Source organism: Oenanthe melanoleuca, chromosome 25 (genome assembly GCF_029582105.1).
Source record: "Oenanthe melanoleuca isolate GR-GAL-2019-014 chromosome 25, OMel1.0, whole genome shotgun sequence".
In the NCBI taxonomy this organism is placed as follows: Eukaryota; Metazoa; Chordata; class Aves; order Passeriformes; family Muscicapidae; genus Oenanthe; species Oenanthe melanoleuca.
Genome location: NC_079358.1, coordinates 10,156,238 through 10,226,756, shown reverse-complemented (window position 1 = coordinate 10,226,756; position 70,519 = coordinate 10,156,238). Strand labels below are relative to the sequence as shown.

Genomic DNA, 70,519 nt, shown 5'->3' with positions numbered 1-70,519 from the left:
GCTGCACAGAGACAGCCAATATTTCCAAAATATTATTTGGAGCTCCCCGGCAGCACCAAATGCACCATGGGGCTCATTGGGATCATGCAAGTCCTGACAAACCATGGCTCTGCCTTGATTTCCCTCTGGTCCAGTGCAGTCCGTTATGATGGTTTTCAACTCCAGTTATGGAGAAATAATTCAAAGAGCTCCTTAGAAATTCTCATTCCTATTTTAAAGAGTATATTTTATTAGTGTTCTCTTTAGATTAGAGATGATTGCAGCATTCTGTGATTGACGTTGATCCATGGTCTCTCCTCAGGAGGTCTGGCCTGTTCAGAAAAGTTGTGCCTTGGAATCTGACCCAGCGTCAGACAACCGGACAACCTTGCACCATATTCCCCAGCCCTATCCTGTCTGTCCTCACTCACCTGGGAACTGGAGAACTGGCTACACTCAGGAAAAAAAGATGTTTGTCCCTTTTTCTTTTTATTTTTCTTTTTGGAGCAATCTAAAATTCTTAATTTTCCCCACTGCAATCAGACACACTCCTCAGGTGTGTGCCAGCCCAAGGTGCCACCAAAACCACTGTTGAGCTGCCCTGGGCCAGCTGTGAGGGTGGATCATCATCCCAACCTGCACTGGGCACTGCCAGGGGCTGTGGCCATGGACACTGCACTAACCCCACTGCTGGGTTTGGTGGCACAGAAGCCATGAGAAGCTCAAGTTTCCTTGGAAACACTGGGGAGGACTGGGACATACTGGGAACACTGGGAACATTGTGGGGCACACTGGGACATAGTGGGAGTGATACTGGGGAGGACTGGGACATACTGGGAACATGGGGAATACTGAGGAGGAATCTGGGAAGACTGGGATAGACTGTGGGGGTACACAGAGACACACTGGGACATACTGGGAGCAGTACTGGAGAGGACTGGGACAACCTGGGAACACTGTATCACCACGGTCCAGCCCAGCCAGCCCAGATTCCCCCTCAGCCTTCCCAGAGAGACACACTGGGACATACTGGGAGCAGTACTGGGGGATACTTGGGCAAACTGGGGATACTGTGAGTGATACTGGGGATTACTGTGAAAAACTGGGGACACTTGGAACAGTGTGGGCAAGACTGGGGGACATTGGGGCACTCTATAGGTGACACTGGGGGGGGTCCTAGAAGAGATCTAGGAGAGACTGGTTGTGAACTAATGTGTACTGGGAGGGACTGGGCTGTACTGGGAGGGACTGGGCTGTACTGGTTGGGCCTGGATGGGCAGTGAGAATGTATTAGACTATACTGGGGATGAACTGGGCTGTACTGAGAGGGCGTGAAGGGGCACTGGGGTTGTACTGAGCTGTACTGGGGACGAACTGGGCTGTACTGGGAGGGATTGCAGGGGTTGAATGGGCTGCTCCTGCCTCCGATGATCACTACCCTCAGTCAATCCGCACCAGGGATCGGAGCCTCAGAAGCACTGCCTGGTGTCAGCGCCATCTTTTCTTTTTGCCTCTAACTCCCATCATGCCCCGCGGCCCGATTGAGCCCCGTTGGAGACGGGACTACAACTCCCATAATGTCCCGCGATGCACATAACCCCGGTATCTGCCCACGCATGTGTCCCATTAGTGTCCCTGAGACTCTCCAGGATCCCTAAGTCTCCCCTCAGCGCCCAGTTGGGACACCCCCAAAAGTGTCTCCGGATTCTCTGAATGCTCCCAACCCCAAAGATTCCCTGATAACACAGTTCAGCACCTAAAACTCCTGTCGTGCACCGCACCCTAAAGAGCCCAGTTAGAGCTGCCCAAGCTCCCCTAAGTGTACCCGACCTGTTCCCCCCTGAGGACCTCAAGTCATGGCTGCGATGCAAAAGTGTCCCCCAAGTGCCATCCCGGACCCCAAAACACCCCTTCCGAGCCACTTCCGGGACTACAGCTCCCATCATGCTCTGCGGTCAGAGAAGAGCATTAAATCTCCCATCATGCCCTGCGCCCCACCCAGAGACATTGTAGCTGTGACAAGAATTCCCATGATGCTTCACGGCCCAATAAAACTTTATTATACCTGTGGTTACAACTCCCATCATCCCCCGTGCCCCACAGAGCCCCGTCAGAGCCCCCAGTGCCTGCCCGGACCCCGAAGGGCCCCATATTCCCCTCCCTGAGCTCCAGGTGCCTCCCTGGACCCCCAAGAGCTCCCCTGGAGCCTGATTTGTCCGTCAGAGTCCCTTAGTGTCCCTCCGAGTGCCCAGCCAGCTCCTGAAAATGATTAAAAGAAATACTAAAGGACTATAAGTAGGACTAATAAGCACAAAGAAAGAGAAATGAAGAGCCAATATTGGTCAATTAACTAATGAAGAGAATTGTGTTACTTAGAACCAATGAACCAAAAGTTTTTTGGTTGCTAAAAATGTATTGTTTTACATAAATAAAAAAATAAGGTAATAAGATATAGAATAATATTATTATAAAAAAAGGGGAAAATTTAATTTTAATTATAAACTACTATTATAAATTTTGTTTACAAAGAAAAATGCATAATTTTGTTTTAATGTTTTGGGATTTCAGTCCTACGTGGCCAATTTCAGAGGTGGTGATGTTGGAGGTGAGGAGCACTTTCTCCCAATAGGGTCAGCCTGCAAGGGGCTCATTCTTGTCTGTGCCCAAACCTCCTAAGGAGACATTCAGCACCGAGATAACTTATGGAATACGTAAGTCACCTCTAGCCTGAACTGAAAAATTAAAATAATATGCTCATGATAAAACAAAAATTCATGAGGTGCACTTTGAAATCTCCTTCCTTGACAGAACTCCAAACTGACTCAAATCAGTTGCACAAGCCCTGCAGACTTGAAGACAAATGAAGATAAAGAGATCCTGAAATCTTTATTTTAATGATCCCCACGGTGGATTTGGGGCTGGGTCCAGGACCCCCAGGCACTGAGAGAAGGTTGAAGAAGCTGCTCAAGGAGTCAGAAGCAAAACTTCAAGTCCCTTGGAGCATCACTGGCCCCACTGAGGGCAGGGACTGCCAAAGGCTCCCCAGGGACTGGTGAGAGCAGATCTTTGAGGGCAGGATTGCAGGAGCCAAAGGCTGTGAGCAGGAACTGCAATGCTGAGCAAGGCCTGGGCTGGTTGGAGGCAGCAGAAAGGCCAAGGCCTGAGCCCAGGCCTGGCCCAGCAGGGCCTGTCCCTCACGGGTGGCTCGGGGCTGTTCCTGGGGCACTGGGATGGGAGGGGCAGCAAGGACAAATGGCATCACCCTGCAAGCCCTGCCAGCCTGCTCAGGAAGGGCCGAGGCAGCAGCAAAGTGCAGCCCCTGCAAGGAAAGTTCCGTCTGTGGGGCTGCAGAGGCACTGCCCAGCCCAGGGCACAAAGGCCTGGGTGCCTCTGGCCCTGCCAGCCCTGCCCAGCCCTTGGCCATCTCTCCTGCAGCCTGTGCCCCTGTGCGTGCTGCTCCTCTGCCCTGGCCGGCTGCACATGCCCATCTCGCTGTCCCCCCAGCATTTCTCAGCCCAGCATTGCTGTGCCCTCCCTGGGCTCCCTGCACCCAGTGCTGCTGGCTCCTGGCACACAGAGCCATGGCATGGCCCAGCCTCACGCTGGGACACCTCGGCCACCAGCATTCTGCCCTAGCAGGGACTTTGCTGTTTCCTCACCTCCAGGCTGAACCTTCCAGGCTGAACTTGGGGGAGATTTCCTTCTCTTCCCACTCCCAAAGAAAGCTCTGTCTCCTGCTGTTCACAAACTGAGAAGGGCTGGGGTGAGATGTGGTGGTCAGAGGCTGTTTGGGGTGCAGTGACCATGAAATTATGGAGATTTAAATACCCTGTAAAGAAAGGATGGGCATCAACAAAACTGCTTCGGACTTACAAACGGAAGACTTTGGCATATTCAGGATGTAGATTTGAAGATAATTGAATCAAGTACTGATTTTTCATGGGAAACAGCGCTTAAGAACAAAGGGTTCCAGGAAGGATGGAGACATTTCAAGAAAGAAATCTTAAAGGAGCAGAAGCAGCCTGTCCTTGCATGCCAAAAGTGAGCTAGTAATAAAACTGACTAGCCTGGCTTGGCATGGAGCTTTTTCTAGGAACTCAGGGAGAAAAGAGGCTGCATCACCTTTGGACAGAAGGGCAGGAAACTCAGGAAGTGTTTATTGATGTTGTTTGGTCATGAAGAAAAATTAGAGGTGAAAGATCAATTAGGACATAGCCTGGCCATTTCTGTGAAGGATAAAAAGTCTTATTTTATAAACACATGAATGGGAAAAGCAGGGACAAGGAGAACCTCCATTCCTTATTGGGGGCAGATATGGTTGCCAAAGATGAGGAAAAGGCTGAGGAACTTAACGCATTTTTTGCCTCAGTTTTCAAGTAAAAGATATTTTGTCATCAGGGCAAGTGATCTCCTGAGCTGGTAGATGGGGACAGGGAGCAGAACAGACACCAGAAATCCAGGAGGAAGCATCTGGGGATTTGCTGAGCCACACAGATGCTCCCAGATGTCTCTGGGACCAGATGGGATCCATACTAGTGGGATGAGAGAGCTGCTGGATGAGCTCCCCAAGCTGCTCTCCATCATTTACCATCAGTTCTGGCCCACCAGGGAAGTCCCAGAGGTGCCAATGTGAGCCCATCCCCAAGAAGGGCTGGAAGGAGGATCTGGGGAACTCCAGGCCTGTCAGCCTGACCTCGGTGCCCAGCAAGGTGATGGAACAGATCACCTTGAATGCCATCACAGGGCACCTGCAGGATGGCTGAGGGATCAGAGCCAGCCAGCATGGATTTCAATATCTGCATTGATGATCTGGATGGGGGCATTGAGGAAATGTGCAGATGCCACCAAGCTGGGTGTGAGGGTGGATCTGCTGGGAGGGTATGAGGGCTCTGCAGAGGGACCTGCACAGGCTGGATCCAGGGCCCAAAAGCAAGCCTCACAAACAAGGTGAGGTTTAACAAGACCAAGTGCTGGGTCCTGCACTTTGGCCACATCAACCCCTGCCATGCTACAGACTGGAGACAGAGTCGCTGGACAGTGGCCAGGCAGAAAGGGAGCTGGGGGCACTGATGGACAGCAGGCTGTCCATGAGCCAGCAGTGTGCCCAGGTGGTCAAGATAGCCAATGGCACCTGACCTGGATCAGGAATGGTGTGGCCAGCAGGACCAGAGCAGTGATTCTTCCCCTGTATTCAGCACTGGTTGGGCAGCACTTCAAGTACTGTGTCCAGTTCTAGGTGTGTGTCATGGTTTGACTTGAGTTTGCCAATTTTAATATATTTAATTTCTTTTAGAGATAAGATTTAGGAGCAAAAACAAGGCAGGCTTAAAACTTAAAAGGGTATTAAAAGAAATTTATTAAGAACACACACAAAAAAAAGAAATTCAGAATAAGATTTCCAGATTATTCTCTCCTCTTTCTTCCCTCATCTTCCACATTTCTTAACAGCAACATACAGAGAACACTTCAGTCAATTATCTACTTAAATAATCATCTCAGTTCACTCTAGAGAGAAAAGTTTGTTTTTTGGGTTTAGGCTTAGGGGGTGTCTTCATTTTCACAATTTTGCATCCACCCGGAGAAAAACTGCAAACTATGAACCTCCTCTCATCCACACAGTCTCTCCAGTGCTGTGTTATGGGTTATGCTGCACACTTGGGGTACTACTTTTAAAGACAAGCTGCTGAAAGACAAAATTCTCTTCATCTCTTTTTCTATTAAATGTCACTGTCTACATTTCCAGTCCCAAAACAGAGAGCCCCATTTCCTCAAGGCAAAAGGATCTTCTTCTCAAGCACTTCCTCCCCAATTATATTTCACAGTTTAAAGGAATTTCAGTGTCGTCACAGTCCCCTCATAGCCCACAAAAAGGTTTTCAGCTACTTATAAGTGGCATGTCTTCAATCTCTTCTCATCTGGAAATTTAATCTTCATTTCACTGACTTCAGTAGACTCCTTGCTTTATTTTTCTCATTCAGGGGAGCTCAGGAGATCTGTAGTCTCATCTCCTCACATCGCATGGTCAACTGGAGGCCTCTCCTATCTTGGTTGCTTCCAAAAACGGCAGCAGAAGCCCAGCTGAGTCGTGGCCACACCGGAGGGGTCCAGGACCTCAGCAAAAGCCTCCACCCACCTGGCCACTAGGGCTCCCCAGCTGAGAACAGGGGGAGGGGAGGGTGCTTTGGTGGCTCCCCCACCCCCCCCTCCCCCCACCCCGCTCGGCCAGGCTGCATGGAGAAGGGGCCAAGGCCTGGCTGACCAGGGGCTGGGGCCAAGGCCGGGCTGAGCCGGGGCCGAGCCAGAGCCAAGCCGGGGCTTGGGCTAACCTCACCTCCATGGAGGCTGGAACTCAAAAGAGAACGGATTAACTTTTCCAAAGTGATTTATGAAAAGGAAATAGCTTTAAATTGGTTATTCAGTTTGTCAACCACTAAATCAGCTCTCTGATACGTCCCCGCAGCCCACAGAGGAAGCTCCCAGAGAAGGGATAATCCTCCTGTTTCCCAGACCTGTGATGCTCCTCTTGGGCGGCTTCCCCTGCCATGTGAAACCAGCAGAGTGTGATACTATGGAAACCCATGGAGCCCTGGGCATTGTGACACAGCAGGGCCTCATGGACCCAAGGAGTGAATTGTGAGTCTTCCAAACCTCACGCAACCAAAGGGCCATTGTGACACTTCAAAGCCTTGTGGAACCCAGGGGACCACAGTGACACTGTGGGGTCCATGGAACCAAGAGGCCATGTATTACTGTGGAGCCTCATTGACTGATGGTCCATGGTGACACTGCAGGGCAGTATGTAATGGAGACCACTATGATACTACATGGTGTCATGGACCCAAGGGCCATTGTGACACCGTGGGGCCTTGTGGGACCAAGGAACAGTTCTGGTACCATGGAAATTGTGGCAATTGTGTCACCATGGAACCAAGGAGACCACTGCAACATTACACAACACCAGGGCCTCTCCCCAGTGTGGATGCACTGGTGGACTCTCAGGTAGGACATCCACCGAAAGCTCTTTCCACATTCCAAGCAGGTGCAGGGCCGTTCCCCTGTGTGGATCACCTGGTGCTGCATCAGATCGTGGCTGTCTCTGAATCCCTTCCCACATTTCCCACACTCATAGGGCTTTTCTCCAGTGTGGATCATCTGGTGCTGGATCAGATGGGAGCTGTGGCTGAAACCCTTCCCACATTCCAAGCACTTGTGGGGCTTCTCCCCTCCATGAGGCTTCTCCACCAGCTCTGAGCTCTGCCTGCATCTCCGGCCGCCTTCCCAGCTCAGGGAGGGTCTTTGCTCCTCACAGCTCCCTGGGCTGGGTTTGCAGCCCCTCCTCTTGAGGGATCTCTGGGGCTTTTCCTCTTCCTCCATCCACCCACAGATTGGGAATGAAAAATCCTGGATTGGGAAAAAAAACAAGAGGAGAGCGCTTTGGATTAGATGTTCCTTCTTGCCCAAGTTTATCTTAGGAAGTCATTTGGCATCTTCTGTTCTGTAAGAATTTCCAAAACACAATAATTCAGACCAAAAATTCTCCAAACATACAGACACATATGAAAAGCTCCCCAAAAAGCAAGACTCAGCCAAAATCACCCTAAGAAATATTATAATAAAATATAATAAAATAAAATAAAATAAAATAAAATAAAATAAAATAAAATAAAATAAAATAAAATAAAATAAAATAAAATAAAATAAAATAAAATAAAATAAAATATAAATTAGCCGTGACAAAAAACCAGAGCATCACCTTTAGCCCAAGAAATCTCAGAAACACCAAGATTCACCTCTGTGAAAATTGTGGATGCCCCTCCACAGGCAACTGCTGCATTTGGGAGGGCTGCAATGCTCCTGAGGCTTGGGGCGGGGAGGTTGCAGTTACAAGGAGGGGTGGACGCTTGTGCTGCGTCTTGTTTCTGCTCCTCTTTCTCCTCCTGTGTCCCTACTCTTCCTCACAGTCCTCTTCTGTTGCATTATCCTTTTCGCCCCTCTCCTACAGCCTAAAATCCAACTCTTTTTTCTACTATTCCTCCTTCAACTGCACTCCCACGGGAAGAAAAAAGACTTAACAGAGCCATGAATATTGTTAGGTATTCAAAAGTGGGGTGCATATTAAGGAGGGGATGCAGTGGGTGCATTGGGAAGTCTGTACCTCTCAAGTACTTCAGCAAATGGAGAAAGGGAGAGGGAGATGCGGCCGGGAAAATTAGGAGTAAAACTCTCCAACAATTGCAGAGACCCCATGGAAATTGCCCCATGGCCTCTCTCTTTTACTTTTAGAGGACTCCTCTGTCTTCTTTGTGGACAGAAACCTCTGTCCTCTGAAGTTTTTCACACACCTTGGGGCCCAGCCGGAATTCCTTCCCCCGTGCGGGACGGGGGTGGCGAGTGGAGCTGAAGGTGCCTCACCCAGTTTGGGTGATTGGCTCCCTTGGGGGGCGGTGGCACCGGGCATGGATTGGGTACCCAGGAGTGACCAGGAGACAGATGAGTGACAGATCAGGGGGGCTGTGAAGAGTTGGCAGCCAGAGAGCACTGAAAATCTCATCAGTGAGTACTGTGGGATCTTCAGGGACTAAACATAGCAGGGCACCCATAGAAGTGGGTAGGAGGGAAAGCCAGGAAGGGCTCATAGCAAAAGGGATGATGACCTCAAAATATCTCTGAAGGGGCCCTTGGGAGCATGTTGAGGCAGTTTGCACATTCTCCCAGAGGTAATCAAGGACATGGATACCCAGAGGGGCAATAAGGGAAGTCCAGGAGGGATTTAGACAACAGGGGATGGATGCTTTTGGTGTGCTGGGAAGGGATTGGGTGATGGGGAGTGTGCAAGAATAGGGTTCAGGCAAGAAGCAGAAGGAGGAATCTATGTGGTAAGAAAAAGGATGATGGATAAGAGGAAGACAAAAATACTGAGGATGGGGATGTTTTTCAGCAGGCTCTTATCCTCAGAAGTTGCCAGCTGCTACAGATCCTTTGTATCCCCGGTTCCCAGGACAGGCAGACAAGGAGGTCAGGATTTCAGGGGGTTTTTCTGTGCTGGGGAGTGGCAGGAGTGGGCGCAGAGGAGCAGCACCGGGAGAACGGGCTGGGAGCCTGTGGGGAGCTGCGCGGCCGGGCCGGGGCTGTGGGGCAGCCGGGGCTCAGCGCCGGGCACTGCCTGAGCCCAGCACCCCCCGGACAGGGCCGGCAGTGGCCCCCGGCCCCCAGGAGGCTCTGTGGACCTGCCAGCCCTGCCCGCCAGGGGGGCAGCGTTCGGACACTGCAGCAGGACAGGGACTGGCTCTGGGATATGGGCTGGGGAGGGCAGGGCAGCACAAGGACCAGGAGCAAGGAACAGCTGGGAAATGTGCATTGGATGTGGAAGGATCGAGATTAGCTTTTAAGCATTTTGTTTGGGTCACTGCAGAAAGGAATGATTTTGCAGAAAGCTCAGCAGCTGTCAGAGGATGAGCACCTCCAGGTACTGAGGGAGGCTGCAGGAGGGGCAGAAGAAGCCTGTGGAGCAGCTGGTCAGAAAGGCACAGTAGGTGAATGCAAGAAGGGATGAGGAAAAGGCCAAGGTGAAGGCAAAAGCCATAGCAGAGTTTCTACAGCCCCTAAGGGATGAACCCCAGGGCCCAAAGGGGCCCCAGCACCCAAAGGTTGGGGTTGACCACAAGGACCTGGTAGAGGCATTGCCCTCCTTGGCAGGGAGAGCCGAGCCAAACAGCCCTTGGAAAGGAATCAGGGCTCCATCTGCAGGGCAGGAGGACACTGGAAGCAGACACAGGAACATCATAAGGAGGAGCAAGTCCAGCCCTTGATGGACAGGCATTGTTAGGAGTATCAGAGCTCCCACTGCACCAGGGACCCACCGCATTGGAGCCCCTGACAATATTCAGGGTGGGTCTGGATTGAGAGGAGGCCTGACCTTAAGGACACAGGGGCCTCTCCATTTACTCTGAATCTTAGACATAAGGGGGTAAAAATGCTAAAAATTTCTTTAATTCTTCAGGAGATAAATGCGAAAGATAAGCTGGTATGTTTTATCCAACCACTACTAACAGATGTGGGGGATGGGTTTGAAATGCAGGAATTTTTATTTGCTCCTAATTGTGATCATAATTTACTGGGATAGGGTTTGATGGCAAAATTAGGAATAAAGATTAATATCACAATAGGTCATAAACAGGTTAGTTCTGTTGTGCCTTTGTGTCAAACCTGTGGCAAGGCCTATAGTGAAATGAACTCAGAAGTGTGGGCGCCTCCAGGAAAATAGGGGAAATTAGATACGGAGCCTCTGCAAAGTACTTTGAAGCAACCAGGACAAGTGGTGTCTAAAGCAACACCCTATTCCAAGGGAGGGACGGAAGCCCTGTTACTGAGTCCCTGCTAAAGGCAGGGCTTTTGGAGCCAAGGATCTCTCCCTACAATGCTCCTATCCTACCAGTCAAGAAACTGGATGGATGGACACAAGGACAAAAGCAGAATTTTCAAATCTTAAAAAGCAGATTGAGACTCCCAACCTGGCCCTTCCACACAGGGAAAAAGAAATTTAATTGTACGTGGATGTTAAACAGAGCCATGCCAAAGGAATTCTTGTGCTAAAATGTTTAACCCAGTGGCCAGAGTGGCCTCATTCTCTGCAGAATTGTGCAGGCACAGTTTTAATGGGACCTGAGGACCAAAAACTGATGGCAGGAGGATGTCCTGTTGTTCAAGTCTGGCACCAAGTTAAACCTTTGATAACCAAAAGAGCCTCTACATGGATGAGCTGTGCTCAGTTACTACAGAATTAAACTTGTTCAGTGGCACAGGAGGATTTACAATTGAGGACAGGGAAAGGGTTTAACCCAGCCTCCTGTTTGAACAGCCTGCACAGAGGCTGGGAACAAACCCATGGCTGCATTCAAGTGACAGAGCTCCAGAGCCAGGACAGGAGAGATGGATGAGACATTCCCTGGCCTGAGGGGAAAAATGTGTTTTTGGATGGGTCTGCAAGGGCAGGAGAAGGGAAAAGAGATCCAAGACACTCTGATTAAGGAAAGGGAATTAGACCAAGCACAAGTTACCGCCCACATGGTCAGCTGAACCAGCAGAGATGTGAGTGCTTGGAAGAGCCTGGCACTGAAATGCCCTGAGCAGGAAGGTTTAAATATCTGCTGGTGACAGCACGGCAGCTAACAGGGTGGCTAAACCAATTCTGACCTCTCAGCAATTACTGGATTGCTTATTAAGGTATTTCTAAAACAAATATTTCCAAGATAAGGGAATGTGGAACCAACAGACTGACATGGGGAACTCATTTCACAGGAAAGATCCTTCAGGGGGTTATGGCTGCTTTAGGAATACAATGGGACCAAACACAAACCCTGGTAACTCCAGACCTCAGATCAGCTAGAAAGAATGAATGTGGGACTAAAGGAACACCTTTAGAAGCTGGTGATAGAAACCAAGATGCCACGGGTACGGCTTTTGCCAGTGGTTTTGGCAAGAATAAGAGCCAGGCCGAGGACAGATATTCAATTATCTCCCTTGGAATTGCTGTTTGGAATTCCTTACCCTGCTCACTCTCCACCTAGTGGGGTTGGAGATAAGGGATGTATATTTCAAACAGTCTGTGGCCACAATCCTGTCTCTTGTGAAATCTCTCCCACAGGAAGCTGGGCTGGCACAGAGCCTGCCTTTGCACTTTGCTGTTCTCAACATCCAACCAGGACATCGGGTCCTGCCTGAGGAGTGCAGAGAAGCACCACTGGTGGCCAAGTGCTGTGGCCCATCCCAAGTGTCCCTGAGCACAGAAATAGCCCTAGCACAGCTCAGCACGGGGGGACCCCTCACCCTGGGCTCAGGGGCTCTCAAGCCCCGCAGATTTGCACTTCCCGGCTGCAGCACCAGCATGGGAGGTCCCACTGAGCCTGCACTGAAGGCAACGCAGCAGCAGCCAGGGCTCCACAGCGGGGGAAGCCCCTGGGCCTGCCCACACATCCTCTGCTCAAATCCTCTGCCTGGGCACCCTCCTTTGGCATATCCAGCCACTGGGGCCAATCCTTGCTGCCACTGCTGCAGCTTCGCTGCTTTCTGTGCCTGCACTGCCACAGCTGCTGGGAAGCACAACGGCACAATTCCACTCTGGCTCCCAATATACTAAGTTTAAATTTATTAAAAATCTCATTTCACTTCTCAAGCTTGGTTTGGTTTGCCTTGGGGAAAGGAATTTTAAAGGCTTGTTTTTAAGGGATGTTACACCACTCAACAGGGATGAGTTTAACATCTCAACAGACTGGGAATAGCCCAAAAGATAGCCACGAAGATAACAACCATTAACAAAACATCATCAGTTATCAGCAAACATCAAGGAACACCCATCCCAGACACAGCCCCAAGGCATAACTGTAGACACCTGGTCTGCAGAACCCAGAGAAGGAAATCCAGGTGTGCAGACCTAATTAACATCAGAAGAGGAGAAATCCGTGTGCAATGAGAAACAAAACAGTGAGAACTACATAACATGAAAGCAATGAACATTAAACCAATGGGCTTCAGTGGGTTCAGACTGTATAAAGTTTAGGAAAAATCTATAAAACTCACGTGTCATGAAATTATTTTCTCTGCACACCTGTGGTATGTCCGTCACGTATCCTGGCCAGAATCAAATAATACCTTGACTCTCTAACAATAAAGATATCAAGTTAAAAGAAGACTGGGGGGGAACACATGTGAGTCATGCAAGGGCTGCTCTGGAAGTGCATATCGGTTCCAGGCAGGTGGGAGAGGAGTTTTAGAAATGCAAATTAACTCTGCTCAGGCAAAGTAACCATTTATCATTTGAATTACAGGATTAGATAACAAGATGTCAGCGAAATAGTAATCAACCACAAAAATCCAGCTCTTGACCTTGCTGACCGAGTTACTCCAAAGTATAAGGCAAGATTTGTGGAAAATTAAATTACTCGAACTGCTGTTTGTGAAAAGTGGTGAAACAGATAACAAAGGAAATAATAAGTAGCTCATATTCCAGTCCAAATGTAAAAAGGATAGAAATGGGACACGTTTTCGTGATTCCCATGCAGATCATGGGTTAAACGAATGCTGTTGCTCCTCTGAAGTGCTGCAGCAATTCTCATCTTTTTCCCATGCACTTCCTGAGTGCAGCTCATTCAGCAGGTGAGCAAGGGGATGCAGGTGGCAGCCAGGCCTCCTGATTCAGAAACAGCTACAAAAGGACAGGGAAGGAGGTCACTGAGAATAATCCAAAAATCAAAGAGAAGCAGGGAAAAGAGATTGAGCTAATGGTAAATAAAGTAAGTAAAGATAATGACAGAGAAAATTCGAATAAGGTTTGAACGGAGTAAGATTAATGTGCTTGGAGATAGGACCACGGATTTCTATAAAAGGAAGTAATTGGAGAAACCATCAGTTTCAGAAAATGTTACTAATTGACATGGACTGCTGCTGCTCAGCTAAGATCCTGAAAAATTCTTGAACTTGGAGAAGGAAAAAAAACCTTAACAAAACCAGAAATATCGGATATTATACTAAAGGAGGGACGCATATTAAGGGGCACACGCAGCAGGCGGATCGGGAAGTCTGAACCTTCCAAGTACCTCAGACAGTGGGGAAAGTGATTGGGAGATGCAGCCGGGAAAACGAGGATAAAAAGGAGACTGCGTTTAATAGACCGCATGGCACATGCCACGTAGAATCTCCCTTTGTTCACGAATGAAGTCACTTTTACAGGACTCCTCTGTCTCCTTTGTTCACACAAACCTCTGGCGATGCGAATTTTCCCGCACAGCCCCGGGGCCTCTCTCAAACATCCCGTGCCCGGCTCGGGCTCCTGCTGGGGCTCCACGTGGGTTCCGGCTCCATCCCGGACTCACCCCCAGCTCCCACCGTCCTCAGTTCCTGGTCACACCGAGCTCCCGCCGGTTCAGGGCAGCAGCGGTTCCTTGGCCCGATGCCCGGGCCGGCCCCAGCGCGGGAGCAGCTACTCAAGCGAGATTTCCGAGAAATGGCAGAGCTCGGGGAAAGAGAGGGAAGTCCGTGCCGTGTGCAGAGCCCGCCCCTGGCTGCGATTAAGTGATTGTGCTGCCACTCTTAATTCCCGAGCGCTGATTGGGCAAAACCAAAACAAGCCCGGCCTCGCCTGAGGAGCGGCTCCCGCGCTGGGCCCAGCCCTGCCATCAGGACGGGGAACCCCTGCTGCCCTGAACCGGCGGGAGCTCGGGGTGAGCAGGAACTGAGGGCACTGGTAGCTGAGAGTGAGTCCGGGATGGAGCCGGGACCCACCTGGAGCCTCGGCAGGAGCCTGCGCCGGGAAAGGGATGTTTGAGAGAGGCTCCGGGGCTGTGCGAGAAAATTCACGTGGCCAGAGCTTTGTGTGGCCAAAGGACACAGAGGCGTCCTGTAAAAGTGATTTTATTTATGAACAAAGGGAGAAGCCATGCGGCATTTGCCATGCGGTCTCTAAAATGCAGCCTCCTTTTTATCCTCATTTTCCCGGCTGCATCTCCCAATCGCTTTCCCCACTGGCTGAGGCACTTCGAAGGTTCAGACTTCCCGTTTCACCTATTCAATGTCTCCCTTAATATGCACCCCTACTACGATATTAATCTTACTGCTTTCACTCTGTCCTCTTCATTCCTCAGGAACTGTCTTTACAATCTTTTACTTGCTATTTACTCAGTCTGTTTTTCTGGGTCTTCTTTGGTTTTGAGATTATTCTCAGTGCCCTCTCTCCCTGTCCCTTTGTAGCCGTTTCTGGATCAGGAGGCCTGGCTGCCACCTGCATCCCCTTGCTCACCTGCTGAATGAGCTGCACTCAGCAAGGTGTTGTGCATGGGAAAAAGATGAGAGTTGCTGCAGCACTTCAGAGGAGGAACAGCATTCGTTTCTGGTCATGGTCAGCCAGGGAATCATGAAAACGTGTCCCATTCCCATCCTTTCTACATTTGGACTGGAATATGCGTCCCTTTCTTATTTCCGTTTTTATCTCTCCGCCACATCACAGTTATAATCTATTTGCAAACATCAGTTTAAGTAATTTAATTTTCCACAAATGTTGCATTCTTCCTTGGCCTGGTTAGTGAAACAGGGGATTTAAGGGTTAAATAGAATGAAGAGTATAACATATATAGTACCAGTCACTGTGTGCTTATAAGGAAAGGAATGCACGATAAGAGACCCTTGATGTATAGGAAAGGGGTCCCTCTCCATAAAAGTGCAAAGTCTGCGACCAAGAGACTAAAAGCACATGCGTGGAAAGGTGAAAAGTTCAGCTAGTGAGGAAGACTTTTACTTCATCGTTTTCCGCCCACAGACTCATTTGAAGACCACCGACTCAATAAACTACGCAGCCGCAATGAATATGCAGCTAATTTCCATACGAAGTGGGGAAACAGGCGGGGCAGATAATCAATATGTATAGGCGATTTAGAATATGCATGTACCTCCTAGATAAATAGAAGGTTAGAAGCATGTAAGGTATGCAGGATTTGGGAGGATGCTCTCCCCCTGCGTCCGGCGCTGAATAAAATACGTACCTACTCCACAACTTTACGGGTTGTGAAGACTATTTTCCGCGCTTCATTAGGTCCCCAGGAAGGTCAGGATCTGGATCTGTCTGGCTGGGTATTATTTCAAGGACACCTTGTAATCCTGTAATACAAGTGATAAATTTTTCCCCAGCAGTGTTAATTTGCATTTCCAAAGCTCCTCTTCTGGTTGCCTGAAACCAATGCTTCTGTTCCAGAGCAGCCATTGGATGACTCACATGTGGCCCCCTTCTAATCTGCTTTTTACTTCATATTTTAGTGTTAAAGCATCAAGGCATGACTTGATTCTTGCAAGGACATGCAACAGAAATAATTTCATCCACACATAGCCCGGGTGTGCAGAGAACATGATTCCATGATATGCGAGTTTTACTAGATTTTTTCGTAAGTTTCATACAGCTGAACCCATTGAAATCCATTAGTTAGATATCCAACGCTTCTAAGTTGGGTAGTTCTTAGTATTTGGTTTCCTATAGAATCCGGATTTCTTTTCTGATGATAATTAGGTCCCCTCTCCTGGATTTCCTTCTCAGCCTTTTCCAGACCAGATGTCTCCAGCTATTTCTTGGGGCAGTCTCTGAGGTGGGTGTTCCTTGATGTTTGCTAAGAGTCCTTGATGTTTTGTTGATGGTTGTTAAGTTTGTGGCGATCTTTCGGGCTATTCCCAGTCTGTTGAGATGTTAAACTCATCTCTGTTGAGTGGTGAAATATCCCTTAAAAAATCCTTTAAAATTCTTTTCCCCAGTGCAAAGGCGAACCAAGCCAATCAAATGAAATGAGATTTCAAAAAATTGGAAATTGGTAAATTTTCCAGAAATCGAATTCCAGGCAGCCCGGTGTGTGAGTGTAATTGAGAGCCAGAGTGGAATTGTGCCGTTGTGTTCCCCAGCAGCTGTGGCACTGCAGGCACAGAAAGCAGCGAAGCTGCAGCAGTGGCAGCAAGGATTGGCCCCAGTGGCTAGAGGGTGCCCAGGCAGAGGATTTGAGCAGAGGATGTGTGGGCAGGCCCAGGGGCTTCCCCCGCTGTGGAGCCCTGGCTACTGCTGCGTTGCCTTCAGTGCAGGCTCAGTGGGACCTCCCATGCTGGTGCTGCAGCCAGGAAGTGCAAATCTGTGGGGCTTGAGAGCCCCTGAGCCCAGGGTGAGGGGTCCCCCCGTGCTGAGCTGTGCTGGGGCTATTTCTGTGCTCAGGGACACTTGGAATGGGCCACGGCACTTGGCCACTAGTGGTGCTTCTGCACTCCTTAGGCAGGACCCGATGTCCTGGTTGGATGTTGAGAACAGCAAAGTGCAAAGGCAGGCTCTGTGCCAGCCCAGCTTCCTGTGGGAGAGATTTCACAAGAGACAGGATTGTGGCCACAGACTGTTTGAAATATGCATCCTTATCTCCAACCCCACTATCCGACGAGATTCCCAGCATCTATTTGTAAAGACACTATCCTTTTCTTCCTTCCATGGGGGTCCAGGCAGAGCCGCAGCTCCCAGTGTTCTCCACCTGGACCCCACCTGCGCCCCCGCGGGCCCCAACGCCCCCCACGAGGGGAATTTGGGGAGGTGGGAGGGGGACAGCGCCAAGGCCGGGATCCCCCGAGCTGTCGTGGCGGGAGCGGCTGCAGTGGGGACCGAGTGCGGGCGGGAGCGGCCGAGAGCCCAGTGCTGCCCCAGCCCGAGCTGCCCCAGCTCCATCCCTGCCCCTGCGCTGGGATGCTGTGGGTTTGGGGGGAAGAGGGAGCCGGCAGTGGGTGCTGGGCCTGGGAGCAGCAGGAGAAGGGAAGGAGAAGCAGGGCTGAAGAACAAAATGGTCAAATGATGCACATGGGAGGAGAAGGTGAGATTGTGCAGGAGAAGGAGGAATAGTAGGAGGAAGAGGAATGAGAGGAAAAGTGGGGACACAGGAGGGGGAGGAGCAAAAATGGGAAGCAGCACAAGGTTCCACCCTTCCCTGTATCTGCAACCTCCCCACCAGCGCCAGGAGTGTTGCCCTCCCCACATGCAGCAGGTCACAGGGGGAGGGGGATCTACGATTTTCACTGGGGTGAATCTTGGTGTTTTGGAGATTTATTGCAAAGAAGGTTTGTGCTTTGATTTTTTTGCAGGGTCTGAATCTTTGTATTTTGGAGGGGTGTTTTGCTGATTGTTGCTGGTTTTGGATGTTTTGATTTATGTCTTGAATATCTGGAGGATTTTCAGTTGGGGTCTTGGTGTTTTGGAGCTTCTTGCAGGCACAAGATGTCCAGTGATTTCCTGAGATGAACTTGGGCAAGAAGAAACTCCCAGCCCAAGGCCCTCTCTACTTGTTTTTTCCCAAACCAAGATTTGTCAATCCTAAGGCTTTGGCGGATTGAGGAGGAGGGAAAGCCCCAGAGACCTCTTATGAGCAGGGGCTGCACACCCAACCCAGGGAGCTGTGAGGAGGAAAGACCCTCCCTGAGCCGGGAAGACGGCTGGAGATCCAGGCAGAGCTCAGAGGTGGTGGAGAAGCCTCATGGAGGGGAGAAGCCACACAAGTGCTTGGAATGTAGGAGGGATTTCACCCGGAGATCCCATCTGATCCGGTATCAGGTTGTCCACACTGGGCAGAAGCCCTATGAATGTGGGGAATGTGGGAAGGGATTCAGATACAGCTTCGGCCTGATCCAGCACCAGGTGATCCACACTGGGCCCTACACCTGCTTGGAATGTGGGAAGAGCTTTGGGGTCAGATCCAACCTGAGAAGCCAGCAGAGCATCCACACTGGGGAGGCCATACCAGTGTCCTGAGTGTGGGAATAGCTTTCAGACCATGTCCAATCTCCACCTCCATGAGTGGATTCACACAGAGGAGAGGCCCTTCTGCTGCCTTGACTGCGGGAAGGGATTCAAGTACGACTCCACCCTCACTGCCCACCAGCGCATCCACACTGGGGAGAGGCCCTATGAGTGTCCTGAGTGTGATAAGAGCTTCTCACAGAGCACTCACTTGACCCGACATCAAAGGAGGCACCACTAAGGGAAGCCCTGTGAGTGCCCCGAGTGTGGGAAGAGCTTCGTGCTCTGCTCCAGCTCCATCCCCATGGGAGGATCAATGTTGGATGATCCCCAGTGACCCCCACTGGGCAGAGTCCTGGTGATCTGTGGTCCTGGTGATCCCTGTTGGGTGGGGGGAAGGGGTTGGAGAGATTTCTCTCCCTTCTCCTTGTCCTGATGTGATTTGGTTGGTAATAAATTCCCTCCCTGTGCCCAGGCTGGGTCTGTTGCTCCTGTGCCGGTGCTCGGGGCGGGATCTCTCCTGTTCCTTCTCTCAACTCCCGGGCCTCTCCTCAGCCAATCAGACAATGTGATGAAGAAAATTCAGCCAATCAGGGAGAGCAGCTCTGATGACTCACCGGTTGCCGGGCAGACCCGCAGCACCCAGTGTTCACCTGGACACCACCCTTCCCACGCAATCACGATCCCCCCGCCGGGTCCCCCCAAGTCATTCCCCCCAAGTCCCGCCCCAGAACAAACGGGACCAGGATAAACTGGGAAGGTTTATTGGGAACACTGAGAGCAGCTGCGCATGGGTAAAGTGACAGCAGGGCTGGAGGGACACAGGACGTCCTCCAAAATCACTGCGGGGACAGAGCGAGGGGTCCTGGCTGGGCCACGAGGAGGGGCTGCAGCCACTGCTGGATCAGGAGCTCTGTGGAAAGAGAAAAGTAGGTGACACCAAGCTGGGGTCCCCAGTGGGACACAGGTGTTCTGGGGAAGGGAATACACAACACTCGGCGCCCCCCCTCATGAAGCCCAACATGAAGACCCCGATCCCCGTCAGCAACTTCCTGTGGGCGATGCATGGCGGCATCTCTGGGCGTCCGCAAGGGTCAGGACCCCCCCAAAACCTCTCACAGACACCCCAAGCCCCTCCAAGCACCCGCCCAATCTCCTCCAGCCTACCCAGAACTCCCTAAAACCTCGTCCTGTTCTCTTCCCAGTCTTCCCAGGACCCACCAAAGCCCCTCCTGTCCGTCTCAGAATCCCACATCCCCCTCCCATTTGCCACCTCCCACTGTCCCAGGACCCCTAAACCTCTCCTAGTCCCTTCCCAGCCCAACCTGGACTCACTATTCCTCAGTCCACAGCCATTCCATTCCCGCCTACTCACAGTCCTCCTAACTCCACTTCCAGACTTCCACCCTCTCTCCCACTGCCCTTCCAAATCTCTCACCTTTCTCCCAGTGCCCCTCCAGTCCATTTCAAGTCCTTTTCAGTTCAAGCCAAAACCTCCACCCTCTCTCCCATGTTCCCCCACTCTCTCCAATTTCATTCCCAGCCTGTCTCAGTGCCACACCACCCCTCTCCCATCTCCCCTCAGCTGATCCCAGTGTGTCCTCACTCTCTCCCCGTGGCCCCCAGTGTGTCCATCTCACTGTGGCCCTTGAGCTCCTAGGCTGGCCCTGGCTTCCGGCTGTGCTCTGTAATGGATTTCTACCCTGCCCAGATCCAGCTGAGGTGGTTCTCAAGGCATGTGGTGGCCAATGACCTGGTACCCAATGGGGACTGGATTTCTAACAGCTCCTGGTGCTGCTGAAACCCCTCCCCGGGTGTGGGGGGGGGGGTCACCTCCAGCCGTCAGGTGGAGCACATCAGCCTGGAGCACCCCCTGAGCCTGCACTGGGGCACAGCCTGGACCCTGCAGTGTGTTATTCCCCTGCTCTTCCACCTTTCCGCACTGCCTCCCAACCACCTCTGTCCCACATACTTGGTTTTGGGGGTTCCAGGCCCCTTCCCCTTACTCTGAAGGTCTCAAACTCCCTATCTCACAATTCAGGCACCTCACTGCCACTTTTTCCTGGGAGGAATGCCTGAGGTCTGGGATTTTTGGGGTGTAGTTTTAGAGGGGGAAACCTCTGTCTGGCTTTCCCCTCCCTCTTGTGGCCTCTGAGCTTCCCCAGACACCTTAGGAGTGCTGGAATTTCCCTCCTGGGTACATGGACATCCATTCCCTTCATGGAGCTGGGGCTCCGGCAAGGGGGTCTTTGGGTCCTCACCCACCACGTTTCCATCCCTGTCATTGTCCCCCACATCTCCATCCATGTTCATAACCCCCATGTCCCCACTAATGGCCACGTCCCCATCAATGACCATTTGTCCCCATGTCACTCTCTGTGCCTGTATCCCACCATGTCTGTGTCTCCTCATGTCTCCACCCGTGTCTCAGTTCAGTGTCTTTATTTTTAGTGTTGGATGTTTTAAAAGGATGAAGAGAAATCAAAAGCAAATCAAGTTGAGAAGAAAAGCATTTCTTTGTCCAACTAAGGATCAATGTCCATGGGTGGGAGGGAAGAACCTTTACTGGAAGGGTTTCCACCCCACTGTCTCCAAAATCTTGGTCTTGGCCCTAATCCATCACTAATCCATTTTGCTATGCAAGACACTCATTAGTAATAATCAAAATTGTGAAACCACTGAAGTTGGAAAAGACCTCCAAGACCATTCAGTATTCGTGGATGCCACCAGAAGACAGGATCAAACACAAGATTTTCTGGGGTTGTGATGCTGTTATACTGTGTCTATTTCCTAATTATTTAAGATCAGACAAAGTATCGCATCATGGATGGAGAAGGATACCAAAAGATGCTCTTTCAGTCCCAGTTTATTGCATGGCGATGGTATGGCCGGAAAGAGGCCGAGTTTCTCTGGGGAACAGGTATTCAGGAGAGGGAAATGGGTGTAGCCTTGGCTAGCTGCCAATGGGATGAAGACACAGACGGGACAGGGGCCGGAATACCCGACCCCTGGTGGGTACAAGGACACAGGGGAAGGTCACAGGACCGGAAAGGAAGACATGAACTGGGGTTTGCAGGAAGGAGGTTATAGGATCCTGATTTCAGTTCTTATACCTCATATACCGAATTACAACATCTCACCGTTTTTTTGTTTTTTAAGTAGGGGGATGATATTAGACTAATTTTAGTCCGAATTTATGATTTTGCTTACCATTTGTGATAAGCAGGAGAATTAGATTGTTTTATATTTGCTATCCTTATATGATTGTCTGCTGAGGTAGAAGAAGTGATACCAGTAATGGCCTTAAATATTAACTGAAGTATGATTCCAAATGCTATTGCTACAAGGGAAAGAATTAACAACAAATAACATAATGGTTTTGACTGTGGAAGTCCACCACCCAGAAAACCCCCAGCCCTTGAACAGTTCATTAAGCCAGTCCTTTGTTTCTTGCAGAGCAGCGTGGACATTTAGGAGCTCTTGCAGTCAGGTTCATGCAGCAAAGTCCTTCAAATCCCTGGTATCCCAGGCAGGTGGACATAGGGTCTGTTGCTGCTGCAGTGGACAGGCATATGTTTTCCTGCTTGAGTGTCTGTGCCAAGGTCACCCAGATGTTTTGACGTGGCTGAGGGACGATCCACGCCGCTGCCAGACTGTTCAGGGCTAACAGGAAGACAACTTGGATGGGGTTCTTCACAGGGTTAACTGGAGGGTAGCTTTCTTCTAAAAGGAAAAACAAACATTTTAAAACATGTTATAAGTCCTTTTCTGCCAGAGGGTATTCCTTTATGAGGTTTTTGTTTCCTTTCCCTCTGCGGCGTCTTCTTTTCGAAGCAGTGGTTACTTGCTTCTCATCTCCTTCTGCTGTGGCTGGAGTTTTGGGAAGAAAAGGTTTAACCCACTTTTGGGGAATCCATCGAGGGCCTGAGGGGGTTGATACACATGCATAGCCCCTTCCCCAGGTTACTAGCTCATAGGGACCCCTGGTTTCCCATGTTTCTGGATCCCTAATCAAAACAGGTGGATGCTGAGACAATTTAAACTGCTTACTGCTGTTAAAATGACGGACCACAGGAGGTGTCATGGTTTCAAATGAACAATTCAATAAATTGATTGTGAACAGAGCTTTACAGAGCTTTTGCTGGGGAGACATCCACACAGTTGAACTGTTTTGCCTAGCAAGAACTTGTTTGAGTGTTTGGTGTGTGCGTTCAACCACTGCTTGGCCTGTAGGGGAGTGGGGCATGCCTGTTTTATGTCCCAGTCCCCACTGCTGGACAAATTCCAGGAACTCCTTGGATGTGTATGCTGGTCCATTATCTGTTTTTATTTCTTTAGGGATCCCCAACACTGAGAAGGCTTGCACTAGGTGTTGTTTTACATGTACAGCCTTTTCCCTGCATGTGCGGATGCATAAACTGCACCTGAATATGTGTCTATACTCACATGAACATATTTGAGGCGTCCAAAACTAGGGATGTGTGTGATGTCTGTTTGCCACACCTCACAGCTGCCTAGGCCCCAGGGATTAACCCCCACACCCAGCGATGGCATGGCCTGGAGCTGGCAGCTGGGACACGTGGCTACAATAGCCTTGGCCTGACTCCATGTTAGCTGGAACTGACGGACCAAACCTGGTGCATTCTGGTGGTACTGCTGGTGGCTCAGCTTTGCCTGTTGGAAAATGTCAGGAAGGCATGCTTTTTCAGCTGGAGCTGCAAGAGTGTCTGCCATCTGGTTCCCTTCTGAGATTTCTCCTGGCAGTTCCGTGTGTGACCTCACATGTATTACATAGAAAGGATGTTCTCTGTGAGAAATCAAATAGATTAGTTTTGACAGCAGCCTAAAGAGCTGCTCATTATTGATGTCTTTGAGCACTGCCTGCTCCGCCCTGGATACTACCCCAGCAACATAAGCTGAATCTGTTACCAGGTTGAAAGGCTCTGAAAACTGCTCAAAGGCTCTCACAAGTGCAGCCAGTTCTGCAATCTGGGGTGACACCTCCACAAACTTAACATCAGCTTCCCAATGCTGAGTCTGAGGATTTCTCCAAGTCATTACCGACTTATGGGAGGCCCCCGATGCATCTGTGAACACTGTGAGTGCCTGAAGCGGTCTCCTGCTTCTCTTTTCACAAGGGATGAGGTGGAATTCCTCATTAAACAACTTATGAGCTGGGCTGTGAACAGATATCTGTCCAGTGTAGCTATCCAGAGATATTTGGAGGCTGGCATTGCTCTGTAACAAATGCTCAAACATTTCTTTTGTTAGCCTTTCAGGAGAGTTTTTCCCTCCCCAGAAAGTTTAATTGGTAGCTGAACACATGTGAAGTCAGACCCAGACAGTTCACGCAACCTCATTCTTGCTTTTTGAATCAACTGAGCCATAAGCTCCTGTGGTTGTGTGATAGTTTTGGATCTTTGGTGGGAGAGGAAGACCCATTCTATGATTAAGAGTGAGTCTCTCTGCCCCTCAATCCACTGAAATATTAACCCGTGTAAGTGTGACAGTTTCCCCAAAACAATGAAATTGAAAGGTAGTTCAGGCTGGTAGCGGTGAGCCTGCCTTTCAGACAGGGCTTTCTGTACCCTTTCAATTGCAGCTTTTGCCTCAGGTGTCAGCTCTCTGGGAGACAGTAGCTCCCTCTCCCCTTTCAATAAATTAAAAAGGGGTTGTAAGTCCTCATTAGTGAGGCCTAACCAAGGTCTTACCCAGTTCAATGACCCACACAGAGAGTGAAGATCTGCAAGAGTTTTAGGGTTACAATTAATTTGTAATTTCTGTGGAACAATGGTCCTGGCTGTAATCTGTAGGCCCAAATATTTCCAAGGTGGCATCCTTTGAACCTTGTCTTCCTGTAATTGAAATCCAGCAGAGATTAAAACTTTAACTACTAGGTCAAGCGTGTGTTGGAGTATGGAGTTGTCAGGAGCACACACCAGCACATCATCCATGTAGTGCAGAATTATAGCTTCCCTGCTTTGTGCACGCACAGGAGACAACAATGAAGCTACATACCACTGACAGATAGCAGGACTACACTTCATGCCCTGTGGAAGCACTTTCCAGTGGTATCTCTTCATTGGAGCCTCTCTGTTCAATGATGGCACTGAGAATGCAAACTTGGGAGCATCTTCAGGGTGTAATGGGATTTGGAAAAAGCAATCTTTGATGTCTAAAACTGCCAATTGCCAGTCTCTAGGTAACATGCTTGGACTAGGCATTCCAAGTTGCGGAGACCCCATGTCCTGAATTACTTTATTTATTTCCCTAAGGTCATGCAACAATCTCCATTTGTCTTTCCCTGGTTTTTTCACTACAAAGATTGGAGAATTCCATGGACTAAGTGTTTCTTCTATATGATTTTTTGCCAATTGTTCCTCTACAAGTTTTTCAAGTGCCAGTAACTTTTCCTTTTTCAGCGGCCACTGTGTTGTCCAGATAGGTGTGTCACTTAGCCATGTTAGTTTCTGGACCTGGCAGTCAACAGTGGCCGCTTCCAAAAATCCTGAGGGGTTTTTGGAATTATCATTTTAACTCCCCACTGTGACATGGAGTCCCTCCCCCACAAGGGACATTTGTAATCAATTACAAATGGACGAACACTGGCCAATTTGCCGTCCGGTCCCTCAATTTGTACAATGCGTTTTGATATTTTTGCCAATTTAACTCCTCCTATACTCTGGAGCTGCCCAGCCACAGGTTGCAATTCCCAATGTGAAGGCCGAAGTTTTTCAGGAATAATGGTCACATCTGATCCCGTGTCCAGAACACCCTGGACGTGTAGGTATCTGTTCCATGTGTCATGTTGCATGCTAGAGAAGGTTTTTCCTCCTTTACCGTCTCTGCCCAGTAAACCTCTGGTGACTTATCATCTGCTGTGATGTCTGCTGGAATAGGAAAGGCTTGGGCCAGTACTTGCCCCTCACACAAATAGAAAGGTGCTTGAGAGCAACGGGCTAATATTATAACACTGGATATTTTCCCCTTCATGATCATAGGAGCTATTTCAATTTCTAAAGGTGTGTGTGCAGTGTCTCCCACAACAAAATACTCACTCTCCATGTGGCAAACCGTCATGTCAATTAAGGGGCTTGAGATGTCCACTGTAATGATGGTCCACTCAGCAGATCTGAAATGAAAACCTCTGGTAGTCTGGAGCCTAACACAGCCACAGGACTGCCTGACCTGGTTAAGAGAACATTTAACATTTATATCATCTGTTATCCCCACATTGTCCCTTCCACCTCCCCCTTTGTTTTTAAGAGAGAGGCTTTTGCTACAGTATAGCCTGCAGAATTTCTATCCTGGCGCTCTATGGTGTTTATGGCAGGCCAGCGCCTCAGTTCTAGTTTTTTGGTCCACTGATTTTCTTCTGTTTCCTGTTCTGAGGACAGTCCCTAGCAAAGTGTCCTTCCTGCTGACACTGGAAACAGGTGATCTTCTTTAGCTGCTGTGATGACATGTGCTGCTTCTTCATCTGTGGTGGTGGAGGTGCTGGAGGCTTAGGAGGTGCTGGACTCGGGTTCCTCTCAGGATCACTGAACAGTTCTGCTTTGCGTGTGCATGCTTCGATCATCTGTGCTAGGCTGGGCTCCGGGTAGAGTGGTAAGCTCGAGATGACTCTGCGACATGCTTGATTGGCGTTCTTCTCTGCTAATTCCTTAATCAGTTCTGCATGCATGGCTGGATTTTGCACCTGGCGTTCCACCTGTGTCTTTAATCGATCTATAAAACTTAAAAAACTCTCAGAAGAATGCTGTTTAATATGAACATAACTAGTAGTTACTTCAGGTGTTGGCAAACTGATAAAGGCCTTTTCAGCTGCATCACTAACCTTATTCAAAATAAATTTAGATAATAACCGACTTTGCTTTTCAGGGCAGTGAATATCACCCTCCCCACATAAATGATCCAATGTAATTTCATTATCATCAGAATCTTTAGAATGCTCAGGGTTTTTGTGAAGCTCTGTTAAAAGACTGCTTAAAGAACGTTTCCAAATATTAAGCCATAATTCATATTCAGCTGGAGTTAGCAAACACATAATAGGTCTTTTATATCATGGGGAACTAATTCATTAGACAAAAGAGTTGTTCTCAGCATCCCTTTAAATATTTCACTTTGCCTCCCAAATTCCCTTTGCACCTTACAAATTTCCTTTTTATCTTGGTATGAGAATGGCTCGTAGCTTCTTCTACCATTCCTTCTACCCACATAACTAACTGGAGCTGTATCAAAGAGCTGAGGAGGGTTAGTCAGCAAGTTAGGGGTTAAGTGGTTCTGTGTCTCTGCCTGCGTTCCTGAAACACGTGCTGCCCCTCCCCCCGTCTCAGCCCTCCCGGAGCTCCTATTGTTTTCTGTCCCCGTGTTAGAAAGATAGTTACAAGGTGATATAGAAACAGCAGCTTGGAAATATGGGTTTACATAGCTGGGAGGATATGGAGCAGAAATGGGAGTTGGATGCAGGAATGGGTTATTGGAAGAAAAAGGCATATGGTTTGAAGTTAGTACAGATTTTCCCCCTTGCACTGAAGAAAGGTGATTTTCTAAATTAGAATTTTCAGGCGGCAACATTGTATAACTGGGGGGATTGTTAGAATTAGTAGTTTCTTGAGGTATTTCTGATTTCTCTTTTAATTCAGGGACAGAAGATTCCGAATTAGGCAAAGAGGAGTTTAATTTAGGGACAGAAGATTCCGAATTTAATTGCGTTAAGTGTTGGTGAATATTTAGAAATATAGGCAAAAATAAAGCAGCCGTGGTATCGCCTTTCTGTATTTTAGAAGTTAATAAATTTCCAACATTGTCCCAAAATAAAACTGAAGTGACATCTTGCTTTTCAAATTCTATAACTTCTCGAGACAACAAACTAACAAATTGCTTAATCTGTTTTTTAGAAATTACAAAATCCTGCGCATCTAACATTTCTTTAAGCTGAGAAATAATGCTCTTTTGTTGTGCAGAAAATTTCCCCCCCATTCCGATGTTATAAACACAAATGCACGATTCCTATACTGTTGCAGAAAGTTACAAATTAGCAGTCCGTTGCAAACCCAGGTGTGGGGGTGCTGGGCTTTGTTGCTACACGCGGCTGTCGCTATGGCAGCACCGGGTGGTCCCGGGGAACTCCTCCGAAGGGAAATTCCCGCGCCCGTGCTCACGCCAATAGTACAGCACACGCCGGTGGAGGGGCTGAGCACGTAAATGCCGGCAGGATTGCGCAACACCGCCCACGTGTTCGCCACTCCACGCGGAACTGCCGCCGCTGCCCCCGCGGGATACAAACCTCCCCCCGCGAATTTGGGGCTACTCCGTCTAAAACTCCCCCCTCCCCAGTACCTCGGGGCTAGATAGGGGTTCCTGCCTCCCCGAAGGGATTTACCTTCCTCAGACGGAGTGCGGTCTCGCAGTAACTCTGCAAAAGCTCCAATCCAGAATCGGCTCCTCCGAGTCTCGCGAAGAAGTTATCCGATTTCACCCTCTTATGTTCGGGGCTGTCAAAAAGCAGCTCCGACCCACAGAGGTAGCTGAACAGCCCAACGGGCATTTAAAAGTTCTAAAACAGGCACTTTTTAGCCAAATGGGGTCTATAACTGAAGCCCCACAATTGGGCGCCAACTGATGCTGTTATACTGTGTCTATTTCCTAATTATTTAAGATCAGACAAAGTATCGCATCATGGATGGAGAAGGATACAAAAGACGCTCTTTCAGTCCCAGTTTATTGCATGGCGATGGTATGGCCGGAAAGAGGCCGAGTTTCTCTGGGGAACAGGTATTCAGGAGAGGGAAATGGGTGTAGCCTTGGCTAGCTGCCAATGGGATGAAGACACAGACGGGACAGGGGCCGGAATACCCGACCCCTGGTGGGTACAAGGACACAGGGGAAGGTCACAGGACCGGAAAGGAAGACATGAACTGGGGTTAGCAGGAAGGAGGTTACAGGATCCTGATTTCAGTTCTTATACCTCATATACCGAATTACAACAGGGTTGAAAGCCAAAAATCCTCTCTTCCCAAGAAATTCCCAATGTCCGTTTGTGTCCCAATGGATGTTCCTGCCCCGCATTCATCCAGGAGCCCACAGGGAGACAGGACGATGCAGAGCCCCCACAGCCAGGTGTCTTCCCAAAAAGGATCACCAGGACCACAGATCACCAGGACTCTGCACAACAGGGATCACTGGGGATCATCCAACACTGATCCTCCCATGGGGGATGGAGCTGGAGCACAGCATGAAGCTCTTACTCGGGGCACTCACAGGGCTTCCCTTAATGGTGCTTCCGCTGGTGCTGAGTCAAGGGTGAGCTCTGTGAGAAGCTCTTCCCACACTCAGGACACTCATAGGGCCTCTCCCCGGTGTGAATCCGCTGGTGTTTGGTTAGGTCGGAATTTTGCTTGAATCCCTTCCCGCAGTCGGGGCAGCGGAAGGGCCTCTCCTCTGTGTGAATCCGCTCATGTTTGAGGCGATCGGAGCTGGTCTGAAACCTCTTCCCACATTCAGGACACTCGAAGAGCCTCTCCCCAGTGTGAATGCACTGGTGGCTTCTCAGGGCGGAGCTCCACCCGAAGCTTTTCCCACATTCCAAGCAGGTGTAGGGCCGTTCCCCCGTGTGGATCACCTGGTGCCGCATCAGATGAGATATGGTCTGGAAACTCCTCCTGCATTTCCCACACTCATAGGGCCGTTCCGCAGTGTGGATCCTCTGGTGTTGAATCAGGCTGGAGCTCTGGTTGAAGCCCTTCCCACATTCCCCACACTCGTAGGGACGTTCCCCTGTGTGGATCCTCTGGTGTTTGACCAGCCAGGAGCTGTAGCTGAAACCCTTCCCACATTCCAAGCACTTGTGCGGCTTCTCCCCTCCACGAGGCTCCTCCACCAGCTCTGAGTTCCACCTGGATCTCTGGCCGCCTTCCCGGCTCAGGGAGGGTCTTTGCTCCTCACAGCTCCCTGGGCTGGGTTCGCTGCTCCTCCTTATAAGGGATCTCTGGGGCTTTTCCTCCTCCTCCATTCGCCCACAGCTCACGAAAAAAAAATCCTGGTTTGGGACAAGCAGCAAGAGAAAAGGGCCTTGGGCTGGGGGTTCCTCCTTGCCCAACTTCATCTCATTAAGTCATCAGGCATCTTGTGTCTGTAAGAGCCTCCAAAACACCAAGATTCAGATCAGAAATTCTCCAAAGATCAAGACACAGATCAAAAAATACCCAAACAGCTAGACTGAGCAAGAATGCCCTCAAAAATATAAAGATTCAAGCCTTGCAAAAAAACAAACAAAGCACCAACACTTAGGCCAATGAAGCACAGAAACACCCAAATTCACCCCTGTGAAAACTGTGGATCCCTCTCTCCGGTCACCTGCTCCATGTGGGGGGAAAACGCTCCTGGGGCTGGGGAATGGCTGCAGATGCAGATAGGGGTGGAAACTGCTCCTCCTCCTCCTGCATCCCTACTCTTCCTCACACTCCTCTTCCTCGCAGTATTCCTCCTTCTCCTGCACAATCTCACCTTCTCCTCCCATGTGCATCATTTGACCATTTTGCTCTTCAGTCCTGCTTATCCTTCCCTTCTCCTGCTGCCCCCAGGCCCAGCACCCACTGCCGGCTCCCTCTTTCCCCCAAACCCACAGCATCCCAGCGCAGGGGCAGGGATGGAGCTGGGGCAGCTCGGGCTGGGGCAGCGCTGGGCTCTCGGCCGCTCCCGCCACGACAGCTCGGGGGGTCCCGGCCTTGGTGCTGTCCCCCTCCCACCTCCCCAAATTCCCCTCGTGGGGGGTGCTGGGGCCCAGGGGAAGGGGTGCAGGTGGGGTCCAGGTGGGGAACACTGGGAGCTGCGGCTCTGCCTGGACACTGCTGAGCCATCAGTGTCCCGCGCCATCGGGGGCGGGTGCAGCGAGTGAGCTGAAGGTGCTTCACCCAGTTTGGGTGATTGGCTCCCTTGGGGGGTGGCGGCACCGGGCATGGATTGGGTACCTGAGAGTGACCAGGAGACAGATGAGTGACAGATTAGGGGGGCTGTGAAGAGTCGTCAGCCAGAGAGCACTGAAAATCCCATCAGTGAGCACAGTGGGATCGTCGGGGACTAAACATGGCAGGGCACCCATGGAGGAGAGAAAGAGAAAGCCAGGAAGGGCTCATAGCAAAAGGGATGATGATCCTAAAATATCTCTGAAGGGTTTCTTGAGAGCATGTTGAGGGAGTTTGCACATTCTCCCAGAGGCAATCAAGGACACGGACACCCACGGGGGCAATAAGGGAAATCCAGAAGGGATTGAGACAGCAGCATTCATGGGATAAGTGGGAAAGGTGAACTGGTGTGTTTTATTCAAGCAATGTCAGAAGAAATGGGGGATGGGTTTGAAATGCAGGAGCTCTTATTTGTTCGTAATTCTGATTGTAATTTACTGAGAATTGATTTGATGGCTAATTTAGGAATACAAATTAGTATTGTAAAGGTGATACAGAGTTGTGCCTTCTACTGGCAGATGTCTAGCAAGGCCTATGCTGAAGTGAACCCAGAAGGTTGGGCAGCTCCAGGAAAATAGGGGAAATTAGATATAGACCCTCGCCAAAGTACTTTGAAGCAAAGACAAGTGGTGTCTAAAAGCAATACCCTATTCCAAGGGAGGGAAGGAAGGGCTCACAGCCTCTTACTGAGTCCCTGCTAAAGGCAGGGCTTTTGGAGCCAGGGATCTCTCCCTAGAATGCTCCTGTCCTGCCAGTCAAGAAATCAGATGGAATCAACAGAATGCTGCAGGGTCTAAGAAGAATAAATAAGATTAAACCCAGGCACCCCACAGTCTCAGAACCTTACACCATCTTGAACCAGGTTTCCTCCACACACTGCCACCATTCAGTACATGATGTCAAAGATGCTTTCTGGGGATGCCCACTCACACAGGATGGTAAACTGCATTTTGCCTTTGAGTGGGTACAAGAGGTAGAAGAGAAAATGGTAAAGACATGGACGCTCCTTCTTCAGGGATGCACGGAAGCACCAGCCTTATTCAGACAAGCCTTGCAGAAAATATAACAAGAATTTATCCCACCCCCAGGAATGGGTTAATGCAGAATGTGGATGACTTGCTCCCATCAGGAGGACAAGAAGTGGTAGAAGAAGCCCCTGTGAAATGGCTGAATGTTCAGGGTAAAAAGCATCTTAGAATATTGGAAAAAAAAAATACAGGCAAATGCTGGACAAAATGGTTTAATATTTGGGACATATTTTGACTGAATTTTGTGGTGTATTAACCCAGAGAAGGACCAGGGAATCTCAGAAGTAATGTTATCCAGCACTAAAACAGAGCTGGAACAATTCTGAGGATTAACAGGGAATTGCTGGACCTGGAATGAGGATTCTCTGTATGAGCCAGAACATGGTACAACTTGTAAATCCCAGATAGCTTCAATATTGTGGTATGGACACGAGAAACAGCAAAAGTTCAGAAAAATGAAATAAAACCAAACGATTGATGCCCCAGAGTGCAGCAAATGATTGGTACTTCCAGAGTCAGAAAAAAAATAAAATTGAATGGTATGTGTGTTATAGCACATATTTTATCACTGGATTTGGGAAATACTAAAATTAATCCTATATGTATAATGTTGGAAAACTTGCTGTATTAATATAGTTTCTTTTGGTTTTGCGATTAATGAGACTTAAAAATAGTAGTGTGAGAAATATTTTTATCTTGAACTATAACATGGTGATGTAAAAAGCATTTGTTCATCTACCTAGCTTAGGGAATGGTAAAAAAGATAATCAGGAAATTTTTCACATTCTTGGGTTATGGGACAGCAGACACCCAGGGAAGGAAAAAGTGTTGATCTACAAGTTGAGGGAGAATGATTTTGAATAATGCATGAAGAGCCATGAATATACTACAGGATGATGCATTTAAGGAAGTGTTATCTTAATTAGAGTGTATTCTTGTCTGAAGGCCAAGCACCCTGCTGTTATAACCTTTTGTTTTATTGTTTGTCTCCTATTGTCTTTTATTAAATCTTGAATTATTTACCAGGAAATTGAACCTCGTTTTTTAAAATATGGATGTTAAACACGGCTATGCCAAAGGAATTCTTGTGCTAAAATGTTTAACCCAGTAGCCAGAGTGGCCTCACAGTCTGCAGGATTGTGCAGGCACAGCTTTAATAGGACCTGAGGCCCAGAAACTGATGGCAGGAGGATCTCCTATTCTTCAAGTCTGGCACCAAGTTAAACCTTTGATAACCAAAAGAGCCTCTACATGGATGAGCAGTGCTCAGTTACTACAGAATGAAACTAGTTCAGTGGCACAGGAGGATTTACAATTGAAGACAGGGGAAGGGTTTAACCCAGCCTCCTGTTTGAACAGCCTGCACAGAGGCTGGGAACAAACCCATGGCTGCATTCAAGTGACAGAGCTCCAGAGCCAGGACAGGAGAGATTGATGAGACATTCCCTGGCCTGAGAGACAAAATGCATTCATGGATGGGTCTGCAAGGGCAGGAGAAAAGAGTTCCAAGACATGCTGTGATTAAGGAAAGAGAATTAGACCAAGATTTACACTCAGCCTAAGGAGTGCAGAAGCACCACTGGTGGCCAAGTGCCATGGCCCATCCCAAGTATCCCTGAGCACAGAAACAGCCCTAGCACAGCTCAGCACAGGGGGACTCCTCACCCTGGGCTCAGGGGCTCTCAAGCCCCACAGATCTCGGCTGCAGCACCAGCATGGGAGGCCCCACTGAGCCTGCACTGAAGGCAATGCAGCAGCAGCCAGGGCTCCACAGTGGGGGAAGCCCCTGGGCCTGCCCACACATCCTCTGCTCAAATCCTCTGCCTGGGCACCCTCTAGCCACTGGGACCAATCCTTGCTGCCACTGCTGCAGCTTCGCTGCTTTCTGTGCCTGCAGTGCCAAAGTTGCTGGGGTACACAATGGCAGAATTCCACTCTGGCTCTCAATTGCACACACACACTGGGCTGACTGGGATTCGATTGAGGGAAAATACTCCAATTGTAAATTTTAAAAAATTTACTTCTGTACTCTGTCTTGATTTCCTTTACATTGGGGAAAGGAATTTTAAAGGGTTTTTTAAAGGGCTGTTACACCACTCAACAGACATGAGTTTAGCATCTCAACAGACTGGGAATGGCCCAGAAGATACACAGAAAGACAATGACCATCAACAAAACACCAAGGATCATCAGATAACATCAAGGAACTGCCACAGTAGTCACTGTCCCAAGGCATAGTTGGAGAAACTATGTTCTGGAAAAGCCTGAGTAGGAAATCCAGGAGTTTGGATCTAATTAATAACAGAAGGGAGAAATCCAGGTGCAACACGAAACCAAATAATAAGAACTACGAAACTTTGAAGAAATGAACACTAAACAATGGATTTCTATGAGTTCAGACTCTATAAATACAGGAAAAAACTAGGAAAACTCACATATCAGGGAATGATTTTCTCTGCACACCTCGTTGAACTGTGGGTGTTGCGATTTCTGTCACACATCCTTCCCAGAATCAAGTAGTGTGCCTTGACTCTCTAATGCTAAAGACATCCAAGTAAAAAGCAGGTTCCAGAGGGGAAACAAGTGAATCATCCACTGGCTGCTCTGGAAGAGCATCAGCTCCAGGCAGCCAGGAGAGAAGCTACAGAAATGCAAACTAACACTGCTGGGGAAAAGTACCCATTTACCATGTGAATTACAGAATTAGACTACAAACTGTCCTCGAAATAATAACCAACCAGAGAGATCCAGCTCCCGACCTTCCTGCCAACCCAACCCCTCCAAGGAAGAAGGAGACATTTGTGCAAAATTAAATTACTTAAACTGCTGTTTGCAAATAGATGATAACTGAAAAGTGGTGAAGCATACAATATAGGAAATAAGAAAGTAGCACATAATCTGGTTGAAATGTAGAAAGGATGGGAATGGGACACATTTTCGTGGTTCCTTGGCAGACCATGGGTTAAAAGAATGCTATTCCTCCTCTGAAGTGCTGCAGCAACTCTCATCTTTTTTCCCATGCACGACAACTTGCTGAGTGCAGCTCATTCAGCAGGTGAGCAAGGGGATGCAGGTGGCAGCCAGGCCTCCTGATCCAGAAACAGGTACAAAAGGACGGGCAGTGAGGGCACTGAGAAAAATCCCAAACCAAAGAGGATATGAAAGAGACTGAGCCAATGGTAATTAAAATTTGTAAAGACAATTATTGAGAAAAGTAGAAGAAGAGGGATTGTAAGCAGTAAGAATAATATCGTAGTAGGGATGCATATTAAGGGAGACATTGAATAGGTGAAACAGGAAGTCTGAATTTTCCAAGTGCCTCAGCCAGTGAGGAAAGGGGAGGGAGATGCAGCCGGGAAAATGAGGATAAAAAGGAGGCTGCGTTTTAGAGACCGCATGGCAAATGCCGCAAGGCTTCTCCCTTTGTTCATAAATAAAGTCACTTTTACAGGACTCCCCTGTGTCCTTTGGCCACACAAAGCTCTTGCCACGTGAATTTTCTCGCACAGCCCCGGGGCCTCTCTCAAACATCACTTTCCCGGCGCGGGCTCCTGCAGAGGCTCTAGGTGGGTCCCGGCTCCATCCCGGACTCACCCACAGCTCCCACTGCCCTCAGCTCCTGCTCATCCCGAGCTCCTAGCGGTTCAGGGCAGCAACGGTTCCTTGGCCCGATGTCCGGGCCGGGCCCAGCGCAGCAGCTGCTCCAAAAGCGAGGTTTCCGAGAAATGGCGGAGCTCCGGAAAAGGAACTGGAGTCCATGACGTAATCAAAGCCTGTCCCTGGCTGCGATTGGCTGATTCTGCTGTTATTTCTTCTTCTCGCGCGCTGATTGGGCAGAGCGGGAACAAGCCCGGCCCCGGGGCCAAAGGTGCCATTGTTGGAGCGTCTGTGCGGCCCGGGAGCGGCGGCAGCGGCCGGAGCCCTGTGAGGCGGCGGCGGCGGCGGCGGCGGCGGCGGAGCTCGGAGGCAGCCCCAGCGCAGGTGGGAGCCGCGCTCGGTTCTGCGGGGGCTCGGGGAGTCCCCGCTCTGGTTAATCAACGCGCGAGAAGGAGTAGTGACGGCAGTATCAGCCAATCGCAGCGAAGGGCGAGCTGTGCAGGCGGCAGCAGCCTCGGCCCGCGCTCTCAGGGCCTCCGAGGTCTGTGATGCGAAAGTCGGAGTTGAGGAACAGCCCTGGAACGGGCCCGGACCGAGGCGAGATTGGCCTGAAAACACAAAGTTCTCCTAGCTGTAAGAAAGTAGTCTCCAGTGTTATAGATAAAAACGAGGTCACGCCGAATTAAATATGATTAAAATAAGCGATATTTATTTTGCGACCGAAACACGGTCCTCGATAGCCACAATCAAAAAGGACAATGCCGAGCTCGGGGTCGGCATCGGGTGAACACACAATGATTCGAACTCTATCGCTCCGAATCCCCAAATGTTCACGAACCCGCTTTGGTTAGTCCAGTTTTTATACAGTTTTTCCTTACCCGGAGCGGAGATCTTTGTCTTCTATTGTCGTTCAGCATATTCATGTAGTTTTCTTTCACTGCGTTGAACTGGACAAAACCATATCCTGGGAGATGATGAATTCTGATGAAGGCAAGTTCAGGTTTACAGGAAGATGGAATTGAGATGTAACTTGCAGATTTTGGTTTACTGGAAACGGGCATTCAGATGTATTTTTCTTGATGGCTCTGATTACCTTAATTGTGGGTGCTTATCGGGCTCTTATATTTTTGGTGCTCTCTGGACAGAGCCATCTCCACCGCGGCTAGGTCTATTGTCTTGCTAATTCTAGCTTTTTAGCTTTTGTTGGCAGTTAGAGTGTTGTGATTAAGCAATTCCTGTTCCTCCTTTTGCAGCTTTTGTTTTTTAAGTTTTTTATTACTTTACTCATACAGACATTGCTTATTTTACATTTACAACTTTACACGAATTACATTATATTATATATTACACCAGCAATAGAGGGCAGAGAAGGAGCTCACCGACAAGACTTTGGGAGGTCCCGGGGGCATAAAAGGCAGAACATCCATTCTGTAGGTGAGCACGTGGGGGTTTCGTCCTGTGCTCCCTGCGCTGATTTTTCTGCTTATTCAGTTTTTTCTCGTATTTTTATACTAATGTTTAATAAACCTCTGAAAGTTTAAAAAAAGGGAGCATTATTTCTCACAGTCTACACTGCCCGGCTGGGAGATTCAGCTGGAAATAGGAAGGGGTTTGGGAAAGCTGGTTTTATGGGTCTTCATTTACTTCTCATTATCCTGCTCTGAGTTTTTGGAGTTTTCTGCCAGAAATCTTTCCAATGCATATCCACTTGTTTTGGAGATGTTTTCCCTTTTTGGGGGAAATAAAAGCCGTGCATAGATGCTCCTAATTAGGAGTAGCAGAAGTGGGTCTCCAGGGCTTCCCGCTGAAGCAGAGCCACCGAACACGCAGGGCTGGGAGAGGCGTGCCGGGAGCTGAGGAGAACTTTGTGTTTTCAGGCCAATCCCGCCCCGGGCCCGGGCCCGTTCCAGGGCTGTTCCCCATCTCCGGCTTTCCCCTCACACAGCCCGGGGGCCCTGAGAGCGCGGGCCGAGGCTGCTGCCGCCTGCACAGCGCGCCCCTCGCTACCATTCGCTGATTCTGCCGTCACTCCTCATTCTCGGACGCTGATTGGGCAGAGCGGGGACAAGCCCGGCCCCGGGGCCAAAGGCGCTATTGTGGGACCGTCTGTGCGGCCTGGGAGCGGCGGCAGCGGCCAGAGCCCGGTGAGGCGGCGGCGGAGCTCGGAGGCGGCAGCAGCGCAGGTGGGAGCCCCGCTCGGTTCTGTGGGGACTCGGGGCTCGTAGGGCTTCGGCGCTGCCCCCGCTCCAGGGCCCGGACAGACGCTCTGCCGGCTCTGCCTTTGCTGCGCCAGGAATGCTTCGGCGGCGGCATCGGGGTCGGGCTTGGGCTTGTCCCCGCTCTGCCCAATCAGCGCGCGAGAAGGAGGAGTGACGGAAGAATTTCCCAATCGCAGCGTGGGGCGGGATCTGCACCCTGTACTATCTCCCCTTCCTTTCCCGGAGCTCCGCCATTTTTTTGGAACCTCGCCTGAGGAGCGGCTCCTGCGCTGGGTCCGGCCTGGGCATCGGGACAAGGAACCGCTGCTGCCCTGAACCGCCGGGAGCTCGGGGTGAGCAGGAGCTGAGGGCGGTGGGAGCTGTGGGTGAGTCCGGGATGGAGCCGGGACCCACCTGGAGCCTTGGTAGGAGCCCGCCCCAGGTAAGGGATGTTTGAGAGAGGCCCCGGGGCTGTGCGAGAAAATTCACGTGGCCAGAGTTTTGTGTGCCCGAAGGAGACAGAGGTGTCCTGTAAAAGTCACTTTATTGATGAACAACTTAGAGGCCATGGACATTTGCCATGCGGTCTAAAACGCAGCCTCCTTTTTATCCTCATTTTCCCGGCTGCATCTCCCAATCTCTTTCCCGAAAAAAAGGAAAGATACTTGGAAGGTTCCCGATCCGCCTGCTGCTTGTCTTTGTTTATATTCACCCCTCCTTCGGTATAACATCCGATATTCACGGCTCTTTTAAGTCTTTCTTCTTCTCGAAATTCAGAAATTGAGCAGGATCTTGGCTGTGCAGCAGTCTTTGTCAATTAATAACATTTCCTGAAAGTGAAGATTTCTCCCATTCCTTTCTCATGTACAAGTTCCTGGTCCTTTCTCTTAGAAGATTCACTCATTAACTCTGGTTTTTCTTCTGGGACTTTGATTTTGGGATTATTCTCAGTGCCCTCCTTCCCTGTCCTTTTGTAGCCGTTTCTGGATCAGGAGGCCTGGCTGCCACCTGTATCCCCTTGCTCACCTGCTGAATGAGCTGCACTCAGCAAGTTGTCGTGCATGGGGAAAAAGATGAGAGTTGCTGCAGCACTTCAGAGGAGGAATAGCATTCTTTTAACCCATGGTCTGCCAGGGAACCACGAAAATGTGTCCCATTCCCATCCTTTCTTCATTTCAACCAGATTATGTGCTATTTTCTTATTTCCTATATTGTATGCTTCACCACTTTTCAGTTATCATCTATTTGCAAACAGCAGTTTAAGTAATTTAATTTTGCACAAATGTCTCCTTCTTCCTTGGAGGAGTTGGGTTGGCAGGAAGGTCGGGAGCTGGATCTCTCTGGTTGGTTATTATTTCGAGGACAGTTTGTAGTCTAATTCTGTAATTCACATGGTAAATGGGTACTTTTCCCCAGCAGTGTTAGTTTGCATTTCTGTAGCTTCTCTCCTGGCTGCCTGGAGCTGATGCTCTTCCAGAGCAGCCAGTGGATGATTCACTTGTTTCCCCTCTGGAACCTGCTTTTTACTTGGATGTCTTTAGCATTAGAGAGTCAATGCATTACTTGGTTCTTGTTGCGATGTGTGACAGAAATCGCAACACCCACAGTTCGACGAGGTGTGCAGAGAAAATCATTCCCTGATATGTGAGTTTTCCTAGTTTTTTCCTGTATTTATAGAGTCTGAACCCATAGAAATTCATTGTTTAGTGTTCGTTTCTTCAAAGTTTCGTAGTTCTTACTCTTTGGCTTCCTATTGTCCCTGGATTTCTCCCCTTCTGTTATTAATTAGGTCTGCACTCCTGGATTTCCTACTCAGGCTTTTCCATACCAGGTTCTCCAGATATGCCTTGAGGCTGGTTCTGGAGACCCTGTTCCTTGGTGTTTGCTGATGATAGTTTGTCTTTTGTTGATGATCATTATCTTTGTGAGTATGTTTTGAGCCATTGCCAGTTTGTTGACTTGTTAAACTCTTCTGTTGAGTGATGTAACAGCCCTTTAAAACACTTTAAGATACCTTTCCCCAAAGCAAAGGAAAAACAAGCAAGAGAACAGAAATACATTTTAAAAAATTTATACTAGGTATATTTTCAAGCACCAGCACAGGGTTTTTTTTTGTGATTTTTTTAATCATCCCCTGCCCACTGTGTGAATGTAATTGAGAGCCAGAGTGGAATTGTGCCGTTGTATTCCCCAGCAGCTGTGGCAGTGCAGGCACAGAAAGCAGCGAAGCTGCAGCAGTGGCAGCAAGGATAGGCTCCAGTGGCTGGAGATGCCAAAGCAGGGTGCCCAGGCAGAAGATTTGAGCAGAGGATGTGTGGGCAGGCCCAGGGGCTTCCCCCGCTGTGGAGCCCTGGCTGCTGCTGCATTGCCTTCAGTGCAGGCTCAGAGGAGCCTCTCATGCTGGTGCTGCAGCCGAGAAGTGCAAATCTGTGGGGCTTGAGAGCCCCTGAGCCCAGGGTGAGGGGTACCCGTGTGCTGAGCTGTGCTAGGGCTGTTTCTGTGCTCAGGGACACTTGGAATGGGCCACGGCACTTGGCCACTAGTGGTGCTTCTTTGCACTCCTTAGGCAGGACCCGATGTCCTGGTTGAATGTTGGGAACAGCAAAGTGCAAAGGCAGGCTCTGTGCCAGCCCAGCTTCCTGTGGGAGAGATTTCACAAGAGACAGGATTGTGGCCACAGACTGTTTGAAATATGCATCCCTTATCTCCAACCCCACTAGGTGGAGAGTGAGCAGGGTAAGGAATTCCAAACAGCAATTCCAAGGGAGATAATTGAATATCTGTCCTCGGCCTGGCTCTTATTCTTGCCAAAACCACTGGCAAAAGCCGTACCCGTGGCATCTTGGTTTCTATCACCAGCTTCTAAAGGAGTTTCTTTATTTCCACATTCATTCTTTATACTTCACCTCAGCTCTGGGAGTGCCAGGGCTTGTGGAGGCCCCATTGTATTCCTAAAGTAGCCATAACCCCCTGAAGGATCTTTCCTGTAAAATGAGTTCCCCATCTGAATCTCTTGCTTCCACAATCCCTTATCTTGTCATTCTTTGTTTTAGAAATACCTTAGTAATCGATCCAGTGGTTACTGAAGAGGTCAGAATTGGTTTAGCCACCCTGTTAGCTGCCATGCTGTCTCTAGCAAATATTTGAGTCTTCCTGCTGAGGGCATTTCAGTGCCAGGCTCTTCCAAGCACTCACATCTCTGCTGGTTCAGCTGACCATGTGGGCGCTTGGTATAATTCCCTTTCCTTAATCAGAGTGTGTCTTGGAACTCTTTTCCTTTCTTCTGCCCTTGTAGACCCATCCATAAAGACATTTTCTTCCTCAGGCCAGGGAATATCTCATCAATCTCTCCTGTCCTGGCTCTGGAGCTCTGTCACTTGAATGCAGCCATGGGTTTGTTCCCAGCCTCTGTGCAGGCTGTTCAAACAGGAGGCTGGGTTAAACCCTTCCCCTGTCTTCAATTGTAAATCCTCCTGTGCCACTGAACTAGTTTCATTCTGTAGTAACTGAGCACTGCTCATCCATGTAGAGGCTCTTTTGGTTATCAAAGGTTTAACTTGGTGCCAGACTTGAAGAATAGGAGATCCTCCTGCCATCAGTTTCTGGGCCTCGGGTCCTATTAAAGCTGTGCCTGCACAATCCTGCAGACTGTGAGGCCACTCTGGCCACTGGGTTAAACATTTTAGCACAAGAATTCCTTTGGCATGGCCTCGTGTAACATCCATTTTTTAAAAAGTGAGGTTGACTTTCCTGATAAGTATTTAAAAGTTTAATGAAGGGGAATAAGAGACAAACAATAAAGCAAAAGGTTATACCCACAGAGTACTTGGCCTTCAGCCAAGACCACAGCCTAACTCTGAAAGCACTTCATTAATGCATCAGCCTCTTGCATCTTCATTGGACTTTCATGTATTATTCAAAATCATTCCCCCCAAACCTGTAAAAAAGCATTTTTTCCTTCCCTGGAGGTCTGGAGACCCATAGTCCAAGAATGTGAAAAGTTTCCTGATTATCTTTTCTACCGTTATCTGAGTTAGTTACATGAACAAAAGCTTTTTACCTCACCATGTTATAGTCAAAGAAAAATATATTTATTGTACTACTATTCATAAGTTTTGTTAATAGGAAAACTAAAATAAACTATATTAATACAGCAAGTTTTCCGACATAATATATGTAGCTTTCATTTTAATATTTGCCAAAAGTCAATAATATAATATGTAGTATAACATACATACAATTAAAATTTCTTTTCTCAGTCTGGAAGAGCCATGGCTGAGGCAACAATCCTTTTGGTTTTATTTCATTTTCTGAAGTTTTGCTGTTTCTTGAATCCATACCACAATATTGAGGCTATCTGGGTTTAAAAATTCATACAATGTTCTGGCTCGAACAGAGAATCCTCAGTCCGGGTCCTGCAATTCCTTATTAGTTCTCAGAATTGCCCAGCTCCATTTTATTGCTGGGTAACGTTACTTCTGAGATTCCCTGGTCCTTCTCTGGGTCAATACACCACAAACCTTCAGTCAATATATGTCCCAAATATTTAACCTTTTTCCCTTCTATTTGAAGTTCTTTTTCCCTCAAATAATCAAAGACGCTTTTTAGCCTTAACTTTCAGCCATTTCCCTGAGGCTTCTTCCACTTAGCTGAAATACTTGAGAGTTAGAGACTTTCCAATACATCCACTGCATCCCCCTTAATATTCACCCCACTTTTGTAGAGCTAACGAAATTCATGGCTCTGTTAGGTCTTTGTTCTTTCTCTAGGAGTTCATGAATTTAGCAGGACCTTGGCTGAGCAGCAGTCTGTGTGGTCAATTAATAACATTTTCTGAACCTGATGGCTTCTGCTGTCACTTCCTTATATACACGTCCCTGGCCCTATCTCCAACGAGATTCCCAGCATCTGTTTGTAAAGACACTATCCTTTTCTTCCTTCCATGGGGATCCATGCAGAGCCGCAGCTCCCAGCGTTCCCCACCTGCGCCCCCTGCAAGGGGAATCTGGGGAGGTGGGAGGTGAGAATGCCAAGGCCAGGCCCCCCCACGCTGTCATGGTGGGAGCGGCTGCAGTGGGGACCGAGTGCGGGCGGGAGCGGCCGAGAGCCCAGTGCTGCCCCAGCCCGAGCTGCCCCAGCTCCATCCCTGCCCCTCTGCTGGGATGCTGTGGATCTGAGGGGAAGAGGGGGCCGGCAGTGGGTGCTGGGCCTGGGGAGGAGAAGGGAAGGAGAAGCAGGGTTGAAGAACAAAATGGTCAAATGCTGCACTTAGGAGGAAGAGGTAGGATTGTGTGGAAGGAGGAGGAATAGTATAAGGAAGAGGAGTGTGAGGGAGAGCAGGGACACAGGAGGAGGAGTTGCAAAAACAGGAAGCAGCACAATGTTAGACCCCTCCCTGTATCTGCAGCGTCTCCCCAGCCCCAGGAGCATTGCCCTGCCACATGCAGCAGGTGACAGGGGAGAAGGATTCATGACTTTCACTGGGGTGAATCTTCGTGTTTTGGAGATTTTTTTGCGAAGAATGTTTGTGCTTTGGTTTTTTTTGCAGGGTCTGAATCTTTGTATTTTGGAGGGGGATTTTGCTGAATGTTGCTGTTTGTGGCTGTTTTGATTTATGTCTTGAATATCAGGAGGATTTTCTGTTGGGGTCTAGGTGTTCAGGTGCTTCCTGAAGGCACAAGATGTCCAGTGATTTCCTTAGGTGAACTTGGGTGAGGAGGAACTCCCAGCCCAAGGCCCTCTCTACTTGTTTTTTCCCCAAACCAAGGTTTGTCATTCCTAAGGCGTTTGCGGATTGAGGAGGAGGAAAAGCCCCAGAGACCTGTTACGAGGAGGGGCTGCACACCCAGCCCTGAGCGCTGCGAGGAGGAAAGACCCTCCCTTCCTGAGTCGGGAAGGCGGCCAGAGATCCAGGCAGAGCTCAGAGGTGGTGGAGAAGCCTCATGGAGGGGGAAAGTCCCACAAGTTCTTGGAATGTGGGAAGGGTTTCAGCTATAAATCCCATCTGATCCTGCACCAGAGAATCCACACTGGGGAGCGGCCCCACAAATGTGGGGAATGCGGGAAGGGATTCAGAGATAGTTTTCATCTGATCCAGCACCAGGTGATCCACACTGGGGAAAAGCCGTACGAGTGTGGGGAATGTGGGAAGAGATTCAGCAACAGGTTTAGCCTGATGCGGCACCAGGTGATCCACACTGGAGAACGGCCCTACACCTGCTTAGAATGTGGGAAGAGCTTTTGGTGGAGCTCCACCCTGACAAACCACAAGCGCATCCACACTGGGGAGAGGCCCTACGAGTGTTCTGTGTGTGGGAAGAGGTTTCAGAGCAGCTCAAATCTTGTCCTACATGAGCAGATTCACACAGAGGAGAGGCCTTTCCGCTGCCCCGACTGCGGGAAGGGATTCAAGCAAAATGGTAACCTCACTATCCACCGGCGCATCCACACCAGGGAGAGGACCTACGAGTGTCCTGAGTGTGGGAAGAGCTTCTCAGAGAGCTCAACCTTGACCCGACACCAACGTAGCCACCGCTAAGGGAAGCCCTGTGAGTGCCCCGAGTGTGGGAAGAGATTTGTGCTGTGCTTCAGCTCCATCCCCCATGGGAGGATCGGTGTTGAATGATCCCCAATGATCCCTGTTGGGCAGAGCCCTGATGATCTGTTTTCCTGGTGATCCCTGTTGGGTGGGTGGAAAGGGTTGTTTAGATTTCCATCCCTTCTCCTTGTGCTGCTGTGTTTTGTTGGTAATAAATTCTGTCCCTGTGCCTAGGCTGGATCTGTTGTTCCCATTCGGTGCTCGAGGCGGGATCTCTCCTGTTCCTTCTCTAAATTCCTGGGCCTCTTCTCAGCTAATCAGAAGAGGTGCTAAAATAATTGAGCCAATCAGAGCGCCTGACACTGATGATTCCTCATTGTCCAGGCAGTTCCACAGTGCCTAGAGCTCCTCACCTGGACTCTACTCGTGTTCTTCCCTTTCCCCATGTGTCCTCCACCGGGGGAATTTTGGGAGAGGGAAGATGTCAGAACCTGCCTGGTCCTGGAGTGCATGGCGGCAGCTGGGGCCCTACTGGTGCCACTGGGAGCCCCCCTGACTGGCGGCACTGAGCTCCTGGATGAGTGGGAGGGGCAGGAAGGGAAGTGGTGGGAATGGTGGGAAAAGTGGGGTCAGAAAGAGAAATGGGGAGGTGGGACCCCCAAACAGATGTTGGAGTGGGGGGGTGCCCGGATGTGGGGAGTTATGGAAAAGGTGGAGGAAAATGCGGAGAAGGGTAGAAAAGTGGCAATGGGACCACGGGAAGAAGGGTCCTGTGGCGACCATGGGGCACTGGGTGTCAGGGTTGCCTCAGAGGTCTTGGCTACTGGGGGGCTGCTGGGGGGGTCACCCCTGGACCTGTGTCCTGCACACACACAGTGTTTTTCCAGGAGATGGTTAAGTCCGAGTGTCACTTCCTTAATGGCACCAACTGCTTGAGGTTGGTGGAGAGGAACATCTCCAACCAGGAGCAGTTCCTGCACTTCGGCAACGACGTGGGGCTGTATGTGGGGACACCTCCTTTGGGGACAAGGTTGCCAGGTACTGGAACAGTGACCCAGAGTGGATGGAGTACAGATAGGCTGCAGTGGACAGGTGCTGCTGGCACAACTACGAGTTGTCCAGCCCCTTCCTCATGGAGCGCAGAGGTGAGCGTAGGGCAGAGCGTGTCCCCTCGGGCTCTGCCCCGGGAATGACCCTAGAACCCCTCAAAACCTTCCTGGGAATCACCCAAGACACGTCAGCCCTTCTTGTGCCCATCCCCAGCACCTCCTTCCCCCTCACCCCAAGTTGACTCTGGTGGCTCTCCCAGTCCATCCCAGTCTCTCCTGGTGTCCTCACAGTCCCTCCCAGTGTCACCAGATTCCTCTGAATTCCTCTCGGTTCACAGCCATTCCATTCCCCATCCACTTGCAGTCCTACTAACTCCACTCCCAGACCTCCACCCTCTCTCCCAGCGCCTTCCCAGTCTTACCCAGTCTTTTCCAAGTCCTTTTTCAGTCCAATCCTGAACCGCCACCCTCTCCCTCCCTCTGCCCCAATCCACTCCACTCTCTCCCAGTGTTTCCCCACTCTCTCCAGTTTCATTCCCAGTCCGTCTTAGGGCCACACCAGCCCTCTCCCATTTTCCCAGTTCCCCCCAGCTGATCCCAGTGTGTCCTCACTCTCCTTTTGCCCCAGTGTGTCCATCTCACTGTGGCGCTCGATCTCCCAGCCTGGCTGCAGCTGTGATGGATTTCTACCCTGTCGAGATCCAGCTTAGGGCCAGCAGGAGCTCTCGGCATGTGGTGGCCACCAACCTTGTGCCTAATGGGGACTGGACCTAGCAGCTATTGGTGCTGCTGGAAACCCTCTGCAGTGAGGGGTCATCTCCACCTGCCACGTCAGCCTGGAGCACCCCCTGAGCTGGGACTGGGGCACAGCCCAGACCCCACAACATGGGGGGAGTGGGGGAGGCACTGGTAGAGCTGGGAGGGGGATTGATGTGTGCTAGGAGTAACTGAGAGGGAATTTGAGATTGCAACACTCTCAGTTTAAACCAGGCTATGTGTTCTTATCACTTATGGTTTAGGGGAGATTTGGTTTTTCTTTAATAGTTTGTTCCTGTTCTCTCCTATGTTGTTTGTTGAGCCTAGGTTGTGCCATCCTACCCAGTTGCCTGTTATACCCAAACTCCTGCCCCTTGTAGAATATTCTTTGCCCTTCCCCCTGCCAAGCTGTCAATCCCTCCTTGTGGCTACCCTCTGCTAGGAAATCCCCTTTTGAAATCACCTGAGTTTGGAAGCGCTATTGGTTTCTTTAAATTGTTCCCTCTCCCATCTGTTTCCTTGTTGAATTATGTATTGTAAACCCTGCATTATGCTTCTCCCCAGCCTTCCCCCATTGGTTGAAAAGTTGTACCCTCCCCTATAACCTCCCCTGTATAAAAGTCCTGCACACCCAGTGTCTTTGGTTTTTGCCCCTGGACCCTCCTTGGTAATAAATTTCCTTGGAAACCATACAGAAGACCTCTTCCTCACCCTTGCCTCTGCCTGTGCCTAATTAGACCATAGTGCTGTAGAACCTCTACCCAGCTAAGCTGTATCTCAGATCTCTGTTTCTGGGAACAGCCCACTCCTTGACACGGTGTCAGGAACTAGTGGGTTGAATCCAGCAGCGCGTCAGGCTGGCACCACACGTGGGGCCCCGACTTTGATTTTTTGGGACCGGGTGGATAGGCTGTCCCTAAGGGTCTTGGACTCTTAGGCTGTTAAGCTTTTGGGCCATCAGTGCCCCCTGTGTGAGCACACCACATTTTGGTTGGTGGTCTCCCAGGGCTGAAGAGACAACCTTTTCAGCACCCGGTAGGATCTCTTATTGACAGAGGACCTTGTCTATGGCATTTTGTTCCAAAGGCCAATGATGAGTGAGTTGTCCCTACGGAGCGGGGGCTCAAAAGTGGAGGGCGTGAGGGTGCACTGCTCCCAGGGTTTGAGGGGAGCCACAAAGCAAAGGCCACCAGGTTGGCTGCGCAAGGCACCGCTTCACCCCAGACTGGTCTCTGGACCCTTTTCTTTTAAATTTGCTTTTTATCACAGGGGAAGGAAGATTTTGCTGCACAAGGCAGGATTGGTGTGAGGTTGTCTGTCGGCAGAGGGAGATTTCTATACAAGTTGTGGGTGCCCTGGGGAAAAGTGGGAAAAAGGTTTTCAAAGGGTTTGTTAAAATGTTTTGTTCAATGGCTGTTCCTCCACTTTCCTCAGGTGTCCTCTGAGGATATCCAGAGAGTCCCCTTTTGGGACTGGGTCAGTACAAAATTGATGGAGTTGACAAATAAGGAAGACACCTTCATAGATAAATTTCCTCCTTTGTTCATATTAATAATTTGGACTTCTATGCTAAACCAAGGGAAGGTAGAGAAACAGCAGATCAATTATCCCTAGTTAATACCCATATCTCTCTTCTCTCATCCCTCATTCCTAAAACCTTGTCCCCTACACTGGGAGGACTGTGCAGAGCAGATCGCCAAGATGTGCATGGTTGCTACCGTTGCCCTGGCTCTCCACAGTCTTCTTGGCACCCTTGCCTAGGCAGCGAGGGCCCTGCTGTCAGGGTCCCTTCCCTAATCGTTCATCTGTTCCCTCAATCCCAGTTGGTACTTCCGAAGTTATAGAAAACTGCTTCCAAGGCTGTTTGTTCCCTGTGAACCATAATGGCCCCCAAAGAGCACAAGATGGTGGTGACCACATGGTGTGGACCCTCACGTGTGCTTCTTCTCCCCATTGTCACTGTCTGAGGGTCTCTTGTGCCCAAGACCACTCAGATGGACATAGGATGGTGGTTCAAGGCTCAGGGTATTCTTGAAGCTGCCGAAGAAAGGCTGCAGGAGACAATCGTCCGGTCTCAAGGTCTGTTTTTTATTTCTTATCGATACAGTGTTCACACTCGCGAGCAGCAGTCTGATCAGCACCGCGTCCAGGACGAAAGTCTGCCCACAAAAGGCAGGACTTATCTTTTATACCTTAAACTATGTATTCTATGTTTACACTATCTTTCCAATACTACAATACCTTATTACTATGTCTAGTTTTGTCCCCAACCAATCTGTGATTCCAAGCATCCCTCACCAACATGGAGAACAAGAAGAAGAAGAAGAAAGAAGACACCACACCCCAAATTCTCCATCTTGGCCTCGTGGCTGCTAATATAAACAATCCTAAAAACTACCTTTTCTACATGCTAACTATCTAATTCACACTCTAGATTCACTTAACGGTTGCATTTCTTCTCTGAGAGAAGGCAGATGTTCCCATGGTGCAGGACCCAGCTCTCTGACCCCCCTGGCTCTATTCGGGGGTCTTTTAGGGGTCTGACAGGGGGGTTCTCTCACCCACAGAGGGTTCAGAGGGACTCCCTGGACCCCCACACCCATAATCCCTTTCTCCCTACTTCCCCTTCCAACCCTTTCCGGTCTTCTCCCTTTTGTTTCCCTTTCCTCGATTCCTCCTATCCATCAGACTCCACCTCCTCATTCACAGCTCCTCCCTCACTGGCTCCTCCTCTCATTACATCATCATTAAGTCCTTCCCCTTCCTGTTATAAGCCTTCCCAGGTCTCCTTCCCTTTCTCATGTAGCTCCGCCCATCCTCTTCAGACTTCTGGTTCCCACCCTCCGCCTTCTGGTTTGTATACTTCCAGAATCGAAGGGGATGGATCTGGAAATCAGAACCCGGAACAGGAGGCCTTACCTTTTGCCTCTCTGGTTGCTTATAGCCAGACAGGAAAGAACCCAGCAAGAATCCTTCCTGTACCAAAACAAAAAGGAGCTTTGCAGGGCTCAGAAAGAGTTGTGTGTAAAAGTGAATATTTTAAAGGCCTCTTAAAGGCTACTTTTTTGTCTGACATATGGCTCCCTGGTAACCTCAAAGATTTATTTTCATGTCTCCTCATACCAAGGGAGTATCTCCTATGGGAGAGGACATGGAAGAGGTTGCTACAAGACCTCCTTTCTGAGCTCCTGCAAAGTCCTTTAAGCCCTGTTGATGCAGAAAATAATACTATCACTATAGATCATTTATGTGGCAAAGGGGTACCAGCTGAGGCACGGAAACAGGCCAAAAAAATACCACGGCCTGTTCTCAACTGTGTCAAAGGAGCTGCAAAGACAGCATTTACCATCATGCCCATCAAAGATCCTAAGATAAGTTATACTGCTATTAAGGAATATCCTGTGGATGCTAGAAGGAGCTAGGGAAAAAAGCAGCTTGAGTTTCCTCAAGCTACTCAAAGGAAAGTAGAAGGGAAAGAATTAATTACAATGATTAGCACCTGCTGTTGTGCACAGGAGAGTGCTTGAGATGTGATATTTTGGTAAAAGCATGTTTACAAGGGGTGTTGCCTTCCTTGGACGAATGAGCTTATTCTATCCTTAGTTCTGTAACCTGGTCTATAAAAGTGTAATCACTTCTTCAATAAATTGCTTCTTCTGCCTTCTGACATAGTCTGTGTTGTGTTCTTTCACCACTCCTAGCCCTGCAGTGACAACATCCCTCTGAGCATTTTGTAGATTTCATTGAGGGGCTCCGGACAGAAGTCGAATGGCAGGTAGAGAGTCGGCAGTTTCAACTGGTAGTGTTAACCGAGTTGGCCCAAGCAAATGCAAATGATACCTGCAGGCAATTCATCTTTGATCCACCGCTGACTCTCGACCTCATCACAGAGGCCTGCACTAAGAGAGCCATTGTGTATCTGGAGTCTCGTGGAGTGAAAGGAGGGCTAAGGGGAAGAGATTAAAGGACAAGAACACCAGCAGTACCTCAACCACCACAGAGAGGACCAGTTTTATGTTATAATTGTGGGCAGGAGGGACATATTGCGAAGTTTTGCCAACAACCTCGTAGAAAGGGGCCTTTTACTTCTAGGGAGGGGGGTCAAAAAAACTAAGTGGGAAGTGTGGGCCTGCTTTGTGTGAGGACATAAATGAAGCAGAACAGCATCATAAAAAGTATGGGAGCCACAAAGACCCCTCGAATTAATAAGCACAGAGGACTAGGTCTTTGAAAGAAGAAATAGCATATTGTGTCGGCTGACCTGAAAAACAGAGATTTATTACCCGGACTTGACTGTAAATTCCTTGTCATTGGGAACACAAAATATACACCCCCAGAGACTGAGATCTCTCTGGAGGTAACATCAGATGACTCCGAGGGGCTCATTCTCATGTCATGCTGTCTCCACCCACCCTTCTTCCTACCACATCATCACCCAGGCCATACCACTTCTGGAGAATCTGCCCACAGAGGACCAACCACTGTCCATTTACTGGGCAGAGGTGGTAGGAGAAGACAATCCTATGATCAGCTGTGGGCTTTGTTGGGGTGGGGATTATATATCACTTGAAGGTATGTTGGACACAGGGGCAGATGTGACAGTCACTCCCACCACCAAGTGGCCGTCACAGTGGGAGCTGCAACACATGGTCGGAAAGGTAGCAGGTATAGGGGCACCCAATTTGCAAGACGATCGAAGAGTGTTGTTCAAATTGAGGGCCAAATTAGCCTCTTCATGCCCATTCGTTTTAGATTATAATGTACTCCAATGGGGGAGAGATAACCTGTCTCAATGAGGGATGAAAATGGAAATTCTGAAAACCCCTTGGGGTTTTTGATAGCGGCCACTGAGGAGCGCCCTATTCAAAAATTGAATTGGCTGACTGATTCTCTGGTTTGTAAAGATTGATGGACACTGTGAAAAGACAAAGGCGCTCAAAGCATTTGTGGAGGAGCAACTAGCCAAAAGTAATATCATGCCGAACAGTAGCCCCTGGAATTCTCTGGTTTTCGTTATTCAGAAGCCAGGGAAGGACAGGTGGCACCTCCTCCACGACCTGTGAAAAATAAACAATGTCATTGAGGACATGGGATCTCTCCAACCGGGTATGCCTTCCCCATCAATGCTCCCCCAAAACTGGAATTTGGCTGTGATAGATATCTAAGATTGTTTCTTCCAAATTCCCCTGGATCCAACCACTGCCCCAGGTTTGCCTTCTCAGTTCCCTCCATCAAATGAGAAGCTTCCATGAAGCGCTACCATTGGCCGGTGTTGCCACAAGGCATGAAAACCAGCCATCTGCCATCGCAAAAAATCTGTCCCCAGTGCGTGCTGAAGTGGGGGAAGCCATGTGCTAGTGTGTGCCCCCAATGACCAACAGTTAACATACATATTGGATTTGACTATCAATGCCCTAGCTGCTGTAAAATTTGAACTCCAGCAGGAAAAGGTACAAAGGATGCAACCTTAGAAGTACTTGGGCCTTGAAATTACCAATAGAACTGTAACACCCCAGAAGCTAGAAACTAACTGTCCTGGTTTGAAGGACAGGTGTCTGTCAATAAAGGCAGAAGTTCTCCTTTGAAAATAGAGACTTTAATTCCACTCCCACCAAGTATTATAATTGTTCGAATCAAGGACTCTGAGGCAGAGATAAGGGGGTAGGAATAACAGCTCTTTTACTAATATATCTAACCATACAAGCAGAAACAACAGCAGTTGTTAAAATTACCAACAAAACAGAACAGATAACTCGGTCCCAGTTCTTTCTTTACCTGCAGGCACACTCTCTCTGCTCTCAGTCCCAGTGCTCCAGACGGGCAAAGCCTGACAGCTGCAGAGAAGAGGGTGGGAGCAGAGGCGGGAGGGGGCGGCAGCGGCCACGCTGGTCTCAGGCGGGAGCGGGCTGGAGAGGGCAGTTCCTCGCTCACCGTTTGGGTTCTGGTGGTCAGCTGTGTCCTCAGAGGTAGGAGGCTGTAGCTGGGCAGATGCAGGGCAGGTGATCACAGATCATCTGGCTCTCCTGCGTTCGGCTGTGTGGCTGGAGATGGGGTGTCCTCCTCTTGGCTCCACTCGCCAGAAACACGAATAGCCCCTCTGGAAGCCCGATCCCACCTACCCCTTTTGTCTAGAGTCATCAAAGATTCTGGGTGCAACCCGGCAAGTTCAATTAGCACGATAATGGGAAAAATTCTTTAAATTGACACAGTAATAGAAAAACACTCAACCCCCAACACAATGTAAAGATGTGCCCAAAAGTCTATCACCATCTTCATGAACTGTGGAAACCAAATTGGGCAGTGTTCCTTATCTCTTTGAGAGATATCCTCTACTAATGGGCCATCTGTTAAAAACCAGGTGAGTCAGTCATCTTTATCTTTTCCATGACCCATCCTTCCTCCAGAAAGATATCTTCTGTTAATGGGCCATTGAGTCCCACTGCATGACTGATAAAATTCCATCATTGCACTGTGAGATGCTCCACCCAGGGGAAGGAGCCAAGCATTTCCTACCTAGATAAAAACTAAGATTTGGAACACCAAGGCGGCCCTTACCGACTGGTTTCCAGAGGACAAGAGCTACCAGACTTTTCTACAGGATCACTACTTCAGCAAGACCACTTCATCTGGACTGCTACCACTAGTCTTACTAGCACAGTGTCAGGTTGTAGTCTGACTCTTTCTATGTTTTTTTTTTTTTAATATTGCATGTATTTTTTTTTCTTTTTTCTATTAAATTGTTTTGCTTTCAAACCACTACACAGCCATAATAAAAACATAGTAAGAACATTGCTTAGATTTTTCTAGGTAGAACAGATAGAACCATTTACAGGGATAGCACTATATGCGTAAATTATGACACTACTTTCATAGTCTGGAACTAAGATTCTAGTAGGTTTAGAAGAAATGTTTTAGGTTCTTGTTTATAGCTCATTGGATGATTTACAAATAAAAATCTCTGTACTGGGGTGAGAGACCACCATCTTCATCCCCACCCGGAAAAAGAAGTGCCAGGCTGCTGCTGCTGCTGCTGCTTCTATCCGGGACTCTATGCTGTTGTATTTCACTAATTTGGTTTATATTGCACTGAGAAATATGGTTTGGTTCAGCCCTCCCCTAGCTCCTCCCCACCGGTGCAACCCCACTGGCTGTAGATAGGTTTTCCCTCCCCTCACCCGAGGTTTAAAAAATTCCCACCATTCCATACTCTCCCTCTCTATTCCGTGGACCTCATTCAGGAATAAACCTTGGATTACTCAGGAAAAGGAGCCTCCTTTGGTCTTTTGCTTTGTCCATGCCAAATCCCTTCCATCTCTGTCCTAGAGCTGGCCAGAAGAAAGGTTGGAGAGTGGGGGTATCTCGACAGGTGGCAGCCACCATGAAGGCCTCCTACAAGGTGAGACCCCATGCATTGGCTGGATTAAAAATCTTTTGGACTGCTCACCTACCCTAGCAGCAGGGAGCTGTTTTTTGCACAGCTCCTGCTGAGAGGAACGAACCAGCAGCCTGTTTAGCCAAAAGCAGGTCGGTTCTGGACAAAGACTTTTTTTGCAGTACTTCCACACAGTTGAGGCCCCCAGGAAAGGGGTGAGTAACCCTTGCAGCAGACAGGGACCCCGAAAAAGCCCCCAGTTTCAGGGGTTGTGCACAAGCTGCCCTTGTGGCAGAGCAAAGAGGGGGGGCAAACTAGCTGGAGCACGTGGCATGCCACGTGCAGCAGGGCAGGTTGCACATGGTTTTGGGCGGCCGTGCGGCACAGGGACACAGAGGGACTGGGAGCGGCGTGTGGACATGTTAGCACGTAGGTGTGGAGGTGCCTGGCTCAGAAAAGTGGTGGTGCATGGTCGCAGCTGTGTGTGGTCGCGGCGGTGAGAGTCGAGCGGCAAGGACAGCCTTCACTGGTGGTGTACTGTGTAGCAGTGCGAAGCGGCAGTGTGGCACGCTGAACCAGCAGCAGCAACCCACGCAGCGGCAGCTCCACAGCAACAGCACCAAAGCTGCGATTTCACACGCTTGCATTTTAAAGCGGTGCCTGATTCAAGCTGCAGCACCACAAGTGCCACCAGCGCAGAGCCAGACCATCGACATTCTGAGCTGCGGCAACACAGACTCATCGGTACAGCCAGGCTGCCACGTTGCCTCTTCCTGCCAGCCCGGGGTTGGGGGGGACAGGAAAAATTGAATGTGTTTGTGTTTTTACTGCAGAAAGAAGTAGATAGCCTATGCAGATTGCTTTTAAAACATCAGAATGGGCACACAGCTTTCTGTTCAACGAAGGGGAATATTTTCCCGACTTAGGGAAATCTTGAGTAGTGGAGATTTTATAGTTTCTAAAAAACAATTGAAATACTTTGTCTGCTGGTTGTCTGTGGAGATTTCGGACTTTAACATGCAAAATATAGAGTCAATACTGTACTGGGATAAAATAGGAGAATTATTAACATTAAAAGCAGAAAAAGGGGATGAAGCAGCCTCGTTGTTAATTCTGATATTTTTGCAAATTCGCAAACAATTACTTAAGACAGAGCACAACAGACAACAACAGGAGCAAAGTATTTCAACTTCCCCTCCCCTTTCTCCCTTCTATCCTTAAACTGGAGGAGACCCGCGATCCACCCCTGGAATCACAGAGCACCTGGCTTGCCTGTAGCTGTTCTGGGCCCCTGAGCCTCCCTCAGTACCCTGGCTCTGACAATTTTGCAGAGATTGTCAGAGAAACTTCCCTGTATCCCTCTATTCCAGCTGTTTTCCCCAAAGAACAGTGTTCTGGTGGCTTTGAAGGTGACTCCCCCACCCCCTCAGGATGGTGGCTGCATGGCCAACCCTGGGGGGGCTGGGGAACCATGTGGCTAAGGCCCAAGATGGCGTTAGCCATATGGCTGATCCCCTGGGGGCCACGGGCCGCATGGTGGGAGTCTACAGTGGCGCCAGCCATGTTTGGTCCCTTGGGTATCTTCTTCTTCCAACACCCCCTTTCACCCTCTCGTCCCTGCTCTTAACCCTTTCCCCTCCCACAACCTATTCCTGCCCTCGACCGCCCTGCCTCCTCCCTCCTCCAAGCACCTGCTGTGCATGACATCACCCTCCAACCCTGCCCCCACGTGTTGCAATCCTCATTCCCACACTTGCCCCTCCCACTCAAGCGTCTCCGCCCCATCCCCTTCTCCAGTTTCTCATGCCTGCCCTTAGGGTTGCCACAGGAATGGAGGCGAGGGAGAAGGGGCTCGCCCTCCGAACTGCCATGGGAGCGGGGAGGGGGGTGGACCCTCTGCGGGCTCTAGCGCTGGTGCAGATGGGGGTGGGGATGTCCCCTCTCACAGCCCCTGTGGTGGGGGAGATACCCCAAGCCCCATTCCTCATGAGGGTCGAGGCGGGGGAGAGGGTGGCTTGCATTCCAGTCCCTGCAAAGCTGGGGCGGGGGTGGTGAAGGAGGGAATCTCCCTCTGGGTTGCCGAGCAGGTGTGGGGTGCCCCAGCCTGGTCCCTGCAGAAGGGAGAGGTAAGCAGCTTACTGGACCCAGCGCGGGAGGGAGTGCCCAGTCCTCGCCGGAACCCCAGGGGGGAGTGGGGGCCCAGCCCCTCTCGAGACCCCGGGGGGAGGGGGGGCCAGCCCCTCCCAAAACCACACAGTGGGGAGGGGGACCAGCCTCTCTCCAGACCCCACAGGGTGGAAGGTAGATAGCCTCCTTGTTCCCAGGTGGGTGCAAGCACAGGAGCATCTCCTAGAAGTCAGAACCAGGAAGAGGAAGATTTATCATCAGTAGCCCCTGTCATTTTTATTAGTAGGAGAAATAGCAAGAGAAGTTATCAGCCTTTATCCTGTCAAGATAAAAAAGAAATCTGTAAAGTCCAAAGGAAATTTGGCAGAAGCAGTGAAATTTTTAAATGAATAATGACAGCCACTTTTAATTCAAATGAGTAAGTACCAAATGATATTAAGGATCTTTTCCAGTGTCTGTTAGCCCCCTCAGAGCATGATTTATGGGAGAACATGTAGAGAAGGTCTCTAAGGGTACTACTACAGGAGCTCCAGCAAAACTGATGATGCACAAGATAGTGATGGGAATGACATTACCTATGAACATCTATGTGGTGAAGGGAACTGGCACTGCCCTGAAAGACAAAATTGGGTGTTGTCCAAGTCTGTTTTGGATAAGATCTGCCATGTAACAGAAAAGACTTTTAACCAGTTACGAACGGTTGAAGTCAAGAGTAATTATGTTAACATTAAACAGTTTGCCTCAGAGAATTTCTTGCAATTTGTGGATCGTCTTCAAACACAGGTAGAGAAGCAATACAGGCAGAATTAATTAAGGAGATGGCTCAGAGGAGTGCTAATGAAACCTGCTGCAAGGTCATCATGAGCCTTCCCCTTGAGCCTTTGCCTAGTCTTGCACAAATGATAGAACCCTGCACCAGGAAAGCAGAACTGTTCAGTGCACATGGGAAGAATCTGTGACTGGCACACCCAAAGACTGCTGCAGCTGTAACACCAGGAGCGAGGAGGCAACCGATGTCACCACAACAGATGCAACATGTCACCTGCTTCCAGTGCAAAAAGCCAGGACACTTTGCCAGAGACTGTCCTCAAAGCCAGTAACAAAAAATGACCAACAAACAAAAAAACTGCAGCCACAGCGCGTACCCGCCATTGACATAATTGTGCACAAAGACTTAAATGCAGTGGGCTCCACTCTGGCAAAAGCTTCTCTCTTAATAATAAAGGGGAAGGAAGGGAAGCAGGGTGTGGGAATGCAGAAAAATTAAAATGTCAAATGTCTAATTAACAAGGTTTGGCAGCCTTGTGGCTGTTTTAGGCTCGTGACTACCAAAGGCTTTCATTTCAGGTCTACTGACTGGACAATCATTACAGTGGACCTGCCAAACAACTTACTGGACATGACAATAAACCACATAGAACTGAACAGGAAGTACTTTGTTATTGGAGACACAGCACACACACCCCTGGAGACTGGGGTGGTTCCCATGACCAGCAAGGGAAACATAACCTTCCTCATTCTCCTGGCGTGCTGTCCTCAGGCACCCTTCTATCTGGCCGAGGGGCAAATCCTTGCCCAGGCCATTCCCATTCCAGCGGAGGTCACAGTAAACGGAAAATTACCCAAAGTCTACTGGGCAGAAGTGGTGGGTGAGGAAAAACCCGCTACAGCATGCAACCTAACCCATGGATCAGACCATCTCCACATGGAAGGGGTGCTTAACACAGGGGCAGATGTGACGATTGTACCCGAGAGGATGTGTCCATCGCAATGGGAGTTGCAATCCGTGGCTGGCAAAATCCAAGATATAAGAAGGATCAAATTGGCAAAGATCTCAAGCATCATGCAAATTGAGGGCCCAGATGGAAAATTGGCTAGCACCCGTCCGTTGGTTACAGACTATAAGTGCCCCCTATGGGGGAGACACACCATGTCCCAGTGGGGAGTCAAATTGATTATCCCTAAGACTCCCCAGGATTTTTAGAAGCAGCCACTGTAGAGCCACTGTCCTGCCAAAAAATTAATGTGGCTAGATGACACCCCAAAATGGGTAGCACAGTGGCCATTGAGTAAGGCAAAGCTCAAGGCTCTCGAGAAGCTTGTGAAGGAACAATTGGCTAAAAACCACATAGAAGAGACAACAAGCCCTTGGAATTCCCTGGTCTTTGTAATAAAGAAACCAAGGAAGGACAAGTGGAAGCTGCTCCACAACCTCCGGGAAATAAACAAAGTAATTGAGGACATGGAGTCACACCAACCTGAGATGCCTTCCCCAACAGTGCTTCCTCAAAATTGGCAATTGGCTGTCCTGGACATCAAGGACTGTTTCTTCCAAATTCCCCTACACCCAGAAGATGCCCCATAGTTTGCCTTCTCAGTTCCTTCAATTAATTGAGAAGCCCCAATGAAGCGCTACCACAGGAAAGTACTCCCACAGGGAACGAAGTGAAGTCCCTCCATCTGCCAGTGTTATGTGGCCTCATTCCTGTCCCCTGTGCATGTGCAAAAAAGGGAGGCCATCATCTTACACTACATGGATGACATGGTTATGTGCACCCCGAATTACTCTACATTCCAACACACACTTAACTTAGTGGTTAAAGTTTTAACCTCTACTGTATTCCAACTGCAGGAGGATAAAGTCCAAAGGATGCCACCTTGGAAATACCTGGGCTTGGAGATCACTGCGGGGACCGTTGTTCCACAGAAATTGGAATTCAGTAGTAATCCCAAAACTCTAGGAATCTCCATTCCTTGTGTGGGTCTTTGAACTGGGTCCAGCCCTGGCCAGGCCTCACTAATGAGGACCTAAACCCCCTCCTCCATTTACTGAAGGGGGAGAGAGAGCTGGTTTCTCCCAGGGAACTGACCCCAGAGGCAAAAGCCGCAATCAAAATAGAACAGAAGGCCCTGGCTGAGAGGCAGGCTCACCGTTATCAGCCTGAGCTGCCTTTCAAATTCATTGTCCTGGGAAAGCTGACACATTTGTATGGTTTCATATTCTAATGGATCAAAGGGCAGAAAGATTCAGTCTTAATCACAGAGTGGGTCTTCCCCTCCCACCAACGATCCAAGACAATCACCAAGACACAAGAAATGATGGCTCAGCTGATCCAGAAAGCCAGGATAAGACTGAGCTGGCTTGGTTGTGTGTATTCACCTCCTGGTCAAACTTTCAGAGGAGAGAAAGAACTCTCCTAAGAGGTTGACCAAAGAGCTTATTGAGCACCTGCTCCAGAGCAATACCAACCTCCAATTATCTCTGGACAGCTACAGTCCATGCCCCATCTCACAAATTGTTTAATGGAGAATTCCACCTCATTCCTTGTGAGAAAAAGAGCCGTAGGCCGCTCAAAGCTCTCACAGTATTCACACTCGCATCCAGGGTGTCGCACAAGTCCGTGATGACTCGGAAAAATCCCCAGACACAGCAATGGGAAGCTGATGTTGAGTTTGTGGAGGAGCTGCCCCAGGTAGCTGAACTGGCTGCAGTTGTGAGAGCCTTTGAGAAGTTCTCACAGCCAATTAATTTGGTAACTGACTCAGCTTACATAGCAGAGGTAGTGTCCAGAGTGGAGCAGGCAATTCTCAAAGACATAGAGAACGAGCATCTGTTCAGGTTGCTTTCAAAACTAATTTATTTAGTTTCACATTGAGAGCATCCTTTCTATGTGATGCACGTAATGTCACACACCGATCTGCCAGGTGAGATTGCAGAAGAGATTCATAAGGCAGACTCCCTGTCTGCCCCAGCTGAGAAAGCACACCTCCCTGACATCTTCCAACAGGCATAACTGAGCCACCAGTAATACCATCAGAATGTGCTGGGTCTGATCCATCAGTTCCAGTTAACACGGAGTCAGGCTCAAGCCATTGCGGCTACCTGTCCTAGCTGCCAGCTCCAGGCCATGCCATCGCTGGGTATGGGGGTTAATCCCCCAGGCCTTGGCAGCTGCAAAGTGTGGCAGACAGACATCACACACGTTCTCAGTTTCGGTTGCCTCAAATATGTTCATGTTAAGCATTGACACATATTCAGGTGCTGTTTATGCCTCTGCCCACGCAGGAGAAAAGGCTGTGCATGCCAAACAACACTTAGTGCAAGCCTTTTCACTGCTGGAAATCCCTAGGGAAATTAAGACCAATTATGGCCCAGTGTACGCATCCAAGGAGTTCTAGAGTCCAGCCTTGGGGAGTGGAACGTAAAACTGGCATCCCCCACTTCCCTACATGCCAAGGTGTGATTGAGCATGCCCATCAGACACTCAAGTAGATCCTGGCAAGACAGAGCAGTTCAACTGTGTGGATGTCTCCACAGCAGAAGCTCTGCAAAGCCATGTTTACTATCAATTTTCTGAATTGTTCATTTGAAAATATGAGTCCACCTGTGGTATGTCACTTAAACAGTGGTAATCCGTTCAAATTGTCCCAGCGTCCACCAGTCTTGATTAGGGACTCAGAAACTTGGGAAACCAAAGGTCCTGTGAGCTCGTTACCTGGGGCTGTGCTATGCGTGCATAGCCACCCCCTCAGGCCCTCGGTGGATTCCCCAGAAGTGGGTGAAACCTTTTGTCCCCAAGCACCCAGCTCTGGCAGAAGGGGATGAGAAGCAAGTAGCCATTGCTTCAAAAAGAAGAGTCACCTGAAAGAGGAGAGAAAATCTTACTAATATGTGGCTGCATTCCAGCAGACACAGAGACTTTTAATATGCTTTAAAAATGTTTGGTTTTCCTTTTATAGAAAACCTGATGCATTTCTTGTAACTTTGTTAAAGAAAAAATGGGGAGATGTTGTATTTCACTGATTTGGTTTATGTTTTGCACATAGAAAAATGGTTTGTACTGTACTCCCCTGAAGTTCAGCCTTCCCTTAGCCCCTCCCCACCGGTTAAACCCCATTGGCTGCAACTCCGTCTCCCCTCCCCTGACCCAAGATTTGAAATTCCTTACCACTCTTTTGTTCGTACTCTTTTTCCCCTGGATCTCTTCAGGAATAAAGCTTGGATTATCCGGGGAAGAAGAGCTTCCTTGGTCTTTTGCTTTCTCTATGCCAAATTCCCTCCATCTTTGACCCAGAGATAGCCAGAAGAAAGGTTGGAAAGTGGTGGGAATCACGGCACTGCAGCACCATCAGACTCTCCCTCTTTAAGGCAGGGTAAGGGTTGAGGGTTTCTCACCAGCTGGAGAAAAGTTCTCCTTCAGCACCTCGCTTATCTCCTTCACTAGAACCCCCATCCACTCCAGGTGGTTTTTTCCTGCAGTGGGCTGTGGAGCATTGTCAGGCTCTGCAGCAGCATCCCTATTTCCTGGGTTAGGTATTAGGGTTGTTATCCCAGTCAACCCCCCCGCTTATCTTTGAATGCTAAATACTTCAGGCCTATCAGCAACACCAGACACTGTATGATATCATTAGCATTTAAAGTGGATCTGAACTCCTTGAAAACTGGTGGGGTGGACTCAACAAATTGGGTGATGGGTTGGGAGAAGATTTCCCCTACCATCACTTCCTCACAGTAAGTACTATTATTGAAGTAATTCCAAAAACACACATTTAGAGTGTGATAACTCTGGAATCATGTGGCTGTGTTCCAGAGGAAGTTAAAAATCCATGAGTGCCTCACCTGATCAACCCACCAAATGAATCGGATAAAAGCTATGGTAATTTTGGTGAGGGGACCCATGTTCAAATAAGGGCTTGCAAATGGGAGAGATGTATCTGTGATCACGTGGAGCCCAAGCCAGATTAACCTGGACAACACGGCGCCACCTAACACAAAACCTTAGGTAACTCAAGAACTGTTATTTCTTTTTTCACCCTGCTCTCAATGCCCTCAGGTCCCACCGTCTGGGCACCAAAATCTGTCCCAGTTTTGAGGACAGGTATTTGCCAAGAAAGGCAGGAGCTCCTTCCAAGATGGAGAATGTAAACCCCCTCCCTTCTGATTATTATAATTTTGGAATCAGGGGCTCTCAGGCAGAGATATGGGGGTAGGAATAACACCCCTTTACTAATGTATCTAACCAGACAAACAAAAACAACAGCAGCTATGAAAAACAACAGCAAAACAGAACAATAACTCAGCTCCAGTCCTTTTTGGCCACAGACATCCTTTTCCTGTGCCCAGTACTGGTGGTGGGGGCAGGGCAGATCCCGTGCAGCTGTGGAGGGCTGGGACAATGTCAGCAGCGTCCCAGGTGGGAGAAGGGATGGAGGAAGGACTCCTCGCTCACCACAGGGGTCGTGGCACTCGGCTGCATGTGCAGAGGTAGCAGGCTGGAGCGGGGAAGGCAGCAATGCAGTGTCCCAGAGCAGGAAACCTGGTCCCAGTTTTGGGATGGCCGGGGGTGGAAGCGAGCAGCCCCCAGACATCTTCCTCCAACCCCACCCCACCTGTGAGCACGAGGGCCAGACCCTGCCCAGCTACCCCCCATCTCTTTTGTCATGAGCCATCATGAGCTAGGGTGCAGCCCAACAAGCTTCCTTATCATCATAATGGGGAAAATGTCACAGAGAGAAAAAAGGAAGGGAACAAACCCCAACCCCCAACATAGCCACAGTAGCCTTAGTTAAAGGGCCCCTGGGAGAAATATAACTATGACCACGTGCTACCTGAACCAGGCCAAGCTAGACCACATGGTACCACCTAATGAGGTTTTATATCCAGCACAAAAAAATTAGGTTACTCAAGAACTGTTACTCTTTTTTCTCTCGATGCCCTCGTGCCCCACAGAGGGCACCAAAATTTCTCTTTGTTTGAAAGATGTGTCTGCTAAGAAAAGCAGAAGCCTCTCTTGAAATGAACAGTGTAAATCCCCTCCCTCCAAATTATTATAATTTTGAAATTAAGCAGGTCTCAGGCAACGATATGGGAATAGGAACAAAAGTTCTTTTACTAGGAAAATTAAAATAAAAATACAGTACTAAAAAAAAAACCTAGACCCCAAACGCAGACAAAGTCAGAATACAACCTGACACCCTGTCAGTTAGGGTGCTGATAGCAGTCCCATTAAATGGTGGCTGCAGTCCTCCTGGAGCGACAGATGTATTTCTCTTGCAGCAGTGATTTTGCAGAAGGGTTCAGTTTTCCTCCAAAGGTCCAGGGATGATGCGGAAAGGTCTGGTCTTCCTCTGGATTCCAGAGGAAAGGTTCCTTTTCCTCTGGAAAAAGACCACCTTGGTATTGCTAAGTTTGCAGATTTTATCTAAGAAGGAAATCCTTGGCTCCTCCCCCTGGCTAGAGCATCTCCCAGTGGGATGATGTAATTTTTTTCAGTCATGCAGTGGGACTCAATGGGCGATTAACAGACATATCCTTCTGGAGGAAGGAGGGTTGTGGAAAAGATAAAGAACACTGCCCCATCTGATTTTTAACAGATGCCCCATTAGCAGAGATCTCCCATGAAGATAAGGAACTCTGCTAAACCTGGTTTCAACTGTTCATGAAGATGGTGATAGAATACATACTTTCGGGAACATCTTTACATTGTAACCTAGGACAGTCTGGGACTAAGTTCCTGAACTTTTAACAAGATTTTAGGGCTTTTTATTCTCTTAAGGCACTTACAGTATATCCTTACTTAAAACTGAAACTTCTACTTCATATTTATGTGATGTAATAATATTCCTACTTACTTAAAACTAAAACTTACACTTCTACTTCATGTCTGTGTGACTTAATGTATTTTAATTTCTGTAAAGGCTGCAATTCCATCCCTGCATTTTTCTCTCTTTCTGAGGGACTCAGAGAGGCTTCTATTTTACACACTCCAACAGGCTTTGAGGTTGGAGTGGGGCCCCACAGTGAAGGACATGGGGAGCCCATATTAGGGAAGATCCTGATACTTTCTGCCAATTTGGAGAGCTCTAAACGGCTTGTGGTATACTCACACTGATCCTCCCATGGGGAGTGGAGTTGGAGCAGAGCACGAAGGTCTCAGGGCTTCCATTAGTGGTGACCCCGTTTGTGACGGTTCAAGGTTGAGCTCTGTGAGAAGCTCTTCCCACACTCAGGACACTCGTAGGGCCTCTCCCCAGTGAAGATTTGCCAATGGACAGTGAGGTCAGAGTTTTCCTTGAAGCTCTTCTTGCAGTCAGGGCAGCGGAAGCGCCTCTCCTCTGTGTGAATCTGCTCATGTCTAAGGAGTTTGGAGCTGGTCTGAAACCTCTTCCCACACTTCAGGACACTCGTAGGGCCTTTCCCCGGTGTGGATGCGCTGGTGGCTTCTGAGGCAGGAGCTCTGCCTAAAGCTTTTCCCACATTCCAAGCAGGTGTAGGGCCATTCCTCTTGTGTAGATCACCAGGTGCCGCATCAGAATGGAGATGTCACTGAAGCTTTTCCAGCATTTCCCACACTTGTAGGGCTTCTCCCCACTGTGGATCTTCTGGTGTTTGATCAGGTCTGAGCTTCGGCTTCCCGCATTCCAATCACTCGTAGGGCCGTTCCCCAGTGTAGATCCTCTGGTGCTGCATCAGGGTGGACCTGTCTCTGAATCTCTTCCTACAGTCCCCACACTCGTAGGGCCTCTCCCCAGTGTGGATTCTCTGATCCTGGATCAGATGGGAGCTGTAGCTGAAACCCTTCCCACATTCCAAGCACTCGTAGGGCTGTTCCCCAGTGTGGATCTTCTGGTGCCGCATCAGGCTAGAGCGGTAGCTGAAGCTCTTTCTAACATTCCCCACACTCATGGGACTTCTCCCCAGTGTGGATCCTCTGGTGCTGGATCAGACGGGAGCTGTAGCTGAAACCCTTCCCACATCCCAAGCACTTGTGGGGCTTCTCCCCTGCATGATGCTTCTCCACCAGCTCTGAGTTCCACCTGGATCTTCGGGCCGCCTTCCCGGCTCAGGGAGGGTCTTTCCTCCTCGCAGCTCCCTGGGCTGGGTTTGCAGCCCCTCCTTGTGAGGGATCTCTGGGGCTTTTCCTCCTCCTCCATCTGTCAATGCCTTGGGAATGAAAAATCCTGGTTTGGGGAAAAAACAAGAGGAGAGGGCCTTGGCATGGGGATTCCTCCTTGCCCAAGTGCAACTCAGGAAGACATTGGGCATCCTGTGTAAGAACCTCCAAAACACCAAGATTTAGCCCAAAAATGCTCCAAACATCATGACACAGATGAAAACCCACCAAAGAGCAAGATTTGGCCAAACCCCCCACCAAAACATAAAGATTCAACTGCTGCTGAAAAAAAAAAAAACAACACCAACATTTATCCCAATAAATGTCACAAACACCAAGAGTCGCCCCTCTCAAATCACAGATACCTCTCCCTGGTCACCAGCTGCATGTGATGTGGACAATGTTCTTGGGGCCTGGGGAGAGGCTGCAGATACAGGGAGGGGTGGAACTGGAAAAACTGCTCTTTCCTGTTTCTGCTCCTCCTCCTCCTGTGTCCGTACTCTTCCTCACATTCCTCTTCCTCCTACTATTCCTCCCTGTCATGCACAATCCCACCTTTTCCTCCCACATGAATCGTTTGACCATTTGCATTGGAATTTTTTCTGTATATATGTGGGTGACTTTAAGTGATAGCAAAATTTCAGTATGGGATTTTCGATGTTCACCTTTCAAATAGATTTTGCAAAACTGAAGAGCCTTAAAGGTGACAGTTTAACAGATAAAAGGTTAATAGAATATTGTTAATAAGAAAAAAAAAAAGCAGATTGTGGGGGTCCACATCCAAAGTCATCCAATAGCTGCTCTGGAAGAGAAGCAGGGGTTCCAGACAGCCAGGAGAGGAGCTTTAGAAAAACAGATTAACCCTGCTGGGGCAGAGTGTGGACAAGGTACCAGGGTCTTCTTGCCTGGGGAGGCAATTGGGCTGATTCCTTCTGTCCTTCCCCCCAAGCTCTGCCTGCTTGCACAGATGGAATTCGCACAGCTAAACGCAGAGCCCATAGTGAGGATATCTGACTGCAACAGAAAATGGTTAAGCTGCAAAGGGAAACAGCAAATGGAGAATGTTGTGAAAATTTTACTAAAAAAAGTGGGGGAGAATCATCCCTCTCTCCACTTCAACATGTGTTATCACTGTTGGTAATATAGGGTGTATTAGAGTATTGGGGTGTTTTTGCTAATCTAGACAAATCATTTGGGAATCCAAGTATTTGCTGATTTCATTTCAGAAAAGTGGTCAATTGATGCAACCCTGTCTGGAGGGAGTGCCCAGAAATGGTGAAAAGATGAATAGACAGCAGAACAAATCCTAGAAATCCATGGACCAGCCCCTGGGAAACTTTAATGAATTCACATGAGGAGAAAGAAAATCCACCGATATTTTGAGTAGCACCATTAGATTAAAAACCAAATATTATTCTCATTCTTACTATTATGATTAATATTCATACTAATACTGCTGCAGTTGTTATTATTACTGCTATTATTATTATTGTTACTGTTATTGTTATTTACTAAGGAATATATTATCAGTCCTCGAAATAACAATCAATTGGCCACCTCCAGCTCCTGACCCTCCTGCTGATAAATCCAGGGAAATGAAGAACAAAACATTTCACCATGGGATGGGATCAGAATACCTATTAACAGAAGGAGGAGAAGTTTGTGGAAAATTAAATTACTCAAACTGCTGTTTCCAAACAAATGACAACTGAAAAGTGGTAAAACAAGTAACAATGGAAACAAGAAAGCAGATCATGCACCAGTCCAAACAGGGAAAGAATGGGAGATAGTTTTCGTGGTTCCCTGGCAGACCATGGGTTAAACAAATGCTGTTCCTCCTCTGATGTGCTGCAGCAACTCTCATCTTTTTCCCATGCACGACACCTTGCCGAGTGCAGCTCATTCAGCAGGTGAGCAAGGGGATGCAGGTGGCAGCCAGGCCTCCTGATCCAGAAACGGCTACAAAAGGACAGGCAATGAGGTCACTGAGAATAAACCCAAAATCAAAAAGCACCCAGGAAGAAAAATACAGGGTCAACGAGTGAATCTGCTTGGAGAAGGGTGACCGTGCCCTGTGCAGAGCCCGCCCCTCGCTGTGATTGGCTGATTCTGCTATCACTCTTAGTTGTCCGCGCTGATTGGGCAGAGTGGGACAGACGGGCCCTGGTGCTGTTCCCTAGAGCACCCCTGGTGCAGCAAAGGCGGCAGTGTGCCAGCATCTGTGCGGGCCCGAGAGCAGCGGCCGCGGCCGGAGCCAGGTGAGGCGGCGGCGAAACTCGGAGGAGGCCCCAGCGCAGCATCCCAGGGATATTACCGCCACCTCTGTGCTACCCACAGGAACCGGGACGAGCCAGCGCTGCTCCGGCAGCGGTTCCTGCCGAGGTCCAGCGGGAAGGAGACCGCGGGCAGCCGCTCCCGCAGCGCCCTCAGCCCAGGGGAACACGAGCCGGGCACGGCACAAGGAACCCGCCAGAGCCCCCTGCCGGCCCCTCCACCCGCAGCGAGCCCCGAGCCCCCGCAGAACCAAGCGCGGCTCCCACCTGCTCTGGGGCGTCCTCCGAGCTCCGCCGTCGCCTCACTGGGCTCCAGCCGCTGCCTCCGCTCCCGGGCCGCACAGACGCTCCGGAAATGTCGCCCTTGCTGCGCCAGGAGCGCCCTGGCGGCGGCACCGGGTGTCGGGCCTGTCCTGGATTTGCCCAATCAGCCGCGAGAACGAGGAGTACCGGCAGAGTCAGCCAATCGCAGCGAGGCGCGAGCTTTGATTACGTCATGGACTCCCGTTCCTTTTCCTGAGCTCCGCCATTTCTCGGAAACCTCGCCTGAGAAGCGGTTTCGGCGCTGGGCTCAGCCCAGGCATCAGGACAAGGAACCGCTGCTGCCCTAAACCACCGGGAGCTCGGGGTGAGCAGGAGCTGAGAGCGGTGGGAGCCGGGGGTGAGTCCGGGATGGAGCCGGTACCCACCTTGAACCCCGGCAGGAGTCCGAGCCCGGCAAGGGGTGTTTGAGAGAGGCCCCGGAGCTGTGCGGGAAAATTCTTGCCAACAGAGGTTTGTGTGCACAAAGGAGACAGAGGAGTCCTGTAAAAGTGACTTTATTAATGAACAAAGGGAGAGGCTATGGGCATTTGTCATGCTGTCTCTAAAACGCAGCCTCCTTTTTATCCTCGTTTTCCCGGCTGCATCTCCCTCTCCCTTTCCCGAAAAAAAAGAAAAGATACTTGGAAGGTTCAAGTTTCCCGATCCGCCTACTGCATGTCCTTCTTATTATGCACCTCTCCTTTAGTATAACATCCGATTTTCACGGCTCTGTTAAGTGTTTCTCCTTCTCGAAGTTCAGGAATTGAGCAGCATCTTGGGTGAGCAGCAGTCCATGTCAATTAATAAAGTTTTCTGAAAGTGAAGATTTCTCCCATTGCTTTCTTATGCACAAATTTCTGGCCCTATCTCCAAGCAGATTCACTCGTTGACCCTGTATTTTTCTTCCTGGGTGCTTTTTGATTTTGGGTTTATTCTCAGTGACCTCATTGCCTGTCCTTTTGTAGCCGTTTCTGGATCAGGAGGCCTGGCTGCCACCTGCATCCCCTTGCTCACCTGCTGAATGAGCTGCACTCGGCAAGGTGTCGTGCATGGGAAAAAGATGAGAGTTGCTGCAGCACATCAGAGGAGGAACAGCATTTGTTTAACCCATGGTCTGCCAGGGAACCACGAAAACTATCTCCCATTCTTTCCCTGTTTGGACTGGTGCATGATCTGCTTTCTTGTTTCCATTGTTACTTGTTTTACCACTTTTCAGTTGTCATTTGTTTGGAAACAGCAGTTTGAGTAATTTAATTTTCCACAAACTTCTCCTCCTTCTGTTAATAGGTATTCTGATCCCATCCCATGGTGAAATGTTTTGTTCTTCATTTCCCTGGATTTATCAGCAGGAGGGTCAGGAGCTGGAGGTGGCCAATTGATTGTTATTTCGAGGACTGATAATATATTCCTTAGTAAATAACAATAACAGTAACAATAATAATAATAGCAGTAATAATAACAACTGCAGCAGTATTAGTATGAATATTAATCATAATAGTAAGAATGAGAATAATATTTGGTTTTTAATCTAATGGTGCTACTCAAAATATCGGTGGATTTTCTTTCTCCTCATGTGAATTCATTAAAGTTTCCCAGGGGCTGGTCCATGGATTTCTAGGATTTGTTCTGCTGTCTATTCATCTTTTCACCATTTCTGGGCACTCCCTCCAGACAGGGTTGCATCAATTGACCACTTTTCTGAAATGAAATCAGCAAATACTTGGATTCCCAAATGATTTGTCTAGATTAGCAAAAACACCCCAATACTCTAATACACCCTATATTACCAACAGTGATAACACATGTTGAAGTGGAGAGAGGGATGATTCTCCCCCACTTTTTTTAGTAAAATTTTCACAACATTCTCCATTTGCTGTTTCCCTTTGCAGCTTAACCATTTTCTGTTGCAGTCAGATATCCTCACTATGGGCTCTGCGTTTAGCTGTGCGAATTCCATCTGTGCAAGCAGGCAGAGCTTGGGGGGAAGGACAGAAGGAATCAGCCCAATTGCCTCCCCAGGCAAGAAGACCCTGGTACCTTGTCCACACTCTGCCCCAGCAGGGTTAATCTGTTTTTCTAAAGCTCCTCTCCTGGCTGTCTGGAACCCCTGCTTCTCTTCCAGAGCAGCCATTGGATGACTCATATATGCCCCCCCCCCTTTTTTCTTTTCTTATTAACAATATTCTATTAACATTTTATCTGTTAAGAAGTTACCTTTAAGGCTCTTCTAGTTTTGCAAAATCTGTCCTAAACGTGAACACTGAAAAACCCATACCAAAATTTTGCTAAGAGCCGTCCATATATATACAGAAAAATTCCAATGCAAATGGTCAAACGATGCATGTGGGAGGAAAAGGTGGGATTGTGCAGAAGGAGGAACAGTAGGAGGAAGAGAAATGTGAGGAGGGGTAGGGACACAGAAGGAGGAGGAGGAGCAGAAACAGAAAGGAGCACAATGTTCCACGCCTCCCTGTATCTGCAGCCTCTCCGCAGCCCTAGGAGCGTTGTCCCCATCACATGCAGCAGGTGAGCCGAGAGAGGGATCCATGATTTTCACAGGAGTGAATCTTGGTGTTTCTGAGCTTTGTTGGGCTAAATGTTGGTGCTTTGCTTTTTTTGGGTGTGGGGGCTGAGTCTTTATGTTTTGGAGGGGGTTTTGGGTAAATCTTGATGTTTGGGGTTTTTTTGGTCTGTGTCCTGATGTTTGGAGGATTTTTGGGCTGTGTCTTGGTGTTTTCGAGGTTCTTACATACACAAGATGCCCAACAGCTTTCTGAGATGAGCTTGGGAAGGCCCTCTCGTTTTTTTCCCAAACCAGGATTTTCATTCTTTTGGCACAGGCAGATGGAGGAGCAAAAGCCCCAGAGATCCCTCACGAGGAGGGGCTCCAAACCCAGCCCAGGGAGCTGCGAGCTGAAAAGACCCTCCCTGTGCCAGGAAGGCAGCCAGAGATCCAGGTGGAGCTCAGAGCTGTTGGAGAAGCGTCATGGAGAGGAGAAGCCCCACAAGTGTTTGGAATGTGGGAAGGGTTTCAGCCGGAGCTCCAACCTGAGCCGGCATCGGATGATCCACAGTGGGGAACGGCCATATGAGTGTGGGAGATGTGGGAAGAGCTTCAGAGAGATCTCCAGTCTGATCAAACACCAGAGGATCCACACTGGGGAACGGCCCTACGAGTGTGGGAAATGTGGAAAGAGCTTCAGTGAGATCTCTCACCTGATGCAGCACCAGAACACCCACACAGGGGATCGGCCCTACACCTGCCTGGAATGTGGGAAGAGCTTTGGGTGGATGTCTGCCCTGAGAAGACACCAGCGCATCCACACTGGGGAAAGGCCCTATGAGTGTCCTGAGTGTGGGAAGAGGTTTCAGACCAGCTCTGATCGCCTCAAACATGAGCGGATTCACACAGAGGAGAGGCCCTTCCGCTGCCTTGACTGCCGGAAGGGATTCAAGCACAACTCTGACCTCACTGTCCACCGGCGCATCCACACTGGGGAGAGGCCCTATGAGTGTCCTGAGTGTGGGAAGAGCTTCTCACAGAGCTCTCACTTGATCCAACACCAACGGAGGCACTACTAAGGGAAGCCCTGTGAGTGCCCTGATTGTGGGAATAGCTTCGTGCTCTGCTCCAGCTCCATCTCCCATGGGAGGATCGGTGTTGGATGATCCCCGGTGTCCCCTGTTGGGCAGAACCCTGGTGATCCGTGGTCCTGGTGATCCCTGTTGGGAAGAGACCTAGCTGGGGGTGCTCTGCATCATCCTGTCTCCCTGTGGGCAGCGGCAGGAACATCCATTGGGACACAAACCAACATTGGGAATTCCTTGGGGAGAGTGGATTTGTTGACTTTCAACCCCAGAAATTCTTCTGCTTTCAGTCCTGTCTTCTGGTGGCATCAAGGAATACTGAATGGTCTTGGAGGTCTTTTCCAACTTTAGTGATCGCAGTTTTGATTTTCTGTTACTAAGGAGTGTCTTTCATAGCCAAATGGTGATGGTTTGGGGCAAAGGCTAAGATTTTGGAGACAGTGAGGTGGAAACCTGCGTGGTTCTTTCTGACCCCCAGTTCTCTACAGGCACCAAACTCCGGAGCTCTATAGGCTCCTACTTGTCAGGTAATCTTAAATAAGCAAAGCAGCTAATAGTTAAC

General features: G+C 49.2%; 2 protein-coding genes and 2 pseudogenes across 3 annotated transcripts; 3 read left to right on the top strand and 1 right to left on the bottom strand.

Annotated features, from left to right (window-relative positions):
• Positions 1-18,042: 18,042 nt before the first annotated feature.
• Positions 18,043-43,823, top strand: LOC130262667 (zinc finger protein ZFP2-like; annotated as a pseudogene).
• On the bottom strand, positions 25,178-35,003 carry LOC130263078 (zinc finger protein 239-like). 2 transcript variants are annotated; one of them, XM_056510552.1, is made up of 2 exons: positions 34,857-35,003; positions 25,178-29,412 (listed from the first exon to the last, which is right to left on the bottom strand). In XM_056510552.1, the coding sequence occupies exon 2, from the start codon at positions 29,373-29,375 to the stop codon at positions 28,542-28,544; it is 834 nt and encodes a 277-aa protein (XP_056366527.1). In that variant the 5' UTR covers positions 29,376-29,412; positions 34,857-35,003; the 3' UTR covers positions 25,178-28,541. The 2 variants fall into 2 exon arrangements, with proteins under 2 accessions (XP_056366527.1, XP_056366525.1); XM_056510550.1 differs by having other exon boundaries at positions 25,178-29,402.
• A 462-nt stretch (positions 43,824-44,285) lies between the features above and the next one.
• Positions 44,286-44,964, top strand: LOC130262666 (H-2 class II histocompatibility antigen, E-B beta chain-like; annotated as a pseudogene).
• Positions 44,965-65,666: 20,702 nt separating this feature from the next.
• On the top strand, positions 65,667-67,191 carry LOC130262665 (potassium/sodium hyperpolarization-activated cyclic nucleotide-gated channel 4-like). Its single transcript, XM_056509981.1, has 3 exons — positions 65,667-65,703; positions 65,940-66,051; positions 66,131-67,191. Exons 1-3 carry the CDS (start codon positions 65,667-65,669, stop codon positions 66,675-66,677), a joined length of 696 nt encoding a protein of 231 aa, XP_056365956.1. The 3' UTR covers positions 66,678-67,191.
• The last annotated feature ends 3,328 nt before the right edge of the window (positions 67,192-70,519 follow it).

Excerpts from the sequence above, each read along its gene's own strand:
- LOC130263078 (XM_056510552.1), bottom strand. The coding sequence starts at position 29,375 with ATGAAGTTGGGCAAGGAGGAACCCCCAGCCCAAGGCCCTTTTCTCTTG.
- LOC130262665 (XM_056509981.1), top strand. The coding sequence starts at position 65,667 with ATGCACGACACCTTGCCGAGTGCAGCTCATTCAGCAG. Across the intron at positions 65,704-65,939 it reads GAGTGCAGCTCATTCAGCAG|AGTGGGACAGACGGGCCCTG; the intron begins GTGAGCAAGGGG and ends CTGATTGGGCAG. Across the intron at positions 66,052-66,130 it reads GCGGCCGCGGCCGGAGCCAG|GAACCGGGACGAGCCAGCGC; the intron begins GTGAGGCGGCGG and ends TGCTACCCACAG.